General features: G+C 45.8%; 5 protein-coding genes across 10 annotated transcripts in view; 3 read left to right on the forward strand and 2 right to left on the reverse strand.

Annotated features, from left to right (window-relative positions):
* Positions 1 to 7,510, forward strand: part of arhgef2a (Rho guanine nucleotide exchange factor (GEF) 2a) — a 125,672-nt gene extending 118,162 nt beyond the window's left edge. For all 3 annotated transcript variants that reach the window (XM_079570543.1, XM_079570541.1, XM_079570542.1), the window contains exons 17-22: positions 1 to 3; positions 928 to 968; positions 1,689 to 1,739; positions 5,493 to 5,801; positions 7,149 to 7,242; positions 7,320 to 7,510. The exon at positions 1 to 3 is cut by the window's left edge and continues 60 nt beyond it. In XM_079570543.1, the coding sequence (XP_079426669.1) occupies positions 1 to 3; positions 928 to 968; positions 1,689 to 1,739; positions 5,493 to 5,801; positions 7,149 to 7,242; positions 7,320 to 7,345 (524 nt within the window). In that variant the 3' untranslated portion in view covers positions 7,346 to 7,510. The remainder of the gene's footprint in view (positions 4 to 927; positions 969 to 1,688; positions 1,740 to 5,492; positions 5,802 to 7,148; positions 7,243 to 7,319) is intronic.
* Positions 7,511 to 22,198: 14,688 nt separating this feature from the next.
* LOC306973601 (tropomyosin alpha-1 chain-like) lies at positions 22,199 to 34,629 on the forward strand (the record flags this gene model as incomplete). 3 transcript variants are annotated; one of them, XM_079570561.1, is made up of 10 exons in its annotated part: positions 22,199 to 22,379; positions 23,309 to 23,434; positions 26,664 to 26,797; positions 27,639 to 27,756; positions 27,987 to 28,057; positions 30,119 to 30,194; positions 30,267 to 30,329; positions 31,622 to 31,691; positions 31,764 to 31,842; positions 34,403 to 34,629. In XM_079570561.1, exons 1-10 carry the CDS (start codon positions 22,266 to 22,268, stop codon positions 34,404 to 34,406), a joined length of 855 nt encoding a protein of 284 aa, XP_079426687.1. In that variant the 5' UTR covers positions 22,199 to 22,265. The 3 variants fall into 3 exon arrangements, with proteins under 3 accessions (XP_079426687.1, XP_079426688.1, XP_079426689.1); XM_079570562.1 differs by lacking the exons at positions 22,199 to 22,379; positions 23,309 to 23,434; positions 26,664 to 26,797 and adding an exon at positions 27,011 to 27,071; XM_079570563.1 differs by lacking the exons at positions 22,199 to 22,379; positions 23,309 to 23,434; positions 26,664 to 26,797; positions 34,403 to 34,629 and adding an exon at positions 27,452 to 27,490 and having other exon boundaries at positions 31,764 to 31,846.
* Positions 34,630 to 34,772: 143 nt separating this feature from the next.
* On the reverse strand, positions 34,773 to 46,222 carry LOC306973600 (death-associated protein kinase 2). 2 transcript variants are annotated; one of them, XM_079570560.1, is made up of 13 exons: positions 46,093 to 46,222; positions 43,122 to 43,251; positions 42,488 to 42,709; positions 39,421 to 39,559; positions 39,172 to 39,298; positions 38,999 to 39,047; positions 38,648 to 38,674; positions 38,415 to 38,567; positions 37,890 to 37,935; positions 37,731 to 37,820; positions 36,632 to 36,718; positions 36,018 to 36,098; positions 34,773 to 35,047 (listed from the first exon to the last, which is right to left on the reverse strand). In XM_079570560.1, the coding sequence occupies exons 2-12, from the start codon at positions 43,181 to 43,183 to the stop codon at positions 36,018 to 36,020; spliced, it is 1,083 nt and encodes a 360-aa protein (XP_079426686.1). In that variant the 5' UTR covers positions 43,184 to 43,251; positions 46,093 to 46,222; the 3' UTR covers positions 34,773 to 35,047. The 2 variants fall into 2 exon arrangements, with proteins under 2 accessions (XP_079426686.1, XP_079426685.1); XM_079570559.1 differs by having other exon boundaries at positions 34,774 to 35,047; positions 36,003 to 36,098.
* A 3,957-nt stretch (positions 46,223 to 50,179) lies between these two features.
* ssr2 (signal sequence receptor, beta) lies at positions 50,180 to 56,029 on the reverse strand. The gene is made up of 6 exons (XM_079570569.1): positions 55,938 to 56,029; positions 54,987 to 55,153; positions 54,586 to 54,684; positions 51,281 to 51,389; positions 51,136 to 51,213; positions 50,180 to 50,521 (listed from the first exon to the last, which is right to left on the reverse strand). Exons 1-6 carry the CDS (start codon positions 55,989 to 55,991, stop codon positions 50,411 to 50,413), a joined length of 618 nt encoding a protein of 205 aa, XP_079426695.1. The 5' UTR covers positions 55,992 to 56,029; the 3' UTR covers positions 50,180 to 50,410.
* A 268-nt stretch (positions 56,030 to 56,297) lies between these two features.
* On the forward strand, positions 56,298 to 60,395 carry s100v2 (S100 calcium binding protein V2). The gene is made up of 3 exons (XM_079570573.1): positions 56,298 to 56,454; positions 58,998 to 59,129; positions 59,969 to 60,395. The coding sequence occupies exons 1-3, from the start codon at positions 56,446 to 56,448 to the stop codon at positions 60,125 to 60,127; spliced, it is 300 nt and encodes a 99-aa protein (XP_079426699.1). The 5' UTR covers positions 56,298 to 56,445; the 3' UTR covers positions 60,128 to 60,395.
* The last annotated feature ends 10,457 nt before the right edge of the window (positions 60,396 to 70,852 follow it).

Here is a 70,852-nt window from a genome sequence, read left to right on the forward strand (position 1 = left end):
GGTGTGAGTATTAAAGGGGCGATTTACAGAAATTTCCCTGAAACTTTCAATGGGAACTTTAGCTAAAAAATGTTGGGAATTTTCACAATTTATGAACTGTCAAAATATTTAAAGGGACTGGACAGAGTTTTAAAATGTTAAAATGAAGTATTTTCCTCCCCCTACATGTTCCAGCCAAGTCCTAATGTGTAGAATGAGCTCAGACCTGTTCACCACAACTGCCTCTAAAATCCTGCACTGTCACTCAGAAAGGTGTTACTTCAGGCCAAAAGTGCCGTCATGCACGAGCTTAATATAGAAGCTGCAGTTACACGTATGACCTGAGCAGTAGTGAGCATAAAAATGACCAACTTGCATCTAGTCCCTTTAAATAGACATGATGTTTTGCATTTTTTTGGTGAATAAACAATTGGTGAACTATTAGTTGCCCATTAATGATGTTTTTGAACCCTGCATTTGAGTGATGTCACACCCCTGACCCCTGAAGTGTTTGGGACATATCGTCAAAACTTTTTTAAAGCTAAATTCTCTTTTTCTAATAAGTGCTGGGACAATCAAGTTTTATTGAAGGATTTTTTATCACACTGTGATTAGTTAAATGTGTCTGTTTCTAACTCAGATCCTGACAGACACTGATCATGAGCCTGTGTCTGACACAGAGCTGCATCAAACAAAACAGATGTTTAAAACCATATAATATTGTAATACACACTGATGAATATTTGAAAGACGGATACAAACATGGATTGAGTCTGTTCCATTTCCAAAAGCTCTTTGTATCGGCCACAATCTGTCTGTAAAGAAGCAACCTTTACTTGTGTTAATTTCCAACATTGAAAATTCCTGCCATTTTGCAACCCGGGTGAGTCTGCTCGTCATACTGCCCCCTGTGGTCTGTTAGATGTTGACAGGTATTGTCCTCCTCAGATGCCTTGGACATGTCGGTGAATGGGGCTCATGTGCACAAGGTGAGACCATTTACCACTTCTGTTCTTTGAAGGCTAAGTATAAAGGTTGGTATTGTTCTGGACATGCACAGTTTGAAACCTTTGGTCTAATAATCAGGTTCTCCAGACAATCTCAGACTGTGAATTGTGGAAGGGTCCTGTCCAGTGATGCCAATTACTGTAATCTGACTACTTTTTTCCGTAACGACTAGTCTAACGCATTACTTTTTCCAGACCAGTAATCAGATTAAAGTTAATTTAAGTCACTGAGTTACTATTCTGTCATTTTCCTTAGGAAATTTTTTCTTGCTTGGAGGAACGTTTTCCATACTGAGATATGTTCTTACCTGAGCTCAAACGAGCTGACGTGTACCTGTCTGGTCTTTGTGCGTCCGCTCAGTCACGCAAAAAGACCATGTTAGCATTTAGCCTCCCCTCCTCTCCTCTATGGGGCCAAAGGGGGGTGAAGTTAGGAGAGGCTTCCACGTTTTTCCTATTTAAATACAGCTATGTGAGCTATGTTACACAATCCAAGATTAGTTACACAAAATTAAACGTGGATTTTCTAAGTGGATGTAAAGGTACTATATTGGAAGCCGTTATAACAGCTTAGGAGCACTTCCACTTTACTGTGTGGACGTAATACCACAACTCATAACTCCTTTTACAGGATACATTACACGTGTGTTTCTTTGTCTGTTCCCTTCAGTCATTTTCATTCACCTGTCCATACTTTCACAGGACATCTGCCAAAGACTGCTCAGCCTCAGCACGGGCCTCCACGCACTACAGGTCAGTCAGACGCACTACAGGTCAGTCACACACAGTACAGGTCAGTCACACACAGTACAGGTCAGTCAGACGCACTACAGGTCAGTCACACACAGTACAGGTCAGTCAGACGCACTACAGGTCAGTCACACGCACTACAGGTCAGTCATACACACTACAGGTCAGTCATACACACTACAGGTCAGTCACACACACTACAGGTCAGTCATACACACTACAGGTCAGTCATACACACTACAGGTCAGTCAGACGCACTACAGGTCAGTCAGACGCACTACAGGTCAGTCAGACGCACTACAGGTCAGTCAGACACACTACAGGTCAGTCAGACGCACTACAGGTCAGTCAGACGCACTACAGGTCAGTCAGACGCACTACAGGTCAGTCAGACACACTACAGGTCAGTCAGACGCACTACAGGTCAGTCACACATGCACTACAGGTCAGTCAGACACACTACAGGTCAGTCAGACGCACTACAGGTCAGTCACACATGCACTACAGGTCAGTCACACACACTACAGGTCAGTCAGACACACTACAGGTCAGTCAGACGCACTACAGGTCAGTCACACATGCACTACAGGTCAGTCACACACACTACAGGTCAGTCAGACGCACTACAGGTCAGTCAGACACACTACAGGTCAGTCAGACACACTACAGGTCAGTCACAAACACTACAGGTCAGTCACACACACTACAGGTCAGTCAGACGCACTACAGGTCAGTCAGACGCACTACAGGTCAGTCAGACGCACTACAGGTCAGTCACACACACTACAGGTCAGTCACACACACTACAGGTCAGTCACACACACTACAGATCAGTCACACACACTACAGGTCAGTCACACACACTACAGGTCAGTCACACACACTACAGATCAGTCACACACACTACAGGTCAGTAACACACTACAGGTCAGTCACACACACTACAGATCAGTCACACACGCTACAGGTCAGTCACACACACTACAGATCAGTCACACACGCTACAGGTCAGTCACACACACTACAGATCAGTCACACACGCTACAGGTCAGTCACACACACTACAGGTCAGTAACACACTACAGGTCAGTCACACACACTACAGGTCAGTCACACACACTACAGGTCAGTCACACACACTACAGATCAGTCACACACACTACAGGTCAGTCACACACACTACAGGTCAGTAACACACTACAGGTCAGTCACACACACTACAGGTCAGTCACACACACTACAGGTCAGTCACACACACTACAGATCAGTCACACACACTACAGGTCAGTAACACACTACAGGTCAGTCACACACACTACAGGTCAGTCACACACACTACAGGTCAGTAACACACTACAGGTCAGTCACACACACTACAGGTCAGTCACACACACTACAGGTCAGTAACACACTACAGGTCAGTCACACACACTACAGGTCAGTCACACACACTACAGGTCAGTCACACACACTACAGGTCAGTCACACACACTACAGGTCAGTCACACACACTACAGGTCAGTCATACACACACTACAGGTCAGTCACACACACTACAGGTCAGTCACACACACTACAGGTCAGTCATACACACTACAGGTCAGTCAGACACACTACAGGTCAGTCACACACACTACAGGTCAGTCAGACGCACTACAGGTCAGTCAGACACACTACAGGTCAGTCACACGCACTACAGGTCAGTCAGACGGACTACAGGTCAGTCAGACGCACTACAGGTCAGTCACACACACTACAGGTCAGTCAGACACACTACAGGTCAGTCAGACACACACTACAGGTCAGTCAGACGCACTACAGGTCAGTCACACACACTACAGGTCAGTCAGACGCACTACAGGTCAGTCAGACGCACTACAGGTCAGTCAGACACACTACAGGTCAGTCAGACACACTACAGGTCAGTCACACACACTACAGGTCAGTCAGACACACTACAGGTCAGTCAGACACACACTACAGGTCAGTCAGACACACTACAGGTCAGTCAGACACACTACAGGTCAGTCACACACACTACAGGTCAGTCAGACACACTACAGGTCAGTCAGACACACACTACAGGTCAGTCACACACACACTACAGGTCAGTCACACACACTACAGGTCAGTCAGACACACTACAGGTCAGTCACACACACTACAGGTCAGTCAGACGGACTACAGGTCAGTCAGACACACTACAGGTCAGTCACACGCACTACAGGTCAGTCAGACGGACTACAGGTCAGTCAGACGCACTACAGGTCAGTCACACACACTACAGGTCAGTCAGACACACTACAGGTCAGTCAGACACACACTACAGGTCAGTCAGACGCACTACAGGTCAGTCACACACACTACAGGTCAGTCACACACACTACAGGTCAGTCAGACACACTACAGGTCAGTCAGACACACTACAGGTCAGTCACACACACTACAGGTCAGTCAGACACACTACAGGTCAGTCAGACACACACTACAGGTCAGTCACACACACACTACAGGTCAGTCACACACACTACAGGTCAGTCAGACACACTACAGGTCAGTCAGACACACTACAGGTCAGTCAGACACACACTACAGGTCAGTCACACACACACTACAGGTCAGTCACACACACTACAGGTCAGTCACACACACTACAGGTCAGTCAGACACACTACAGGTCAGTCAGACACACACTACAGGTCAGTCACACACACACTACAGGTCAGTCACACACACTACAGGTCAGTCACACACACTACAGGTCAGTCACACACACTACAGGTCAGTCACACACACTACAGGTCAGTCAGACACACACTACAGGTCAGTCACACACACACTACAGGTCAGTCACACACACTACAGGTCAGTCACACACACTACAGGTCAGTCACACACACTACAGGTCAGTCACACACACTACAGGTCAGTAACACACTACAGGTCAGTCACACACACTACAGGTCAGTCACACACACTACAGGTCAGTCACACACACTACAGGTCAGTAACACACTACAGGTCAGTCAGACACACTACAGGTCAGTCATACACACACTACAGGTCAGTCACACATGCACTACAGGTCAGTCACACACACTACAGGTCAGTCACACGCACTACAGGTCAGTCACACACACTACAGGTCAGTCACACACACTACAGGTCAGTCACACACACTACAGGTCAGTCACACACACTACAGGTCAGTAACACACTACAGGTCAGTCGCACACACTACAGGTCAGTCACACACACTACAGGTCAGACATACACACAAAAAATGGGGCGGCACGGTAGCGCAGCGGTTAGCGCCTCCGCTTCACAGCTAGAAGGTCCCGGGTTCTATTCCCACCAGGACGGGGCCTTCCTGTGTGGAGTTTGCACGTTCTCCCCGTGTCTGCGTAGGTTTCCTCCGGGTGCTCCGGTTTCTGAATCCTCCAGCCAGGTAATTCTGACCATCAGCCTGGCTCCACATCATGGAGATGGGTCCCCGGGCACGGCACTGCCGTTGACCACTTCTCCTTACGGTTTGCCCCAGTGGCATCGAAGGAGTAAAGTATACAAACAAACAAACAAACATTTTGTAACAAAATTACTTTGTCCAATCAGAGTACTGTATTCTGAATACTTCTGTATAATGGGATGTATAATGAAACACATACAGGCTACGTTGATTATGAACTTGTTCACCACTTCACCAAAGAGCAACTAGGGTTTTAATAGTATTGGCCCTGATGAAGGCTCTGTGTGTAGGGCGCAGTCATCAAGCAAGACTCTATCTTGGAGCTGCTGCTCCAGCCTGAGGAGGAGTGCGGAGCGGGGGAGCTGTGGAGGTGCAGGAGGGACGGGGAGAGTCCGGAGGTGGGTGCCATCGGAGAGCTGGCCTTACTGCAGAGACAGCACAGTCTGCTGCAGGACGAGCTCCTGCGGCTCAGGGACGCCGAGCGCCGCTTCAAGCAGAGCGAGAGGGAGCGGGTGCGGCTGGACCAGCAGATGAGGCATCTCATCAGTGTGTCGACAGACTGTCCACGCAGCCAGCAGGGAACCAAACCTCCGAGAAACGTAAGCGCTTCACATCCGCTTTGTCCGCTTTTTAGAGTTTTTATCCTGTTATCCACAGCGGGTCCAGACTTATTCTGCAGGGGGCGCCTGGGGGACACTTAAGGGAGACATACACTGCAACATACTATTTACTGGACGCTTATTAAATGTACACAATTAAAACATCAAAAGGTTATATTATAACATGAGGCAGGGCCGGCATTATGGTCCAAGCCTAAATAAAAGTGTGTGCGTGATCTTCGTGCGTGTTTAAAGCCAGGTGGACACTGGGCGATTTTGTCCGTCAGCAACGAACGATCACTCGTCTTGGGGGAAATCTTAAGTCGTGACTGAAAATCACAGGTCGTAGGTCATTCAATGAAACAGAGATAAAGATTTAAAATAGAACCGCCGTACGACCAAAGACGAGCTACGACCGACATCAGGCAGTGTCTGATATTTTGGAACAGTAGTCGCAGAGTGAGCCTCCTCTCGCTGCAGAGAGGATCTCTGTCAAGTGTCAACACATCAGGTTGAGTCAAAGCAACAGAGGCCGGGCATGAGCGGGTCCAACTACCCATTTTACAGGACTTTCCCGCATTTTTCCGTGAAAATAAACACCGCTAGCATGTGGCGCTCGCCTCCGCTAAGCACACGCCTCCTGAAACTGCTACGACAAAACTTTGATCATAGCTTCTATTGTCTCTTTGAACCATCACAGGAGACGATTTTACAATCCCCACATCGCGCAATGTGACATCTAAAAATCAAATAAGACAAAAAATGTGCACAGTGAGCACCATAACTCACGGTGGAATATATGACGTGTTTTTTGACCTGATAGAGCTGATAAAAAACAATAAAGGAAGAACATGAGGCAACGCGATGTTAACTGAGGAGAAGAATGTGAGGCTGCTCAGTGCTGCTTGTAATAAAACACAACCGCTTTTTTAATAAGCCATTCCCTCTCGCTAGTGGAGCAGGCACATAGCACAACAGCTGTGCACAGGCAAGATGACTGTTTGTAGCAACACTGTCCTTGCGCCAACTGCAAAGATAGATCTGTTTTTAAATACACGGAAATACAAAAAGAAAATTCTTGACTTTTGTCAATGGCACTTTTCTGTTTTTGGAATAGAACTCTTGTGCTCCAATCTGTATTTTGTGAACTGTTTTGGCGTCTGCTTTATTTTGTTTTTCAATTATAACTCCCCTGTTGTCACTGGAGAACACACCGTGTAACCGCTTTTTCCACACACATACACTTGTAATTTATTGATTAAAACATGAATATCAACCCTTAAGCGCCCAAGAATATGTTTATTAGTCAGGATTGAAACACTGTGTGGTCTGTGAATGTCTCTGCAGAAGGTGAGCGTGCACTGGCAGAGTCAGGAGGACACCAGTGACGTGGAAATGGACATGACTGACGAGGACGAGGAGGCCCCTGGGAACTTCAGAGGTGACTATCCCCACACAGGCTGGCTCCGGCTCTGTCATCATGGGACTCAAGTGCACACTCTCATGTCTCTGTTGTAGATCTCCAAGCGGTTTCAAAGGTCTGAGCAGCTCCAGAGAGTCGACACACCCAATGTTCTTCAAGGAGTATAAGCCATCAAGTCATGTCTGTGTCCGAGGCTCTTGAGGCTCTGTACCTGATGTTTCCCGTTTTCAAAGTGGACAAAAACTTAAACTTGTTTGTTGTGGACTGGGGGGTAAAGGGTGTGTTTCCTTGCAGGACGCTCTAGCTCTTTCCAAGTTCTTTTTATGTTTCTACAAATGCGCCACAACTTACTAACATTTCGGTCAATATAGTAAAGCATAAATCTTACTCGCATCGTTACACAAGTCTCTACAAACCTTTAGCATTGGTGCTTCGTCCAGGTTTATAACTGCTGCTATGGTTTAACACTTCAGGCTCTGTTTATCTCCTTAAGACTCCTTGGAGACTCAAGTTGCCACTGGTCCCTGCAATGACTCCGAGACCTGTCGGATACCAAGGAGATCTCAAAGAGCCTCCATACGACTCCTTGAGATCCCTGACAGAGAGACATTGCAGGGACATCACAGAAACGTCTCACAGGTTGAGGACAACAAATAGTGTTAACAACGTTGCCACGAAGACCTCTGGAGACCATGTGGACGCTCAGCTGAAACCGAACCGCTTTGTTTTCTCCAAGATGACCCGGAGACTTATCGATACTACTATTACTCTTATCGATACTTCTTATTGATCCGGTACTTTAACGGTACACTTACCGGTACTTTAAAAGGAAACAAAAAAAGTTAGATAGAGGCTAGGCATTATTGTATAGGCACTGATCCAAGGCCGATATTTATGTTTTATTACTCTACATTTACTAATTTATTTCCATTTTGTGCATACATTTAATATATGGGAGGTAAAATACAAATATAGACCAAGTGTGTGTGTGTGTGTGTGTGTGTGTGTGTGTGTGTGTGTGTGTGTGTGTGTGTGTGTGTGTGTGTGTGTGTGTGTGTGTGTGTGTGTGTGTGTGTGTGTGTGTGTGTGTGTGTGTGTGTGTGTGTGTGTGTGTGTGTGTGTGTGTGTGTGTGTGTGTGTGTGTGTGTGCGAAGACCGATAAGGCTGGAGCTCATGGTCCAAGAGGACCTACACACACGGCCCGGGCTGTTATGATACCGGGTTTAGGTACCTACCCATCCCTAAGAACCAGTGGCAACTTGAGTCTTCAACTAGTCTCCCACAAGTCTCCAGGCCGGTGACATAAAGACGTTGTGGAGACTGCCAGTCATGGTCATTTCCACAGCTCTCCTCCGGGGAGATAGGCCCTTAAATGATCAGCAAACACATTACACTGCAGGAGACATAATGGACGTCCTCTTTGAAAACGGGAAAAATCCTTTAAAGAGACCGGGGGCCGAGGCGGTGACGCACTGACGGCCCGGCACAGGGAACGGGCCCTTGATGGACCTGCAACGACAATCATGTTTGTCACTGTTTACAGTGCGAGTGTCTGACGGGACTGATGTGACTGCATGTGGACGAGATCTTTTTTATTATCTCCTTTAGACGTGTCATTAGTTTACAGGCGTAAGAGAATGTGCCGCTGGATCTGCACTGCCTGGACAAAAGATGAAGTCAGTACCCAGATGTGTATGATCTGGGCCTGCAGGTCTCGGGTCGGCCACATTATGGGCCCAAAGAATCAGGTGACTACCTGAATATACTGAATGACCAGGGTAGACATCAATGGCTTTTCTTTCCTTTATGGCTTGGGTTTATTCCAAGATGACAATGCCATAGATTGGCCACAACAGAGTCCGGATCTTAGCCCCATTTGAGTGCGTCCACATGGACTGGAGTGTCCTGGATATTAACGGAGATTCTAAGTATCCTGGTTTTGTCAGTTTCAATAAGCATAAAGTTCACATTTTTTGGTTTTGGCTACAATATCAGCTGTGGTCAGTGTCAGTGCTTCCTCTGACAGGTTCTCTCTGTTTAAAATAATGTCCTAAAAAGCCTCCTGGCCGTGTTTGTCATTAGCCCCCGCGCCTCCGGAGCCTGTTGTTTCCCATGAGTTAGTGATGGGCTAAATGAGCCGAGGTACTGCCACACATAACAAACTCAGAAAGCAACACCTCGGCCGAGAAAAGTCACGTGACCAACACTTTCATCCTGACATTTTGTATCATGTAGTGTCACGCACGACGAGCACCAGTTGACCGAGAGCAACTTCACACTCATTTTGTCTTTTGGATTGATCATAATATACACAAGGCGCCGGCTCTGTGGGCTTCTCTTTCACGTCCGAGTGTTTGTTTGCCCTTTACATTGATATAAGTGTAGTCAGTGCAGATACAGATACAGTATCATCTGCTGAAGCCATACCACTCACCTAGCTCAATAAGGAGAACTTATAACCAGTGTAAGGGTTAAACATATTATTCACACAAAATACAGGTATATTTTAGTCATTACAATTACTAGTAACTGGAGTAAAAGTGCATTTAAATGTGTGAACAAGTATGCGTGTAGCTGATGCTCGAATTACTATTTTTAGTTTATATTTTGCCTAAAGTAACTCAAAATCGTGTAACTCAGCTACATTTTTGAAACAGTAATATGTAATACAAACATTTTTGAAATGGTAACCAAGTAACTTGCTCAATACTGATATAAGTAGCAGGTTGTGAGTTCCATTCAGACAGTAATCTCTTCTTTTGGTGGTTCGGTTGTTCGACTGAACAGAAATATGGAAAAATATTCATGTGTTATGAGCTCTAGTACAGTGGTTCTCAAGTGGTTTGGCTCCGGGACCCAAATAAAAATGTAATTTGTCATATATCATATAAAATATTACATTTTCCACACAAGTATTTATTGCACAACCAGGAGATATGCCTGTAAGACCAAAATTATGTCCAAATAACGCAATGACATTTATTATTTATTAATAGAAAATTGGGTCCCAACCCACCAGACGCAGAAGGACTATTATGTTCATCTTTGTCAGTGACACCATTTGGAGGAAGCCGTGTCACTGACACTTTATTACAGTCTATCATTCATTAGTTTCTCTTCCTATGAGCAGTTCTCCTCTGACTGAATTATCACTCTCTGGTTTAACAAACTCATTCATGACCATTCAGTTCCTGTTTCTGAATGAGAATAACTGAGCTCAGCCAGTGTCAACTTCACTTTATGCAGGCTCACTGTTGTAATGCTTTTTCACCACCAGATGGCGCCTATTAAATGACTAATAACAGCACACTCCAATGCATGTAAAGCACTCACTGAGAATCTTTGGGATGTGCTGGAGAAGGCATTGCACAGTGGTTTGACTCTCCCATCAGCAAAACAAGGTCAATGCCAGATGAATATTTGTTGCTGTGGACTCTTTTGTCCAGACAGTGTGTGTCGTCCGACCTGAAGCTCCACTGAACCCTGCTTCCGGCATTGCTTCCTACCGACGTGTCCTTGTGCATGTGTGAATGTTTGGGGAAAGTGGCCAGTCTTCCGCGCGGCAGCTGTAGCTCACACTGGAGTGACCGAGGAGGGACGGACCGGTGTGTGACGTGCAATATATCAACTGGAGCCTTCGGGACATTTATTCTTATTCTAATCAATATGAAGCACCTACACTTTACGTGGCAATAAATGCTTATCTTGTGTGTGTGAGCATGCTGCAATACAGTGGAATAAAGTTCATATGAGCACAGGAGTGGCCTGTTCATTTGAGTTACTATGGAAACGTAGAAGTGTGCAAGAAAAAGTGTATCAGCAGCATAGTCATTTATGCTTTAGTTTCGATGCTCCACAAATACAGCGGGAACCATATGTTCACACTTTATTAAAAGACACAAATGCATTTTTTTCTCATTGTCTGAAATGAAACATGTAATTCATTTGTTTTAGGTCAATTAGAATTTAAAAAAATATTATCTATGTCAAATGCCAGAAGAATGAGACGGTCTACATGGTTTTATATTACTTTTTACAAAACCAAAAGTGTGTGTTTCATTAATATTTGATAGCATTGCCTTTAAACTGTATAACTTGGGTCAAACGTTTTGGATTTCCCTCCACAAGCTTCTCACAATAGTAGGATGAGTTTTGGTCCTTTCATCCAAACAGAACTGGTGAAACTGAGATACATTTTTTGCCACCTTGTGTGCCTATGACTTTTCAGCTCTGCCCATACATTTTCAACTGGATTGAAATCAGGATTTTATAATCAAAACATTGACTTTTTTTTTTCCTTAAGACAACTTGCAACCAGTTTGGAAGTTTGTTTTGGGTCATTGTCCATTTTGAAAACCCATCTGTGGCCAAGCTTTAACTTCCATCGATGGAAGCGTCGATGGAAGCGTCGATGGAAGCGTCGATGGAAGCGTCGATGGAAGCGTCGATGGAAGCGTCGATGGAAGCGTCGATGGAAGCGTCGATGGAAGCGTCGATGGAGGCGTCGATGGAAGCGTCGATGGAAGCGTCGATGGAAGCGGCGATGGAAGCGTCGATGGAAGCGTCGATGGAAGCGTCGATGGAAGCGTCGATGGAGGCGTCGATGGAAGCGTCGATGGAGGCGTCGATGGAAGCGTCGATGGAGGCGGTGATGGAAGCGTCGATGGAAGCGTCGATGGAAGCGTCGATGGAAGCGTCGATGGAGGCGTCGATGGAAGCGGTGATGGAAGCGTCGATGGAAGCGTCGATGGAAGCGTCGATGGAAGCGGCGATGGAAGCGTCGATGGAAGCGTCGATGGAAGCGTCGATGGAAGCGTCGATGGAGGCGTCGATGGAAGCGTCGATGGAGGCGTCGATGGAAGCGTCGATGGAGGCGTCGATGGAAGCGTCGATGGAGGCGGCGATGGAAGCGTCGATGGAAGCGTCGATGGAAGCGTCGATGGAGGCGTCGATGGAAGCGTCGATGGAAGCGTCGATGGAAGCGGCGATGGAAGCGTCGATGGAAGCGTCGATGGAAGCGTCGATGGAAGCGTCGATGGAGGCGTCGATGGAAGCGTCGATGGAGGCGTCGATGGAAGCGTCGATGGAAGCGGCGATGGAAGCGTCGATGGAAGCGTCGATGGAGGCGGTGATGGAAGCGTCGATGGAGGCGTCGATGGAAGCGTCGATGGAAGCGTCGATGGAGGCGGTGATGGAAGCGTCGATGGAGGCGTCGATGGAGGCGGCGATGGAAGCGTCGATGGAGGCGGCGATGGAAGCGCCGATGGAAGCGTCGATGGAAGCGTCGATGGAGGCGTCGATGGAAGCGTCGATGGAAGCGGCGATGGAAGCGCCGATGGAAGCGCCGATGGAAGCGTCGATGGAAGCGTCGATGGAGGCGTCGATGGAAGCGGCGATGGAAGCAGAGATGGAGGCGGCGATGGAGGCGGCGATGGAGGCGGCGATGGAGGCGGCGATGGAGGCGGCGATGGAAGCGTCGATGGAAGCGTCGATGGAGGCGTCGATGGAAGCGTCGATGGAAGCGGCGATGGAGGCGGCGATGGAGGCGGCGATGGAGGCGGCGATGGAGGCGGCGATGGAAGCGTCGATGGAAGCGGCGATGGAGGCGGCGATGGAGGCGGCGATGGAGGCGGCGATGGAGGCGGCGATGGAGGCGGCGATGGAGGCGGCGATGGAGGCGGCGATGGAAGCGGCGATGGAAGCGGCGATGGAAGCGGCGATGGAAGCGGCGATGGAAGCGGCGATGGAAGCGGCGATAGAGGCGGCGATGGAAGCGGCGATGGAGGCGGCGATGGAAGCGGCGATGGAGGCGGCGATGGAAGCGGCGATGGAGGCGGCGATGGAAGCGGCGATGGAAGCGGCGATGGAAGCGGCGATGGAAGCGGCGATGGAAGCGGCGATAGAGGCGGCGATGGAAGCGGCGATGGAGGCGGCGATGGAAGCGGCGATGGAGGCGGCGATGGAAGCGGCGATGGAAGCGTCGATGGAGGCGGCGATGGAAGCGGCGATGGAGGCGGCGATGGAAGCGGCGATGGAAGCGTCGATGGAAGCGTCGATGGAGGCGGCGATGGAGGCGGCGATGGAGGCGGCGATGGAGGCGGCGATGGAAGCGGCGATGGAGGCGGCGATGGAGGCGGCGATGGAAGCGGCGATGGAAGCGGCGATGGAGGCGGCGATGGAGGCGGCGATGGAAGCGGCGATGGAAGCGGCGATGGAGGCGGCGATGGAGGCGGCGATGGAGGCGGCGATGGAGGCGGCGATGGAGGCAACGATGGAAGCGTCGATGGAGGCGGCGATGGAGGCGGCGATGGAGGGGGCGATGGAAGCGTCGATGGAGGCGGCGATGGAAGCGGCGATGGAGGCGGCGATGGAGGCGGCGATGGAAGCGGCGATGGAGGCGTCGATGGAAGCGGCGATGGAGGCGGCGATGGAAGCGTCGATGGAGGCAACGATGGAAGCGTCGATGGAGGCGGCGATGGAGGGGGCGATGGAAGCGGCGATGGAGGCGGCGATGGAGGCGGCGATGGAGGCGGCGATGGAAGCGGCGATGGAAGCGGCGATGGAGGCGGCGATGGAGGCGGCGATGGAAGCGGCGATGGAAGCGGCGATGGAGGCGGCGATGGAGGCGGCGATGGAGGCGGCGATGGAGGCGGCGATGGAGGCGGCGATGGAGGCAACGATGGAAGCGTCGATGGAGGCGGCGATGGAGGCGGCGATGGAGGGGGCGATGGAAGCGTCGATGGAGGCGGCGATGGAAGCGGCGATGGAGGCGGCGATGGAGGCGGCGATGGAAGCGGCGATGGAGGCGTCGATGGAAGCGGCGATGGAGGCGGCGATGGAGGCGGCGATGGAGGCGGCGATGGAAGCGTCGATGGAGGCGGCGATGGAAGCGTCGATGGAGGCAACGATGGAAGCGTCGATGGAGGCGGCGATGGAGGGGGCGATGGAAGCGGCGATGGAGGCGGCGATGGAGGCGGCGATGGAAGCGGCGATGGAGGCGGCGATGGAAGCGTCGATGGAGGCGGCGATGGAAGCGGCGATGGAAGCGGCGATGGAGGCGGCGATGGAAGCGGCGATGGAAGCGGCGATGGAAGCGGCGATGGAGGCAACGATGGAAGCGGCGATGGAGGCGGCGATGGAGGCGGCGATGGAGGCGGCGATGGAGGCGGCGATGGAGGCGGCGATGGAGGCGGCAATGGAGGCGGCGATGGAGGGGGCGATGGAAGCGGCGATGGAAGCGTCGATGGAGGCGGCGATGGAGGCGGCGATGGAAGCGGCGATGGAGGCGGCGATGGAGGCGGCGATGGAAGCGGCGATGGAGGCGGCGATGGAGGCGGCGATGGAAGCGGCGATGGAAGCGGCGATGGAAGCGGCGATGGAAGCGGCGATGGAGGCGGCGATGGAAGCGGCGATGGAGGCGGCGATGGAGGCGGCGATGGAAGCGGCGATGGAGGCGGCGATGGAGGCGGCGATGGAAGCGGCGATGGAAGCGGCGATGGAGGCGGCGATGGAGGCGGCGATGGAGGGGGCGATGGAGGCGGCGATGGAAGCGGCGATGGAGGCGGCGATGGAGGCGGCGATGGAGGGGGCGATGGAGGCGGCGATGGAGGCGGCGATGGAAGCGGCGATGGAGGCGGCGATGGAGGCAACGATGGAAGCGTCGATGGAGGGGGCGATGGAAGCGGCGATGGAGGCGGCGATGGAGGCGGCGATGGAGGCGGCGATGGAGGCGGCGATGGAGGCGGCGATGGAGGCGGCGATGGAGGGGGCGATGGAAGCGGCGATGGAGGCGGCAATGGAAGCGGCGATGGAAGCGGCGATGGAAGCGTCGATGGAGGCGGCGATGGAGGCGGCGATGGAGGCGGCGATGGAGGCGGCAATGGAAGCGGCGATGGAGGGGGCGATGGAAGCGGCGATGGAGGGGGCGATGGAGGCGGCGATGGAGGCGGCAATGGAAGCGGCGATGGAGGGGGCGATGGAGGCGGCGATGGAGGCGGCGATGGAAGCGGCGATGGAGGCGGCGATGGAGGCAACGATGGAAGCGTCGATGGAGGGGGCGATGGAAGCGGCGATGGAGGCGGCGATGGAGGCGGCGATGGAGGCGGCGATGGAGGGGGCGATGGAAGCGGCGATGGAGGCAGCCTCCTGGTCGCCTCCCTCGGGAGGTGTTCCAGGCATGTCCTATTGGGAGGAAGACCAGGACACACTGGAGGCCTGTCTCTGTTGCCTGGTGTCGCCTCCGAGGCCCTTCAGAACAGCTGGAGGAAGTGTCTGGGGAGTGAGAAGTCTGGGCATCTCTGCTCAGACGCTAACTCCGCAACCCAGCCCCGATAAAGGGGAAGAAAATGGATGTATGGAGCAACATTTTACTATCAATCAATTAATCGATCACAACACCAGGAAGTGTTTCACAGAAAGATAAAACTATTTAAAAACACAAAATGATTACATCCTAGACATAAATCAGTGTGTTCCAGGTGTTTAAAGCCAGTCTGAAGAGATGAGTCTTTAATCTGGACTTTAAAAAGACTGATTTGTGAGAAGACACAGACTGAGGGGCAGCTGTTCCACAGTTTAGGTGCGGCAACCACAAAAGAATGATCTCCCACTGTTTGTACCAGGACCTGGGCACATCCAGAACCATTTGATCGGCGACCGGAGAACTCTGCTGGGGCGATGTACGGTCAACATCTCAGTTAAATATAGCAGAGCGAGACCATGAAGAGGCTTTAAAAACAAGCATTCAAGATTCAAGATTCATCATTTGAATCTTGAATCTTGAAAAACAAACATTAAAATGATGATATCAATCCGGAAACGGACTGGGAGCCAGTGCAGGAGGAGAGGACGAGAGTGATGTGGCTGTATCTGGATGATCCAGTGAGAAGACGAGCTGCTGCTTCGGCACTAACTGTAACCGGTGGAGTGATGAGTGTGGACGGCCTGTGGGAACATATTCTTTGATTGAGCTATTGGTAATGTATTCTTAAATGAATTCCATGATCTTACCCCAGTGTGTGAGATTAGGGAAAGGTACAAAAGTTTCCTTTTCATCTTGTGTCGTCTCGATTCAAAGTCAATTTCTTGTAAATGTGTTCTGGTACTAACTTATTCTTTATCTTCCACATGGTCAAAGCAATTTTGAAATGAATATGGTCTTTAAATTTGATCTATTGCACTATTGCACCTCTATACAATATGTAAAAAAAAAAAAGAATATAAAGAAGCCTCATCAAGAACATATTTCATCCATCTATCAATCCATCCATCCATCCATCCATTTTCTTCCACTTTTCCGTTTCCAGGTCGTGGGGTCAGCCGTTGGACCAGCCCCTTATGGCTCCTCCTGCAGGTGGTGGGTCCACAGAAGGACGGCCTCATGGTTCTCATGCCTGTCTGAACCGCTCTTTGTCTGACTCGTCACCTGGGACCTGTTTGCCATGGGAGACCTTACTAGGGGCACAAAGCCCCTGACAACAGAGCTCCAGGATCATTCGGGCGCTCAAACCCCTCCACCATGTTAAGGTGGCGGTTACAGGAGGTGAAGAAGATATTTCACTTTATACAAAATACCTATACATATACACACTTTGGTTCAAACATACTCTATATGAGGCTTCCAGGTTGTCCTGATATTTCCAAGGTTATTATTCACACCACATTGGTTTGTACTTCAGTACTTTCACTTGGGTAGTCATTTGACAGAGCAACGTTTACTTTCATTGGAGTCATGTTTGACCAATAGTGTCTGTACTTTTACCCAAGTAATGAAACAGTGTACTTTGTCCATCCCTGATTCTGTCAATGGGAAACAGTGACTTTAAGAAAAGAAAGGGCTGATTGTTTGTGGTGACGGACAGCCCCAGCTCTCCCCCACTTGCTCCACTGTCCCACCCCAGACCCTTCCCTCCTGCTGCCCATGCTTTTATGATAATCCCTGGGACAATGTCAGCCAAATGTGTTTTATATTTATACCCCCATGCGCTCCGAAGCCCAGAGTCACCGCTCCTGTCGAGCATTCTTCCGCTCGGTCTCCGGAGAGGCCCATAATAGGCTCTGGGGCCAGAGAGAGGCTAGCGTTACACGGGCCGGGCCAGGGGACCGTCCGCGCACACGCCAGGCAATACGCAAACATGTCGGGTTTCTGTCCGTCTGCACATGTGGAGATGAGGGGAGTCATCACCAGTAGAGGGAAATCATCAGGCCCCAGAGCCGCCATCGGGCCCTGAGACAGGCTCGAGCGGGTCACTAGCTACCATCTGTACCCTCTGGAGGTTGTTCTATAGTGAAGAGATTCATGGCTCTTTAATGGGAGCCAAATCATTTACAATGAACCAAACACTTTTCTAAGTCAGTGCTTTTTTCTCCAAAATTGCATTCAGGTGTTGGGTTTGTCCTGAGCAGCATGTTTTTGGAGGTCAGGGAAACCGGAGTACTGCCTTCAGTCTCCTCTGATCCTCTGAAACGGTGCAGCGCCTCCTGGGTTTGTCCCTGGTTCCGAGCGTGGTGTCCCGCACTGGTCAGCTCCTCCTCCTCCTTCATCATTCTCCTGCACAGCTCCCTCCGCTCCACAACAGTCTTTCACCATCTTCTCTTCCATGGTCCCTTTCTTGTTCCTGTAGCTCCTCTTGTGACGCCTCCACTGTGCTGCAGGTGGGGGGCTCTTGGTGTGTGTTTACTTTGTAAAAACCTGGGTCCTACGTGGCTAGAACAGACTCTGCAGTAGTAATCCACTGAACCTCACGAAAACACAGCAAAGATGTACAAAAGTATCCAGTAAAACAATGTGGGACACAGAAACAAATGCAGTTTGGAGAGAAAGGCACACACACAATCAAAAGCGCTGGTGTCCCAGAGTAATCCAGGACGGATTACTCTGGGAGTGCAGAGAAGGTGAAGAAACCCGAGTAGGACAAGCCTGCGGTCAAAATCCCACACCCGAAAAGGGGAGACCCTCCACCAGCAGGGAGCTATGCCTTTAAACGTTATATTATGCTTCATCGATAAGACTTTAACCTGTCATTCACTGTAGCAGCACTTTCCATCAGCAGGGCCAGCACGTGGGCCGCGGTGACGTCAGGGTGCAGAGTGCACATGATGGGCCTTTCATAGGCTAACTACCACAGGTCAAATCCATCCCTCAACATTTCCATTAAAAGTTAAATTACTAAGGCTCACAATAGGCTTCATTATAACCCTCGGAATACGTGTCATGTAAAACGTCCTGGGTTCGATCCCTGGGCCGGTCTGTCAGGAGTTTGCATGTTCTCCCCGTGTCTGCGTCGTAGGTTTCCTCACTAATGGTCAGAGGCAGGGGCATAGCACCAAATATGTATTAGGGCTGGGCAATTAAAGGAAATTTTAATCCAATCGTGATTTTAATAAAGGTCGATCACGATGATCGCGTGGAGCATTTTAATCCAGGAGAACTGGCCGGTCCTCTCGCATTCTGGAAAAAAAATATGGACGGAGCAATGCTGCAGGCCTGTCAGGTCAATCCCAGGGATCACTTGGCCCAAACAAACAGGAAGCACAGGATGGCACATGCGGCACAAAGAGGGGCGGACCTGGGGGGGTTTATGCACGGGGATGAAGAGTTTACCTTTGAACCATGTGGATTTGTTTTGAGGCTGCAGCCGTGGATTAGCTGGACTTCTAACAGTGAATTGTAAGTTTCACCTTTTTTTTTTTTTTTTTACAAATAAATGCGCAGTTTACCCCTCCTGGAACCGCCACCTTAACGTGGTGGAGGGGTTTGAGCGCCCGAATGATCCTGGAGCTCTGTTGTCGGGGGCTTCGTGCCCCTGGTAGGTTCTCCCAGGGCAAACAGGTCCTAGGTGACGAGTCAGACAAAGAGCGGTTCAGAAGCCCCTTATGAGAGACCAACAGGCCTGAGAACCATGAGGCCGTCCTTCTGTGGACCCACCACCTGCAGGAGGAGCCATAAGGGCTATGTGGTGCAATGTGATTTGGTCAGCTCCAACAGCTGCCCCCACGACCCGGCAACGGGACAAGTGGAAGAAAATGGATGGATGCGCAGTTTACACATTTCTTTATGTACATAGTAAGTTGTTGGCCTTTTGAGGCTCCGCCCACAATCATGCACTCGTTTTTTGCTTCTGACATTCTTCAGACATTGATGATTGTGTGTTGCAGATGTTTGTGTTGCAGATGTTTGTGTGTTGCAGATGTTTGTGTTGCAGATGTGTGTGTGTTGCTTGTCCAGGTGAAGGGGTGACATGGGGATGTTGTGCTATTGTTTTTGCTCTGATGAGTTCTCTGCAGTTTTCAGTTTGGCCGCAGCATCTGTTTACTTGCTTGTCCAGGAAATGTCCATCGAAAATCGAGATTGATCAATATGGGGAAAATAATCTTGATTTTATTTTATTTTTTCAAAATTGCCCAGCCCTAGTGCTGTAAATAAGGTCAGTGGTCACATGTCTGATTCCCCTTCAGCCAACCTTTAAGTTTAGTTTTAAATACTGAATGTGGTACAGTCTCTAATGTCTGCTGGGATGTCTCTTTCACTGACAGCACCTGGTGACTAAACGCTGTGTGTCTATAAGGAACCACACAGTCGCCTCTGGTGGTGACTCTGGTCACTCTATATTTATTTAGAATGGTAGTCCGCAAATGCGCACAGGTAATTTGCATAATTCACTTGGCGAAAATAGCGTGAGAACCTGTGGCTTTTGTCACTGTATTGGCCTGATGGCTTTAAATGACAATAATGGCTGTCTGACTCTGCTGTAGAGAGCGCATTATAAGGTTTGTCTTCATGGAGGAAAATACTTTTTAGAAATGCAGTGGAGTAGAAAGTGTTTTTACATTGCTTGAAAAGCTCAGGGATTTTGCAAACGGCTCTTGTGGAGTTTGTAATCAGATGTAGGGAGACCATCCATCACACGATCAACATTTAGCTTTTTAATCAGACAGAAAACCTTTACTCTGTGATCACCTTCTCACGTTCTGAGACTGGACTAGTTTAGAATTCCCCAGTAACAGCTGCCTCTTAACGCCTAATAAAGTGGGCTCTAGTTTGCCCAAAATAGATGAACAATCATTAGTCCTGGACACAGGGCTGAGCGGCTGGGAGCTGTCTGAGCGTGTGCAGAGAGGGAGGGCCTGTGCTGGGGGAGGGGGCTCGCTCCACTCTCAGAGGTTTGGGTACTCTGCTCCTTTGAAGGCCGACGGGTCTGGATACTAGCCCAGAGAAGAGATGGTCCGGGAGCGAGATGGGAAGAATGTTCACTCAGTCCAGACCACAACCGAGGCTCTCATTTTCCTCGCCGTGTCTCAGAATCCGGGCATTTTGAACAGAAAATAATGTAAACTGATGTTCAAGCTGAAACACGAGTGCTATCTGACAGTGCTCTGAGTGTGTCTGCTTGCACTCGGGGATTTGAAGTTTCCTGGTTTTGGCTGTGCCATGTACACACAGTATCCAGATATGGCAGGAAACTTTTCGACACAGCAACTGTCAGGGCATAGGCGATCTAGGCGGCTGTCCAGGGCACCAGCATCTGCGTACGGGGCGCTGAATTGCACTTTAATTTTTAAACCTTCTGAGCTCCATGACCTGTTGTCTACAACTTCGCAGACTTTCAGACATTATTTTTGAACTTTTGTGTTGGCTCCCCTTCCAATACAGCTGTTATGCACACGTTTCATGATTGCACATGTTACAACAACAAAAAGGAATAAATGAATACAGTACAGAGGTATTTATAATCATAATAAAATATAAAACAAAAAGCATTGAAAGAGTCTTTGAAAAATATGCCATTTGGGTCAAGACATTTCATAGACATGGACAAAGGTCCATGTCCTGGAACACACACACCAGGGCTACATGATAACTGAGCAGCTATGGATGTATAGAAATTATATGATTGATTGACTTTAGTTTTCTGTTTTTTTTTTCGTGGGGGAGTGCTGAAGCCCAATCTTGTCTTGGGCACCAAATTACCTGTTGAGTGCCAACAATCCAGACCATTTTTCATGATATTTGTAGCACCACAGCATATTCTATGTGATAGTTATGGACACATGCTATGGCTCGTATGAAAGATGAGGCTCTAAGCTCTCCGTATGTGAAAACAGTTTAATTCTACGTGCCTCGGTTCCTGAGAAATCTAAGCTAAACAGAGGCTAATTTTGTTCAAAATCACTTTTTAGAAAAAAAGAGATAATACGTGTTTTATGCAACACTCTCCTTCTGATTAACTTCTCTCTACCCTCGTCCTCTCTCCTCCTCTCTCCTCCTCTCTCCTCCTCTCTCGTCCTCTCTCCTCCTCTCTCCTCCTCTCTCCTCCTCTCTCCTCCTCTCTCCTCTTTGGACAGACACTAGCATTATGGCAAGAGGAAAATGCCTAAATATATTCGTTTTAAGTCCATTTTCAACAACAAAATTGTTGGCACGTTTTGAAACACGTGTCAACACATGTTTAAAATGTTATGGATTTTAAACAGCCTGGTTCTCGGATTGAAGACTTTAACAGGATGTTTCTCAGCCGTCCTTGGACCGATTTGGATGCTGTATAGTTGCTCATATTAACAAGGATATGAGCATCCTGGTTTCTCTGACACATTTAGATGATAACCGGGACACTCGAGCTCAAGCAAACACACTCCATGTTTCAAACTCTTATATGCATTATCTTTGACCTTTTATTAGCGTGTGGGTAAATCCTGTGAAGCGAAGTGTCCGCGACGCTAACCGAGGTACGGGAATAATCGTAGCCTATAGTTTGGTTCCACAAAGTTTCATGCTGTAATTGAAGATAGATTTTAGAACAAATATCCCTCTGTTCTAAACCACTATACTGTACACTCAGCCTGTTGCTTGGGGGGGTCCCGTTTGAGGATGTGCCGCGGGTGTGTGGGAGGGGCCCGCGCTGTCTGAGTGGGAGGGGCCCGTGGGTCGACTTAATAGACCAGAGTTCGGGTGAGGGACCTATTTGTGCTGTGCTGTTCGCCTGTCCTTCCACTGCTCCACTGCTCCTGTCCCCCCCAGTCCGGAACCCAGCCAGCTCGCCAACATGGAGGCCATCAAGAAGAAGATGCTCATGCTCAAGCTGGACAAGGAGAACGCCCTGGACCAGGCGGAGCAGGCCGAGGCGGACAGGAAGGCGGCCGAGGAGAGGAGCAAACAGGTGAGACTCTAGGTGTTTTGGACGAACCATCTGAACTAACGTAAAACTAAAATAATAATAAAATAGTACTATAGTATTTATACAATCAATTATCAATCATTTCTGAAACATTTACAAAGCTTTCCTAGTCATTTCCTAATCATTTATAAGCAGCTAGCTCCAGCCGTTGACCCTTTTCTAAACCTTAACCATTCCTGACGTGTTCCTGACCCTATCCAGACCCAGGGATAGGGCACACTGTTACCATGGCAACCGTTTTTAGGTGCTCATGTATGTGGATTTCGCACTAATAAAATACAGTCAGGTGAATGATAAAGTGACGCATATTTTTAATGAATAAACTTCTTGAAGATAAGTGGCTAACGTTAGCGCTGACCTTTAGCTCGAGCTGTTAAATGATCTCTCCAAGCCATTGTCTTCATCCATGTCAAATCCATGTAAAGTGGAATACTTCTGACTAATATTTAATCTTAAAGATTCCACTGTCTCTTGAGTTTGGTTGGTCTTTATTGTAGAAATACATTATTGCTGAAGTTTAGAGACTTCTAGTGAGCTACGTGTCCGATACAGTGAGTGAGGGGTTAGGGACGAGGTGGACATAAAGAATTCAAAACAATTCTAAAATTGGCTGGGAAAACAAAAGGCCTCAAAATGGCGTCCATGACAAGAAGAAGTCACATGACCCAGACACACATAAAGGATTAACAATGATTTGGAAAAATGACTATTACCGAAATGAAGACTAATGGTGTGGCATTAACAATAGAGTCCATTAAAAGGATGAGTGACATTTTGAACTGTTTGTTACAGTTCAAAATACAATGTTATTGCAAAATGTGTTTGTTACATTTCCAGCACAAAATACGAGCTGACAGTGTGAGCGGCAGAACCTTGGTAGATCTCTAATCCCTTTGCTTGGTGGTGTGCAGCATGAAGACGAGCTCATCCAGATGCAGAAGAAGCTCAAAGGCACAGAGGACGAGCTGGACAAGTACTCGGAGGCCCTGAAGGACGCTCAGGAGAAGCTGGAGGTGGCCGACAAGAAAGCGGCCGACGTGAGTAGCCTTTATTCTGCTTAAATCGGCTTCGTTTGTGCCGCTGTCCAACTCGGACGTACTGCCCCCCGTTGGCAAGTGGTGTTACTGCGCTAACATGTAATAACAGGTGAAATAAAAATAAATAAACCAAACTAAAATAAAACTATAGATAAGACGATGTTTTTTTAGGCAGATTGGTTCACATTTTTAAAATAATGCAACAAATTGTTGTTAGCCTTTAGCTTCAAAACAAACTCTCCGACCTTTATAAAAACAGACGTCTTAATGAATAAGTATCATCTACAGGAACTCTCCATCACATAATCATATGGAAATAGGATTATTTGAACGGGTTGAAGCTAATCTCAATAGAAAAAGAACAGGAGCTCACTTCTGGTCAGGGGAACTAGCGTCGTGTAGCGAGCCACATGGTGTAGCGAGCTAACTGAGGCTGCTGTTCTTATAAACCTGTTTTTTGCAAGTACTTTCTCAATAAAGATTATCCATTTTAATGTAATAAACTGATAATTATAAACCAGATCCAAACACTGAATGTCAACAGCAGATTGTCCACTAGAAGAAAAACAAGCATGAAGCTAACGTTAGCATTATGGTTAGCATTCTCTCTTATTCATGGGCTGTTGAACCGCTTAGCTTCTTTCCTTGTCTCTGTATCTTTATTTAGTCAAATCTTTCAGCATTTGTTGAAGTAGATTTGGTGTAATAGATTAAAAAGTAGTTTTGTTTTCCCTCAGGTGGCTTTGAACATGAGCATTTATTTTCAAACACGGCTTTAGTACATTCAGTTTTAGCCTGATTTTCCTCAATTGCTTCAACTACAGCCTTGTTTTCATATTTTCTCAAGTCTTGTTTTGGCACAGTTGGATGAAAAACGCGTATTGTTTAAAAGAACTTCTAAAATGTTGCAGTCGTTCTTCTATAATGACTAAAACACTGAGTAAGACTCCTCGGTTCTCCGTAAGTGTCGAGACCGAGCCTAAAGCTGAATAAAAGTGTTCCCGGAGTCTGCCCGGGTCCGGACAGAGCCGCAGTGTAAGTGAAGCCTGCCACATTCCATTGTTGTCGTGGCCGAGCTCAATCCTCCAGCTGTTGGGGATTGAGGGCCCCGTTATAACCATGATGTCAGCGGGCTCCATGGCTGCCATCGGCCCCAGGCACACAACAATAGCCCAGAGCTTTTTAGGGACATGATGCTGCCTGAGAGATGTGCTGAAGGCCACAGGAGCTGACTGAGAGAACCTTTACAGCAGATCACCGGGATCAACATCAAATCATGTTTCAAAACATAATGGCCTTTTTAAAGGGAGGAAACTTGAGTCATGAACGGAGAACAATTGTTACAGAGGTGACCTTTAAATTGTGATAAGGAATAAAGTCAGTTCTTGTTGTCTTTTAGTGTTAAAAGCAAGGTGATGGTTCCCAGCATGTGTTCCACAGAGACTAAGGGGCCCCTGGAATCTGCTACAGCCTGTACTTTGAAAATGATTTGTTTTTATGGTCTGTTTGGAGCTTTGTCCCATAGGCTGCCTGTCTCCTGCAGAGTTGGATTGTAGATTATGACCTCATCAGATTCTAGAACGTGACCTTTAGGCCGACCCAGGGAGGCACCTCCACTCGGGGGATGTGTTCATGTACTGGGAGTTAGTAACAAAGTACTATTCATGTTACTTTCAGCTTAATTATATGACCAGAGATGGGTAGTACTCAGTTACATTTATTATTACCAGTACCAGAAAAACTATTATTATTACATGTACAAGAATAACTATTATTATTACATGTACTAGAATAACTATTATTATTACATGTACAAGAATAACTATTATTATTACATGTACAAGAATAACTATTATTATTACATGTACAAGAATAACTATTATTATTACATGTACAAGAATAACTATTATTATTACATGTACAAGAATAACTATTATTATTACATGTACAAGAATAACTATTATTATTACATGTATCAGAATAACTATTATTATTACATGTATCAGAATAACTATTATTATTACATGTACCGGAATAACTATTATTATTACATGTACCAGAATAACTATTGTTATTACATGCACTAGAATAACTTTTTGAAGTAATTGTAATTTTGCATTTTTCTACTTCTACTTGAGTTATATTCAAATCTATAAAAACTTAACTTGTGCCACTGAGTAAATGTTTTCATGACAAATCTTCATTTTGACATAAAATATGTATTTCTTGTTTTGTTTCATTCATTCTTCATAGTAATTTCTTTGTATATGTTTTTTAATGGTATTTCCTTTATTATTTTATGTTTTGTTTCATCATTTATGTCACAACTGAAACGTGACTCAGACTTTCAGGCTCAAACAGTTCCTCACAGTACTCGAGTAACTTATTCACTCTTAGACGATAGACATGAGTGCATCACAATGTGTGTTAAAAATGTTTCAAAATGTGTCCAAGAGTTAAAAGTCCTTTATTGTGACATCTGGAGCCAACGTGTTTCCACACGATGGGATTTTGTCAAGGCAAGAGTTTCACAAACTCTTGACAAAAATACGTATAGTGGAAACACGCTGGCTCCAGATGTCACAATAAAGGACTTTTAACACTTGTACACCGGAGTCAGTCACTGGGTCCATGATCTCTCTGTACAAGACCAAAAACGTCCTCAAAAACAAAATAATGTTTCCTCTAAATAATAGTATAGGCCTTTAGAATGCTGTGATGTCACCTGCAACCCAGCAATACTACTATACTATACTATACTATACTATACTATGCTATGCTATGCTATGCTATGCTATGCTATGCTATACTATACTATACTATACTATACTATATACAGTAATATACAATACTATACTATACTATACTATACTGTACTGTACTGTACTGTACTGTACTAACCAATCACACCAAGCACATCAGGAACCAGCAGACCTGTTTCTACAATGTATCTGTCTATAAACTATAATATGACTAAAGCAGGACTTAACCTTAAATGAAACACAGCACAGGTGGAACATGCACCACAGTTTGAGAAGCACAGCCATGGAAGACAGAAGGTTCAGTACACTGCTTATTATTCAATTATTCATTTGTCTATAACTGACATAAAATCACAGGTCTGACCTCCAAACCTCAACATTCCAAAGCAGACTTCTCTGTCCTGCTGTCTGACCATCGATAAAAGTGAAATAAAGAAATGACTGAATAACATTGTCCGTGTGCGCAGGCTGAGGCAGAGGTGGCTTCACTGAACCGCCGCATCCAGCTGGTGGAGGAGGAGCTGGACCGGGCGCAGGAGAGACTGGCCACAGCGCTGCAGAAGCTGGAGGAGGCGGAGAAGGCCGCCGACGAGAGCGAGAGGTCAGGGGACGGGGGGGACAGGGGGGGACAGGGGGGACAGGGGGGGACAGGGGGGACAGGGGGGACAGGAGGGACTGGCCACAGCGCTGCAGAAGCTGGAGGAGGCGGAGAAGGCCGCCGACGAGAGCGAGAGGTTAGGGGACGGGGGGGACAGGGGGGGACAGGGGGGACAGGAGGGACAGGGGGGACAGGAGGGACAGGAGGGACAGGAGAGACTGGCCACAGCGCTGCAGAAGCTGGAGGAGGCGGAGAAGGCTGCCGACGAGAGCGAGAGGTCAGGGGACGGGGGGGACAGGGGGGACAGGGGGGACAGGAGGGACAGGAGGGACAGGAGGGACAGGAGAGACTGGCCACAGCGCTGCAGAAGCTGGAGGAGGCGGAGAAGGCCGCCGACGAGAGCGAGAGGTTAGGGGACGGGGGGGACAGGGGGGACAGGGGGGACAGGAGGGACAGGAGGGAAGGGACAGGTGGCACAGGAGGGGGCAGGAGAGACTGGCCACAGCGCTGCAGAAGCTGGAGGAGGCGGAGAAGGCCGCCGACGAGAGCGAGAGGTCAGGGGACGGGGGGGACAGGGGGGGACAGGGGGAGACAGGGGGGACAGGGAGGACAGGAGGGACAGGAGGGACAGGAGAGACTGGCCACAGCGCTGCAGAAGCTGGAGGAGGCGGAGAAGGCCGCCGACGAGAGCGAGAGGTCAGAGGACCGGGGGGGACAGGAGGGACATGAGGGGACAGATGGGACGGGACATCACAGTGACAGTGTTGCTCCTGACAGACTCGCCCCTGTGAAGGATTAGGGTGTTAGAATGGAGTAGGGCCACTAACTGACCGCTGTCTCTCAGGGGGATGAAGGTGATCGAGAACAGGGCTCAGAAAGACGAGGAGAAGATGGAGCTGCAGGAGATCCAGCTGAAAGAAGCCAAGCACATCGCAGAGGAGGCCGACCGCAAGTATGAGGAGGTCGGTGCCTTTTTGTCCCAGAACTCTGAACACTTTTAGATTGAATCCACTTTAAAGTAAGAATGTGTGCTTCTCCCCTCTGCTGGAGCTGTGTATAATAAATGTGTATAACGGATAGAACCAGAAGAAGAAACACTGTTACCCTCAGCCAAGTCATTTATTTTTCACCTGCACTTGAATAAGTACTTGTACTTTAGTAATTTGACTGGAGTAAAATGCTTGACCCCCAGGTGGCCCGTAAGCTGGTGATCGTGGAGGGTGAGCTGGAGCGCACAGAGGAGCGGGCGGAGATGGCGGAGGCGTAAGCTGCACTCACTGTCTTATACCAACGCACTTTCACAACGTTCCAAAACTTTAAAGGGGCACGGTCGGGTTTATAGTTGATTTTAGCGGTTTTGGCACTTAACATATAAACTCTCTTAACATATAAACTCTCTTAACATATAAAAACTCTCTTAAACTCTCTTAACATATAAACTCTCTTAGACCCTCTTAACATATATAAACTCTCTTAAACTCTCTTAACATATATAAACTCTCTTAACATATAAAAACTCTCTTAAACTCTCTTAACATATAAAAACTCTCTTAAACTCTCTTAACATATATAAACTCTCTTAAACTCTCTTAACATATAAAAACTCTCTTAAACTCTCTTAACATATAAAAACTCTCTTAACATATAAAAACTCTCTTAACATATATAAACTCTCTTAAACTCTCTTAACATATAAAAACTCTCTTAACATATATAAACTCTCTTAAACTCTCTTAACATATAAAAACTCTCTTAACATATATAAACTCTCTTAAACTCTCTTAACATATAAACTCTCTTAACATATATAAACTCTCTTAAACTCTCTTAACATATATAAACTCTCTTAAACTCTCTTAACATATAAAAACTCTCTTAAACTCTCTTAACATATATAAACTCTCTTAAACTCTCTTAACACATAAAAACTCTCTTAAACTCTCTTAACATATATAAACTCTCTTAAACTCTCTTAACATATATAAACTCTCTTAAACTCTCTTAACATATATAAACTCTCTTAAACTCTCTTAACATATATAAACTCTCTTAAACTCTCTTATAAACTCTCGCCTAGAAACAAATAAAATGGCAAACCCATGCAATAAAGGTATAAATGTTGCACCGATGCTAGTTCAAAGGTAGTTTTCCAGTCTTACCGAGATTTTTTTTCCCAGGGATTTTCCTTGTCTTTTTTTATTCATATCTAATTTCTTGACAGCCTTGTTGACCTTTGAACAAAGTTCTTGCATAAAACTCTAGGACATGGCCATATTGGGGTCAAACTTGGCTGTGAGACCGTTTGGGAACACATTGGATTCTGGCAGCCATCTTGTGATTGTCCTTTCAAAACACTATTCATTTTTGTATCCTTTAATTATTATTATTATTTTTTTCTGCTAATTTGATGTTTGATGTGATAAATACTGACAGTATGAAGTTTTGCTTGTTTTGTTTTTTAACAGTAGCACAGGCTTTCTGTCATTATAATTGGCTAAATAGATTTCCCTCTTGTAAATATGTATATTATATATTTGTAGCCCAGTATTACTGGGCTGTATATTCACCATTTAACATTTTACAATTGTGCTGCATTTTATGACATAACATGAAGCAAAGTTAATCTGTTCTTAAAGGGACTAGATGTTGAACATGAGACAGTGACTACACCAACTGTACAATGAATTATAGAGAATGAACAACTGTCCTTTAAAGATTTACAAAACTTAAGTAAAAATGTCTGACCTGACATTTTTACTTCGACTTCCCAGGGATACAACAAACTACTCACTGACTGTATCTCAAATTCGGACGTTATATCAACAAAAACCACATTCCCATTTTATATGACTTTGCTATTAGCATTAGCTTCACCAGTCAATCACAAGATGGCCGCCACGTTTCGCACGACAGCGAGCGTCACGACCTGTCTAGAGTTTCCTTAAACACCTTTGCCTTTAAAATTAAAATGTCTACGCATTTTTACTGCAAAACCTAGTTAATTCAAAGACTGACCAAAATGAAATAATCTTTGTGTCTAAAGTGTCACAAAACAAATGTGTAAATGTAAACCTGGCTCAGTCCGTTTTTCAGATATCGTCGACACAAATGTATGCACATTTCGCCTTTTTTTTTTTTACACTTGAAACGATTGGTTTTCGCAGTTCACTTTTCCTCAGTTTATGTCAGTAATCCACATTTCAGAGTGATCTTATTGGGCGTGCTGTTGTAGGTGTTTAGGTTAGAAAACACAATACTACCCTTTTATAAAGATCTCCCCGTTCCCCGTCATTGTGTCTGAACTGTCTGTGTCCGATGCTGAAGGAAATGCGCCGAGCTGGAGGAGGAGCTGAAGAACGTCACCAACAACTTGAAGTCTCTGGAGGCCCAGGCGGAGAAGGTACGGTCAGACGTCCAGCTGTGACCGTTACACTGAGCACATGTCACAGCGCCTGCTTCCCTCTGCCCACAGTACTCTCAGAAAGAGGACAAGTACGAGGAGGAGATCAAGATCCTCACGGACAAACTCAAGGAGGCAAGGACCACGCACACACACACGCACACACGCACAGACACACACACACACACACACACACACACACACACACACGCACACACACACGCACGCACGCACACACAGACACACACATGCACACACAGACACACACACACACACACACACACAAAGGCACACACACGTTCAGTTTGTTCTTGTGTTTTTATATAGTGCTGCCTCATAAAATCAGCAATGACTTTCTCTCGATTGTCGCCATGAAAAGAACAGCTGGTTTTCGTTCTATTCTTATATATATATATTTTATATTCTCTTACTCGAGTTTTGAGTTAAATGTGTTTAAATACTTGTAGGTTTTACTCAATATGACATAGAGCAGACAATGAAGAGGAATATTTCATTACATTTCCCATCATTTCTGTCATTTCTGCAGCTCCAGCTTTAAACCACAGGCAAATATGATAATATTGTTAAACGCAATTATTTTGGCCAAGATAATTGTGACCCAAAATGTCCTTATTGTCCCATCCTTGTTCCAGAATAAACCCATATGTAATCAGCACAGCTAATGCTAACAGAAATATGCTAAAGTTATGAACATTTCTTCAGTTCACACCAGTTATACTTGAGAACATACTAAATAAGGTTATTCTCTCACTGATGCAGTAGTTTTACCCGCAGACTCGCTTCTCCTCTGCAGGGGGCGCCATTGGCTTCTACTTCTCTCTTACAAGTTGTTCAGAGGAGTGATCTTTAGAAGTTACCTGATATCTGGAACCAGGGTTCATTTTGACAACATATTTTAATTTAGTTTGAGTCTAGAAAATAATGCTTACATGTTAGTCAAGATTTGGTCAAATCATTTTCTTACATTTTTGTCTAGTTTCAGTCGACTAAATTTAAGATGAATTTATGCGGCTGAATCTAATCTAATTTAGTCAACCTTACATTCATAATATTGATTACGTGCATATGTAGTGAAGGTCCTTTCCTTCACACACAAAGCTCAGAGCTGTTCCTTTGGCAGTGGATTCAAATGATGTGAGGCTCCTTCAAACTGTCACTGGAAGTTTGGATCATTTTATTTAGTCCTATTTTAATCACATATGTGTATTTTAGTCAGTTTTAGTCTCATGAACAACTTCAATTTAGTTTTAGTCTATTTTTAGTCAGCAAAAGTTTTAATTTGACTAAAATGATGACAAATATTTTAGTCGATGAAAGCAACACAGCACATCACTGCAGCAACGATCTACAGCCGGACCAGCGCCTGCCTTTCATATCCTCACATCCTCCTGTTTGCTGTGTAACAGGCAGAGACGCGTGCAGAGTTTTCGGAGAGGTCCGTGGCCAAGCTGGAGAAGACCATAGATGATCTTGAAGGTAAGAGCAGTGCTTATGTCTGCAGCTGGTGTTCAGAGAGCAGACTTGAATCTGCTGTGTCTGTGTGAACAGATGAGCTGTACGCTCAGAAGCTGAAGTACAAAGCCATCAGCGAGGAGCTGGACCACGCCCTCAACGACATGACCTCAATGTAAGAACCGTTTGCAAATGTATGGAAATATCCCAGAGGTCTTGAATGGGACATATGCTAAATCCACCTTTTGAGCGGTTAACCAGAGCATCAGCACTATTTGCTTCTCTCACAAAGGTTTACGTTATCTTATATATTATATTTTATTCTACTGCACTTGAATCTGTATTTCCTGAACCATTCCTGGGCCTAAATGGGGGTCCGAGCCCCTGTGACCTCAGCCCACTTCAGCCCTGGAGTCTGGCGGGGTTCATTTGTCTGACCAGTTTGGAAGCGGTTAGATAAGATAAGCTTTATTGTCCCACAAGAGGGAAATTTGTCTGGGACTATTCCATGCTGCAGCCAACAATCAACACACATAGACAATATAAATAACATGTGAACATACAACAAGCCTGCCCCCAGTCTACAGGAGCACAATATAGAGTATGTCCTTTGTCCATTGTCCATACACCTATCAGTGTTCAGAATGGCACATTGAGCTTTGTTTAGATTTGTATAACAGCCTGACTGAAGCCGGGACAAACAGGTTTCTCATCTGTTGAGTTGACAGGAGGACTCTGAGCCGTCTTCCCAAAGGCAACACTTCGTAGATATGCAAATACCACACGCCTAAAAGCGGAACAACTGGGTCGTATTGATAAGTTAATGTTGAGCTAAACAAAGCCGCTAATTATACTATTAACGGTAAATAATATTAGTAACAGCTGTATCCAGTTATGGCTTTGACGCAGCCCCACAGCGCCACCTGTCGGTCACTCTCATAGTCAGAACTGAAAAACTAAAAAAAAATGTGTGAAAATCCCACATCTAACCACATGGAACTATCGAAGCACTGGGTTAGGGTTATCCCCGCCCCAAAACGGTCATGGTCCAATCACACCACGTTGCTGCCAGACATTCTCTGCATCTCCTGCCATTGAAACAAATGGTGTGGGTTTTCACCTTTCAATGATAAAAAACATGCAGACAATAGCGCCTGTTAGCTTGTGAGGTAAGACTTACAAGCTAACATTTACTTTTTAAGTCCTATAGGGAGCGTTTAGTTTAGAGCTTTGATATTTCCGACGCAAGTGTTTTTATTTTGCCAGTGCTGAGAGCACAGGGGACATCACGGCTGGAAAACCATGACTAATATGTTACCTCGCTGAATAGACAACCACAGCCGTCTCGTTGCCCCTGCAGGTTTAGTAAGCTAGCTAGCTAACTAAACCTGCCCGTTCCAGAGGATCAGAGGAGACTGGAGGCCGTCAGCCAGGTTTCCTCCCGGTGCTACAGTTTCCCCAACAAAAAAACAAAGATCCGCACAGGCTGCTGCTCACCAATTTCTTTGGCACCACAAGTTTAACGTTTCGTTTAGCCCTTCATCCGACATCAACAAAACGCCCGATACGTTACACTTGTGGTGCCAAAAAAACTGGTGAACAGCAGCCTGTGCGGATCTATAGTTTTTTTTGATCCTGCACGGTACTTTAGAGCGGGATGTGCATGTCTCCTCAGTGATTCTGTGTTACAGTTTCACCAACGTCCATGCTGGTTAGGATGACCCACTGTGGAAGAGCAGCTCAGTCGCAGTGGCTCAGGACTAACACCTGAACACTATTTCGCTGTAAGCTCAATTGTACAAATTAAGGTCAATTGTACAAATGAAAGTTTAAACAAAAGTCATTATTTTGTGCTTTTGTAGTTATTAGAAAACCTAACTGACGGCCCTGACTGGGAGGTTGACCGATAGACAATATAAATAACATGTGAACATGTTATTTATATGTTCACATATAAATAACATGAATGCTGACAAGAATGCTTGTCAGCATTCTGCAAGCTAAGAATGAAAGCTTTTATTTTCTGCTTAAGACAGACAATTCCTACCGTTGTCTTTGGAAGTCCCCTTTCCATACATTGAAATCATTTGAAGTTTCTCAAACATAAAATATCAATGCAGGTTTTTTAAGATTCGATTCAATATGACACGTTCCCTTCAAGCTTGTGTGTACAGTACAGTGTTAATTTTGACAACATATTTTAATTTAGTTTTAGTCTTTTGACTAAAATGTAATGTAATTTTAGTCGAGATTTAGTCAAAGAAAGTCAAAGATTTAGTCTAGTTTTAGTCGACTAAAATTGCATATCAATTTAGTCGAGTTTGCATTGATAATATTCATTATAATCATATTTAATGTTGTTCCTCTGCTTCATGGAGCTGCTCCACATGAACAAAGCTCAGAGCTGATCCTTTGGCAGAGAATTTACATGATCTGAGGCTCTTTCAGACGCTCAATAGAATTTTGGATGATTTTAGTCTCTCCTTTTCATTTTTATTTAGTCTTATTTTAGTCGACTAAAATATCTGGACATTTTAGTCACAGTTTTAGTCTCATGAAATTTTTTTAGTTTAGTTTTAGTCCAATTCTAGTCGTCAAAAATATCACTTTGACTAAAATCAAGACTAAATATTTTAGTCAACGAAATGAACACTGGTGCAGTACAGTGTGTCCGAGTCTGGAATCCAATGTCCAGTAAATCCGGTGTTTAACTCTTTGTTTCTCATTGTGTGCAGCTGAAGCTCCTGATCCCGCTCAGAGGAACAGAGTGACACAGCCCTACGGTCAACATTTAATAACAACATCCCCATGTAACCACTTCGATTTGTCAACAGTTTTGGTCTTACTATGTGCATTTGTAATTTTACAATAAAGTTCAGCGAGAGTAAAAAACAAAAACAAAAAAAAACGGTCCATTTCTCCTCCTTGTTTGTCTGGCATGTATCATTTTAGCGTAGGGAATAATCAGTAGGTGTTCGGGGCATATCCAGGGGTAAGTCTGGGTTGACTTTGGGAACGTCTGGGAGTCCCCGCATAGACTGCTGCCTCGGGATGGATGGTTACAGTCACAGAAGCAATGATTCAGGGACATTGAGTTAAGAGAGTTAAGGGCAGGGCAGGGGGAGGCCAGAGCCGGGGAGGAAGAGGCAGGACGAGGCTGAGGCTGGAGGTCACCAAGTTCAGTGCGGAGAGGGGAGACTTCTTCATCGCCACTCAAACGTTCCCTTGCCGGAACCACTCGTGGAGGTGCTGTATGTTGAGGTGAAGGTTCGGTGTGTGCTCTGGTAGAACGTCCACGGTCATTGTCACGGCAACGGCGAGCAAAAGCAGTCTATGTGACCAGTGTGAGGTGGAAGATGTGCACGCAGGACAAGGAGGGGCTGAAAGAAGAGAGGCGTCAGTCACTCATCCGGGAATGTACAAACCCAAAATCAAAACATTACAGACAGAGTCCCTTTTTAACTGGATTCTATCAGTCACAGGAATCCAGTGGAGAGAGGAAAGCACAGGAGACTGCGGATGGACGACTGGTCAAGGCCATAGTATAATGAGGTACAATAGTCCAGCTGTGAAGCGCATGGACCACTCCTTCAAGTTTATTTGGTGGTAGGTAGGGTTTGACCTTCCCCAAAAGTCTCAGCTGGAAAAAGCTGACCACTGAACTCCTTTGTTTGTCTATTTTAAATGCACCATCAATATAAACTCTTTGCAGATGGACGACAGAAAGATGACAGGTGGCTACATGCACCAGTGAAGACAGGAAGGTCAGATTGATCAGATATTACAATTTCTGTTTTCTTCATTTAAATTTAAAAAGTTGAGAGACATCCAGTCCTTTACATCGTCAAGACATTTCTGCATTCGATTTAGAAGATAAATCTGAACATCATCAGCAGTGAAATGATATGTTTAAAGATAGATCCGAGCGGCAAGATGTACAGTGAAAACAAAACTGGACCTAAAACAAAGCCTTGGAGCACTTCGCTATCAAGAGGAACTTTTCTTGAGTTAAAAGGTCCCAGATTAACAGAGAACGGCCGGTCAGTGAGGTTCGATCGAAACCAGTTGAGCGCTATGCCTTTAATCCCTGCACATGACTCGAGGTGGGCAAGAAATATTTTGTGGTCGACAGTGCCAAACACTGCAATCAGATCTAAGAGCACTAGCACAGATGGGTTTCCAGATGCACAAATTAAAAGAAGATCATTAAAAAATGTTAGCTATGCGGTTTCGGTGCTGTGCTAGGACTTAAAGCTTGACTGGATTAAAAAATAATAATAATTTGAATTAAGGTGCAAAGTCAGGGACAGTCCTAGGTGTGTGTGACATACTGACCCCTGGTGGACAGACCTAGGTGGAGCTGCTGAGGCGCCGTCGCAGCAGAGAGGCTGGTTTTACTGCTACGTCTTCAACATCACTGTCACACTCTCTCTGTGAGGACAAAACACACTCGGTGGATACAAAAAGTAACTTGTTGCAATTGAGTTTAGATTTGGAGTTTATGTTTCAGTTTTCTTATTAACATTTTAATCACATCCAGGAGCACTGACAATTGCGAGAAGACTGAGAGATGAAATGCTAGCGCAATAGGAGTCCCCATGGCTGTAAAGGGAATTTAACTGCCTAAGCAAGCGCAGCTTTGTATTTGTTTCTCGTTGCAATGCACTGGAAAAAATGCCATATTATCTTAACAAAACGGCTTGAAACGTGCTTGACCTAAGTCCAAACCAATCACAAATCACAAATTATTGCTCCATTGGCAATAAAATAGCCCAAACCTCCTCAAGATGAGCACACATTTCAATAATTCAAGCATTTTTGTCTAAGTTAAGACTACATTTTTGTACTTTATAATTAAGAGGAGACGCCGCAGGCAAAACTTTTCTCAAATGTTCAGATTTTGGGAGAGCTTGCTCTTTAATATACACTTTCACATGGAATCCAATAACTTGGCTACATCTCACCTGCAGCGGGTCGGCCTCGGCGTTGTTCCTCTTGCGCTGACAGAGGGTGAGCAGCCGAGTGCACATCAGCACCGTGTTCATGGACATCTGCAGAGGACACACAACTGAGTCAATGAATGACTCCACCACTAGAGCTGCATGATACTGATTAAAGAAAAAGCCAATTGCCCATGTCTGCTTTAGAATCATCTTTATGAAAGATAAACGTTTATTTGTCTCAGCTGAACCTGAGATCAGAGGCTCCACAATTCTGATCAGTGACATCTATCACTCAAACGTCAGAGACAGAAGAAAGAAACGTGGCCTCTTGAGGTTTAGGTTAGTGCGGTTCTCAAAGCCTCGATTGTGATTCGATATCGATAAACCTTTCAACCCTACCAACCACTGCACAGAATAACTCAACTGTCCCAACAACTTCCCACATCTGTAGAGAGCTGATTGTCCTGGTGAGGAAATTCATTTGCAATGAACATTCTTCCACATTCCATTTCCACATTGTCTCACATGTATAAACAGAGGGGGGAAATAATAGCCGCCTGGCCAAAAACTACGCCCAAACCTTTGAACTCATCCTGTAATAATACTAGAGTCCCTCTGCTCAGGCCAGCTGTGCACAGAGGTTTGAAATGTCCATAGATATTCATTTGTTTAGTTGCAGAATGACCTGCAGAGCAAACCACTACCAAAGGGACATTTGCAAGATTAAGAGTATTGATTATAACACGTGTCTGAAATACTTCGAGCAGTGTAAATGATGCGTATTTGCATCACGATGTTCTCAGTGTGTTGAGACGTTGTCCATGTGTGGCGGTTTTGCTTAGGATATTCCCTATTGTTTACAATGACCATGTAACAGGAGTAACTCTGCTCACGCGGGTAAAGGGATTATTGCAAATGTTTTAGAAACTGGAATATTGTCCTGGCAGGATGATGTTAATCAGCGCTGTATCATTAGTGAACTTCAGCGGATGACTGCCAGGGAGGGAGCTGGTTGGTGTATAGAATGAACAGCAGTGGTTAAAGTACGCACCCTTGAGGAACGGCCATGTTAGTGAGAGCACAGAGCCCCCAACTCAGCACTGACTGAAAGGCCTCTTACCTTCCATTTCCTTTTGGCATTGAACTTCTTGAAGTTCTTCATGTTGATGGAGGAGCGATTCCTCTTAGCAGCTTGTTTACGTGTGATTGGCTGAAAGAGATCACATGATCATGATGTCAGGGCTGATCTGGCCCAACACGTCTGCTCTGTGTGTGTTACCTGTATCCATGGGTGGAGCAGGCACTCGTCCGCAGTCATCCTGTCCCTGCACAGGACACAGCACTTATGAGCATACATCAGTCATACTGTGATAAGACCCTAAGAGTAATCAGATTACTAGAGTAATGACTTGTATCTTTAGTAATCTAGTGACAGTTTGCGTGTCATGTGGATGGGCCCAGGAATGACAGAGAAGGAAAAAAAAACATCAATTTGACAGTAACATGGTCACCAATGTAGGTTTCCGAGCTGCCCACCACTTTAACTTTAAACCACAGGCTCTGTAGGATGTTGTGATGTCACGTGAACGCAGCCTATTGGCCTATTTTGAGTGTTTTAGAGTGTTTGAGCACAGTAATATATTTCTCAAATTCACTTGGGATCCATAGTATATGTCTGCAGGGGCTGTACTTTCATATAACGTCGCACGCTAACATAATGTGATAGTTTTCCAGAGGTTAAGGCTTTTAGCACAACACAACACTGCTCATGAGCACAGTCTGATCCCACACACGCTGCACTGACCCCGGGCTCAGCACCAGGAGCTTGTGGATGAAGTCCTTGGCCATGTCGCTGGTGGTTTTAAAAGACCCCTCATCAAACTCGTACTGAAGCTCAATAACATTCTTCAGAGTCTCCTCATTAGTGTGGCCTTGGAATGGGGACAGACCACTCAGACTGTGGGAGGAAACACACATCGTCACTATATGTTCACATTAAATCGTTGAAAAGGAGGAAACTTCATATAAATAACTTACAGAATGTATGTGATGACACCAATGCTCCTAGAAGAACAAACAGAGGTCAGAGGAGGAGTCTGCAGCCTCGAAAACTCCAACTATGTGATGTGGATCATGTCATGTGTATTATGTGATGTGGTCAGTAGGAGAAATGGAATGTTTATTGCGGCCAGAGACGGCGTGGTGTAAACAAAGAAGCAGCTCTTTGGAAATGTCAGTCATATACACGGACAGGGCTGTTCCTGAGGACCTGGACTAGCCAGTTCATCAGAATGGATCCAATGGTGGGGTGGCGGGGACGACAGGAGGCCATTCTGTTGGTGGTGCTGTCTGACTCATGCATAACTAAAACTGTGTGGACATACTCACCACATGTCTGCAGCCGTGCTCAGGGGCTCATTCTTAATCACCTCAGGAGCTGTGAAAAGAAACAGCTCTTACACCAAAAATGTGACCTCCCTGTTCTAAAAGGCAGTGCTTGGGTCATGTCACTGGCTTGTGCTCTCCTCGAATGAGCTGAAATGATGTGGGGTACTACACACCAATGTACTGGGGCGTCCCGCTGGTGCTGCGGTACTCCTGGCCCTGCTCGAAGCGCTGCGCCAGGCCGAAGTCGATCAGTTTGATGTTCGGCAGCGAAGTTTTCTCTGAGAGCATGATGTTCTCTGGCTGCACACAAAACACACCGCTCAGGTCAGCAGGGGCCACAGAGAAGATAAAGGAGCCACAGGGCTGACACACACCAGGGCCACGGACAGGCACAGGGGCCAGAGAAGGGGCCCAGACCGTACCTTGAGGTCAAAGTGTCCGATGCTCTGGCCGTGGAGGTAGGACAGGCCCTGCAAGATCTGCCTCATGAAGAGGATGGCCTCAGACTCCAGCAGCTCGTCCTTCTCCGCAATGAAGTCGAACAGCTCTCCTCCGCTCACCCTGGCCACATGGAATTTACCAGGGAATGTTTGGTTTTATTCTCCATGTAAAGCGCCTTTGAGTGTAAAAAAAAACCCACTATGCAATTATTATTATTATTATTATTACCACACTCACCATACACAGCATAGGACCACGTGCCACACTTACCATTTACAACACTCACCATTAATCTCAGTCACAATTTACGTCACTCACCATTCACCACAGTCACCATTTACCACACTCACCATACACAGATGACCATTTACCACACTCACCATACACAGATGACCATTTACCACACTCACCATACACAGATGACCATTTACCACACTCACCATACACAGATGGCCATTTACCACACTCACCATACACAGATGACCATTTACCACACTCACCATACACAGATGACCATTTACCACACTCACCATTTACTACAATCAACATTTACCACAATCAACATTTACCACAGTCCCCATACACACATGATCATTTACCACACTCACCATACACACATGATCATTTACCACAGTCCCCATACACACATGATCATTTACCACACTCACCATACACACATGATCATTTACCACACTCACCATACACAGATGACCATTTACCACACTCACCATACACACATGATCATTTAACACACTCACCATTTACCACACTCACCATACACACATGATCATTTACCACACTCACCATTTACCACACTCACCATACACACATGATCATTTAACACACTCACCATTTACCACACTCACCATTCACCTCACCTCAACATTACTCTGACCTCTCAGTTTACTCCATTTTGGTGTTGCAGTTATATAAATATAACGTCTGCTAGTTTGGTGTTTGTCATGGCCATGTACTGCTTGAAGAGCTTTGGGTGTCTTGTGTCATTTGAAAAGCATGATATAAATAACCTCCCATTCCACTATATGTAATATGTAATATAATCTATACAACACGTGGTAGTACTGGGCCTAGTTTAAGCTGCAGAATATACTACATTAAAGAATGTTATTATTGTGTATTGTGTATTTTGTGTACAATGGAAACAGGCGGCTTGTCGAGTTGCACTACTTGTCGTTGCTGCGCATGTGCATTTTACATTCAGCCATCGAGTTCCGCTTTTTCAGCAAACAACATGATTTCATACATTTTACGGTCAAATTAGGCAGTCTATTCTACATGTAATTAATAAATGGCGTAGCTGCTAAAACAATTTGCCTTTAAATATCTGTCTTTTGAAATGATAGGCTTTAAAAACAAAAAAAAGTACAAGTTTTGTCCATAATCATAAAGCATGACCGTGTAAATGTACCATTCTGGTTTTAAATGAAACCATAGAAATCACAGAAATGTTACCAGCTCTGAGCCTGTTCCTACAAATGCGCACATTTGCTGCCAACAACACTGGGATCAGATTTATATTGAACGTTTCATCCCCATACAAATGAATAGGGAAGGCCCCAATACTCATGTACGGGGTATGTGTTGTCCTTTTTACGGCATTTATATCATTTCTGTGGTTTCTTAACCTCTTCACTCCCACCTGAACGGATCCCATTTTCTCCAGTTTGGCTTTACCCTAATCAAAAAGCTTCTTGGGGAAAAAAGCACCAAAATAGCCGCAAAAAATGAGAAGAAAACAAGGATGTAAACGCAACAAAAATGTGACAAAAATTCAACAAAGATGTGACAAAAACGTGACAAAAACTCAACCAAAGAGTAACAAAAATTCAACAAAAATGTGACAAAAATTCAACAAAAACGTGACAAAAACTCAACCAAAGAGTAACAAAAATTCAACAAAAATGTGACAAAAATTCAACAAAGATGTGACAAAAACGTGACAAAAACTCAACCAAAGAGTAACAAAAATTCAACAAAAATGTGACAAAAACTCAACAAAAATGTGACAAAAATTCAACAAAAATGTGACAAAAATTCAACAAAAATGTGACAAAAATTCAACAAAAATGTGACAAAAACTCAACAAAAATGTGACAAAAATTCAACAAAAACGTGACAAAAACTCAACCAAAAAATAACAAAAATTCAACAAAAATGTGACAAAAATTCAACAAAAATGTGACAAAAACTCAACCAAAGAGTAACAAAAATTCAACAAAAATGTGACAAAAACTCAACCAAAGAGTAACAAAAACTCAACCAAAGAGTAACAAAAATTCAACAAAAATGTGACAAAAATTCAACAAAAATGTGATAAAAATGAAAAAAAAAAAATACATACAAAAGGTGACACAACACAACAACAACGCGAGGGAAAAACTCAGTTTCGTGGACCTTAGCTTTCAAATGAGGTGTTACACAGCCAAAAGAGGACAGAATGCATTTGGTTTAAGTGGGTGGTAAGAGGTTAATCATTAAAGGGACTATAGGGAGTTTAAAAATGTTAAAACTAAGTATTTTCCTCCCCCTACATGTTCCAGCCATGTCCTAATGTGTAGAATGAGCCCAGACCTGTTCACCACAACTGCCTCAGAGCAAGATGCTACCACCCCCATGTTGGGTCCTGGGGATGTGTCGTGCAAACATAGTTGTCTCATCTGACCAGAGCACCTTCTTTCACATGTTTGCTGTATCCCCCATGTGGCTTCTTATGGTTGTCTTTTAAAAATGCCTTCTTCCATCCACTCTTCCATAAAGGCCAGACTTGCTCTCTGCAGTTCATCCAGGGCCATCATAGGCTTCTTGGTAACCCCTGTGGTCAGTGCTGTCCTTGTTTAACTGTACTTTGAGAGATGTTCAAAGCTTTGGAAATCTTCTTCTAATTTAAATGAAATATATTTATGTTTGTGGTCCATAGTGTGGCAAAATGCCGAAAAGTTAAAGGGGGACCGATACTTCCACATGTATATAACCATAGTATTGACACATGAAAATCATCTGGGAGTTGTGGTGTTGATGAGCACTCACAGCTCCAGGATGAGGGCGACTTCTTCCCGGCTCTCGAACAGGTCTTTGAGGGCGATGATGTTGGGGTGCCTGAGCGACTGCAGGATGGACACCTCGCGCTCCACCTGAGATCTGTCCACACCATGAAGGCTGCGCACGTTCTTCCAGACCTTCAAGAACTTAGCGGCATACTGCGTCCCAGTGGTGCGCTCACACACTCGCCGCACCTGCCCGAAGTGACCACTGTGGGGGGAGGAGAGCACCAGAGATCAGCTCTTACTCAACATGCGTCAAAACGAGCCATACATGGTGTTGGATATTTGAATCCATACTGATGTTTTCCAGACCTTTACGATCAAGATCTATGTGTGTGTAACTGCGCCTGATATTGTGAGAAGAAATGAACACTTCCTAGTTCTGCCTAAAACTTTGTGTCTCCACCTCTGTCATTACTGCTGCTTGTATCATCTGAGCTGGTGATCTGCCTCAGAACTCACTCTGCTCATGTCTATGTCCAATATCTTTGCTCTTTCAATCCTTCCTTCTCTGTTTTCTTCTACTTCTTGGTAGCATTTTAAGTTCTCATTTATAGATGAAGCACTGTTTTCATTTATAAGGTTGTGCTGAGTAAAAGCTCTGAGTCTGACAGCCTCACCTTCCCAGGATCTCTCCAATCTCATAGAAGTCCTCCACGTTCTCTGGCTTGAAGAGGGCCATGTTGGCTCCTCCAGCTCTTCACTCGAGAATAAAGTGCTCGCAGCCTTTCCATCCGGGAGATTTACCGACTGAGGCAGAACATAAAAAGACACAATCAAAAGTGGTAAGCTGGAGCACAAAGGTGAAAAAGAAATGAATGAGCGTGACCTGGTCATTTCCTTCAGCACAAGTGGAGACAGCTGCAGATTACTGTCAGATTACTGTAACAGGTCAGAAAAAGAAAAGCTTTCAGGGCAGTTGCTCTTCTTTGAAAACAAAAGCAGTCTCAGAAGATCAGTCCAGTGCAGCCATGCTATTGTGGATGTTTTGGCTTAAGATCTTCTCCTGACCTGTATAGAATATGAGCTCGACAGCCAGGCGACTGTTTGAGGTCACTGTGCTGCAGTCTTTCACTGCCTCTTTGAATACGTGTGGTCAGCTGAGCAGCCTGATGTCACATGACATCCATTGTTTAGTCATGGCCTGAGGGTCCGTAGGCGATGACGTAAGAACAGGATTAACAGCAACTGAACTGAAATTTCAAGTTTTAACATATTGTAGACTTTCACAAAAGGCCCACCCCCTTTCCAAATGTTTAACACATGTCAGAACAGGCAGGAGTGCGTGTTCGTGACTCTTTTCGGTGCAAGACCCGTGTGATCTCCTCCAGATTGAGACTAAATGGGCGGAGAAATACATTTCAAATCCGCAACGAAGGAAACGCTACAATTATGGAGGCTAGAGCACCAGCCTCATGTGAAGGCAAGGCAGGTTTATTTGTAGAGCACAATTCATACACAAGGCAGGTCAAAGTGCTTCACAGTCGCATAAGATAGATAGAAAACAGATCAAATCAATAAAACATCAAATTAATCAATTAAAATGAATGAAGTCATATGCATGAGCTACATGAACTGTTTTCAGCCTGGATTTGAACATTGTCAGAGTTGAGGCCTGTCTCACATCCTCATGAAGACCCCTCCCTGAAGATGGACTTTGGTGCTAAACCATGTAAAGACTTGTAACAAGCAGAGCTGTTTTAAAGTCTATTCTCTGAGTGACAGGAAGCCAGTGCAGAGACCGGAGCACTGGACTAATCTGCTGGAGACAAATGCATGGATAAGTCTCTCTAAGTCTGGTTCTGACACTATTCCTCTGATCTTAGCCATGTTTTTCAGATGGTAAAAAGCTGCTGATGTTCTTGCTTTGATGTGGCTGTTTCAGTTCAGGTCTGAGTCCATGATCACTCCTGAGATCAGAAGAAATCCCCGGAGCTCCTTAAAGGGACTATACAGAGTTTAAAAATGTTAAAATTCTGTATGTTCCTCCCCCTACATGTTCCTCCATGTCCTAATGTGTAGAATGAGCTTAGACCTGTTCACCACAACTGCCTCTAAAATCCTGCACGGTCACTCAGAAAGGTGTCACTTCGGGTCAGAAGTGCCGTCATGCACGAGCTTAATATAGAAGGTGCAGTTACACGTATGACCTGAGGTGGCAGTAGTGAGTATGGCCAACTTGCATCTAGCTGCTTAAAATGTAACCAGCACCCGAACAAACCCACCCAAATATCAAGGCTAAACACTTCTTGCCAGACGGACAAATATGATTTGAAGAGAGATTTATAAATCAGTTCATAAATTTCGTTCTTTCTCTCAGATATTAAAGGTAATGGCTGTAGGATGCTGTAATAATGCAACTATACCTGCACAGCTAGAAGGTCCTGGGTTTGATTCCCACCTAAACGGGCCTTTCTGTGGAGTTTGCATGTTCTCCCCGCGTCTGCATGTTTCAGTGGTAGTTTCCCCTACCACTAAAAACATGCACAACAGCTCAGAGTGTATGCAGTGTGTGAGTGAGTGAGTGGTACCGCAGGGTCTCTGTGGTTACAACAGTAGCTTTACCACCACCAGTACTTAAGCTACAGGATCTGGAAACCCCCAAGTGCGAGGCTCCTCCTGCTCTCTGATTGGACAATGCCCAAAACAGAAAGGAAAACAAACAACTTTTACATCATGTAGAAGATTGAACATGGCCTGAGACACAGAAACCTCACATGAACACCTTTCATGGATGTAGCCTGTGCTTAAATGTAGTGCTGTGGAATCATTATCCTCAAGTCTCCAATGGGCCCCACCCGTCAGGAGCACGAGGAGCTCCGTCTGGTCCCGTAAGGTGCTGCCATGTTCTATGTTGACACTGTTGCGTTACAGTCACTGTGACTCCTGTGACTGAATGTGTCTCAGAGGGGGGAGGGGCTACTGCTGCAGTGCATGATGGGACGACAGGTCCATGAATCACTCTTTCCTTTTCCCAGTTGAACACAGTGCAGCTGTGCAGTTGTGCCCTTGGGCGAGACACCTCACTTTCCCTGACTGCGTCACAGAGCTGAAGTACCAAGGCTGACCTGAGGAGGGCAGCACTCACTCACTCACTCACGCACGCACTGCTCATCAGCTCAGAATGTGGAATTTACAAGTTTTCCAAAACAAAAATAAAGGCCGGACCAGACTACGTGCTGGATCAGCTGTGCCCTGGGCCACTGCAGGAAAAATATATAATGGTGATGTTTTTGTGATTCCCTTAAAAGAGACCACTGATGAAGAAGAAGCTCATTCGTTATAAGAAATAAGAATGATGAAGAGAGATGTTTTTCATTTCGCGGCTTGAAATCCTTTTTGTCCCCATTACGACACAGAACAAGCCTAATGAAGAAGCTTCTGCCCCTGGTTCATCTGACAGTCTGTGAGAACTCATGGTCCTCTCAGTCCACCGCAGGCTCCGTGTGCCAGGGCGCAGGTAGGACTCGGAGAAGCGCTCTCTCTGCCTGTACCTTTGTGCCACAGAGGAACCGAGGCCTGGCTGGTCAGACCCCGCTCTCTGGGGGTTTAAAAACGCGCAGCAGTCGGTGTAAACACAGCGGTACTCACAGCTCCGGAGCGGCGCGGTCCGTACGCCTCCTCAAGACGAGTGTGGGCACGACGCTCCCAGCGCGGCGAGCCGAGCGCACGGAGAATGCGGAAACTTCACTTCCTCCAACTGCCGCTCCACAGCGCGCTCCATCGACACAGCAGGGGCCGCGTAAAAGCCCGGCGTTTCGTCCGCGGGGGCCGAGCTTCGCTTTCTACGTCACCCGCTCAGGTCAGTGGACACAGATATTAGAGACGTATCAGATTTAAAACACAAATGCATTCAAGAGGGGAAAGAACTCCTTATTCTGCCATATCAAGCAGAGCATGATTCCGCTCCAAGAGAAATCAATTCAATTACATCACAATATACAGGCTGCCGTACGAACACCGCTATTTCCACATTTTTTTATTGGATTTTTTTTTCTTTTTTTAATGTCTAAAGAGTGCCATCTTCTGGAAGAAAGTAGAAAGTGACCATAGCTTTAAAGAACGTGTTATTACTCCATTACATCATCAAAGTAAAAAAAAAAGCTGAAAGATTAAAGGGAGTTAAAAAAAAAAAGGGGAGTTTAAAAAAAAGGATGTATTTTCCTCCCCCTACATGTTCCTCCATGTCCTGTGTAGAATGAGCTCAGACCTGTTCACTCTAAAATCCTGCACTGTCCCTCAGAAAGCTGTTACTTCGGGTCAGAAGTGACGTCATGCACGAGCTTAATATAGAAGGTGCAGTTACTCGTATGACCTGAGGTGGCAGTAGTGAGTATAAAATGGCCAACTTGCATAGAATCTCTTTAACAAATGTATTCATATCATTAGGCGAGCATCATATTCACAAAATAAAATTCTGAAAATCCCAAACCTTTTACTTTAAGCAAATCCCTCCATCAAAGGAGCAAGAGCAGACGCCGAGACGATCTTGGAATCCCACAAAGCTGAAGAACAAGAGAGAGTGGAGAAACACCAGGGGCTCAGAGAAGAGCTGGACGAGACCTGGAGGGTGAAGCATCAGTGGAGCCACTCGGGGCAGTGACCCCCCCAAACTGGAGGAGGGGCTACAGCAGATCCCAGGGAATACATCAGACATCTCAGTCCAGCAGAGAAACTGTGCTGAATCCTCAAACTCCCAGGCTGATGGTGGAGGACGCGAGCTCAGAGGAAAAAAGAACCATCAAAACACTTTCAGCAGCAGAAGCTGCCTGGGACTATTTAGAAACTGGTTTGTTCAATGACAACACAATGTTCCTCATTCCTCTGTTTGCTTCTGACTGGATAAACATGCCTCAGCTGCCTGGGTGAAGTTCTTTTGTTTCTCATTTCATTTTAAACAAATCTCTCATTTGTTTATGTTGTATATATTATAGTTTACTGTATTTCCAGTAAATGTCTTTGTTGGTAATAAGTAAATGTTCAAGGCCTAATGCTTGATTTGACTGTGGGAGTGGACTCAGTGGAGGGAAATGAGTTTAGTGTTTCCGTATAGGTTTTATTGCTTTTGTTAGAGAACAGGTTCACACAAACTAGGAATTGTCTTTGGTCCAGTCGTGCAACATATAAGATGAGATAAGATCATCCTTTATTGATCTCACAGCGGAGGAATGCACTCGTTACATTCGGCTCAATAAGATCAGGATGTGCAAAACACACAGGAAATGTGCAAACTGTTAAATAAAACCAGATACAATAAGTAAAGCAAAAATCTTAAGGGGCGGAATTATAACAATAAGGAAATAAGAATTTAAAAAAAATAGGATAAAAATTAGAACAGATTCTAAAAACTAGAATATCGAGTTCAAAGTTTACAGTTCGAGTGCAGGTTGTCAGTAAGTGACGCTGGTGCAGGGAATAAAGAGCAGCTGATACTTAGAGATGATTGCACATAGTTCTGCAAAGTATTGCACATGTTACTTCACAGTCTTGTTGTTCAGTCTGACAGCAGTGAGGATGAAGGACCTGAGGGTGTCTCAGTCTGCCACTGAAAGAGCTGCTCAGCTCCTCTACAGTCCGTGCAGTGGGTGGGAGGTGTTGTCCATGATGGAGGTGAGCTTGGCTAACACCCTCCTGTCCCTCACCTCCTCCACAGAGTCCAGAGCTGGCCCTCCTGTTCTTGTCCCGCTCTGTGCGGCCCGGGGCCCAGCACACGGCAGCGTAGTGGAGAGCAGAGGCTCCACAGAGTCAGAAACAGAGACCTGCCGGAAAACTTTAAGAAACTAAACACTTTAAAACTATTTACAAGGGCAAACATAAGATAGATTAAGATTTGTCACAGAACAGCAGTGTGAATACAGATGTGCAGGTGCAATAGTCAGGGGGGAATTAAAAATGTGACACCAACGGGCATTTCTGTCTGAATTATGGCATCAGAGCAAACATCAACCCTTGATCCTGTGACTAAAGTGTGTTTGGAGAAAGTGTCGAGCACCACCTCCACTGCACATGCAGAGAATCAAAGACCCACACGGCTGTGTGGATGTGAGAAAACAGCAGCAAGAACAGTTACATCAGCGAGAAACCACCAACCGGATGGACCACAGGGTGATGGAGGAGGAGAGGATGGACCACAGGGTGATGGAGGAGGAGAGGATGGACCACAGGGTGATGGAGGAGGAGAGGATGGACCACAGGGTGATGGAGGAGGAGAGGATGGACCACAGGGTGATGGAGGAGGAGAGGATGGACCAAATAATAAAAATTAAAGGTACTTTACCAAACCCGAGCATTTATTTTCCAGAGTCTTCACTGAGATCACTCTGCTCTAGTCTTCACTGAGATCACTCTGCTCCAGAGTCTTCACTGAGGAGATAACACATCTCCGCCACCAAAGATTCAATGTCTCAGAAAATATTTTTTTTAAGGATTTAATTATTTGTTTTTAATCAATAAAATATTAGTTTGAAAGTTTCCCAAACCAGAGGACGCTTCATTCTTATCATCTCAGGATATGTCACACCAGATTTCACTAGGGGGCGCTAGGCAGAGTCTACACAGAGTTCCTTCAGGTGGCAGCAAGTCAAACTCCATGCTTTTCGGCTCCAAACCAGACTGACTCACGTCATGGGCGTATTGTGTCACATCCCAGGTCAGCAGAGGCGCCGATTACAACACCTCAAATGTGTCGTATGTTCATGTGCAATCATCGTGTTACAGACATGGAGTCAAACTAAACTCGGCTGTGGTTAAAGAAATCTAAAGTCTCTTGTGCTGTTTTGCCCGCCCTGTTCATGAGACGGTCACACTCAGAGCCTGAGGTAACTCAGCGCCGGCTCCAGGTACAGGGCAGAAATCTGACAGGCTTAACCCCGAGACACTGACGGAGGGGAATGCCTGGGTCCTTAGGGCATTTAAGTTATCCCCAACTCTCGTCAATCATCAAAACACAGAAAGAAAACAGTAAATGTCATTCCACGTCATTTTTATTAAACAAAACAGTCTAAAAAGTCAAACGCCAGTTTTTCGAAAAATAATTTACAAAACCAGTCCCGGCATGAACCATGACAGATGTGGCGTTACCGGCTCCTGCAGTGTGTGCTGATTCAGCGCCCCCTGCAGGTACAAGCATGTTATTAAAGGAGACGTGTTATGCTTCATGTGTCCTATGAAATACCTCCACACACCTATGCGAGGAACATGGCATTTTATGTTTTAAATCACTTAAAATAACACAACTCCCGAAATGATGAAATATGTTTTTAAAAACAGGATGTCACATAACACCTCCCCTTTAATGCCCTCAGAGCTTGTGGACACAAACCCATCAAATTCACATCATCGCTTGCAGATCCCAGATTTATCTAAACACATGTTCTCTCTCTGAACCATGTTTTAATACTGTTTATAAAGACTTGCAGTCAACGACTGACAAATGGATGGCGCTGTGATAAATGCAGTTTGAGTGCAGAATGGGCCGGGCCATGGTTTCAGGGCTTTGAAAAAGTGGAGGAAGCTTCTGGATCTATTACAAAACCAATCCAGGGAATACAGAGGGGAGTGCTTCAGCAGTAGAAGAAGAGACCACCAAACAGAACAGGATTAATGAGAACTGAATCGATGAAGTAAAAAGAAAAACTGCTCCAGGTCCATTGTTGACGAGGGAATATTACTACAGAGCATGATACGGTGTGTCCCTTTGACATGAACAACAGCTGAATGACTTTGACCTGTTTTCCAAATATAAAACATAGAAGAACAAAACATGACCTTTAACAGCACAGGTCAACACATCTCCACAATCAAAGTGTCCATTAGAAAACCAAAATCATGAGTAATTACAAAGAGGCCCTGGCAGAGGCTGTGGCCTGAGGAGGCGCGCTGTCCCGTTGATGTGAAGCCGCTCCGCGACTCAGTTCTTCTTGGCTTTGGACGAGTCGTACTTGCGTTTGCTGGAGTACCAGAGGAGCAGGGGGATCCCGATGGACGGCAGGGTCATGACTCCAAAGGCGGCCCAGTCCAGCTGCAGCACACAGGGCAGAGGGAGCGTTACCGAGGACTTTTTAAGCAATACTGGGTCCTGGAGAAGATTAATGACCAGTCGCTTTTACTTCTACCTGAGTAATGCTATTTTTATTAGGAAATAAATCGCTAAATTATCATCACCGCAACATCCATATAATAAGAAGGCACATATTGCAAAGTCATTCTATGATCAGACTGAAATTGCCATCATTTTTGCACACTTTGAGTTTTAGTCAGGATTTTCTATTTTAAAATCGATTTAAACAATTCTAATTTTGCTCATTTGAGTAACACAGTTTGCCATTTTTCCGTAACACTATTTCTTGTGGGTTTCCGTAGACCCCTAATCTCTGAAACACAGTCACAAACAACATGTGCAGAGTTCATTGAAATAGTAATGTTTTTATGCCAAATGGCCAAGCCAGCCCTAATAGAATATAGTTTTTTTTATTTTTATTACTTTTAAATCAGTTAAATGGTTTCAAAATAACATTACAGGAACCTAACGCTTACACAATGGTCAGATTTTGGGCAAATTTGGATTTTCACAATCTCCTCCTTAGACAAAATAGTTCCTTCAAAATCCATTAAAAACCTGATTTGGACACTTACGTAGTGGGGGGAGAAGCGGCGGTCAAACTCCCTCTGTGCCAGGATGCCCCCTTGTCCTGGGGCGCTGGTGTAGCCCACCTGAAACAAACAGGAGGAGTCAGAACACAGCCGGACTACAGCCTGTACCCGACCCCCTCACACTCACCACCACGGGCCCGCCCTCCTGGGCCAGGTAGCTGACCGAGGCCGAGGTGAAGTTAAAGTAACCAGCCTTCAGCGGCCGCAGCACCACAGTGTGAGACACGTTACTGGCTCTGACCAGAGGGTTAAGGCTCACAGCGCTCTCCTGTGAACAACACTACGACTTTAAACAGAGGGATATCTAAACTACACTGGGACTGTATGTGAACATGGTGGAGGGATATCTAACTACACTGGGACTGTATGTGAACATGGTGGAGGGATATCTAACTACACTGGGACTGTGTGTGCACATGGTGGAGGGATATCTAACTACACTGGGACTGTATGTGAACATGGTGGAAGGATATCTAAACTACACACAGACTGTATGTGAACACGGCGGAGGGATATCTAAACTACACTGGGACTGTATGTGAACACGGCGGAGGGATATCTAAACTACACTGGGACTGTATGTGAACATGGTGGAGTGATATCTAAACTACACAGACTGTATGTGAACATGGCGGAGGGATATCTAAACTACACTGGGACTGTATGTGAACATGGTGGAGGGATATCTAAACTACACTGGGACTGTATGTGAACACGGCGGAGGGATATCTAAACTACACTGGGACTGTATGTGAACATGGCGGAGGGATATCTAAACTACACTGGGACTGTATGTGAACATGGCGGAGGGATATCTAAACTACACTGAGACTGTATGTGAACATGGTGGAGGGATATCTAAACTACACTGGGACTGTATGTGAACATGGCGGAGGGATATCTAAACTACACTGAGACTGTATGTGAACATGGTGGAGGGATATCTAAACTACACTGGGACTGTATGTGAACATGGCGGAGGGATATCTAAACTACACTGAGACTGTATGTGAACATGGTGGAGGGATATCTAAACTACACTGGGACTGTATGTGAACATGGCGGAGGGATATCTAAACTACACTGGGACTATATGTGAACATGGCGGAGGGATATCTAAACTACACTGGGACTGTATGTGAACATGGCGGAGGGATATCTAAACTACACTGGGACTGTATGTGAACATGGTGGAAGGATATCTAAACTACACTGGGACTGTATGTGAACATGGCGGAGGGATATCTAAACTACACTGGGACTGTGTGTGAACATGGCGGAGGGATATCTAAACTACACTGGGACTGTATGTGAACATGGCGGAGGGATATCTAAACTACACTGGGACTGTATGTGAACATGGTGGAGGGATATCTAAACTACACTGGGACTGTATGTGAACATGGCGGAGGGATATCTAAACTACACTGAGACTGTATGTGAACATGGTGGAGGGATATCTAAACTACACTGGGACTGTATGTGAACATGGCGGAGGGATATCTAAACTACACTGAGACTGTATGTGAACATGGTGGAGGGATATCTAAACTACACTGGGACTGTATGTGAACATGGCGGAGGGATATCTAAACTACACTGGGACTATATGTGAACATGGCGGAGGGATATCTAAACTACACTGGGACTGTATGTGAACATGGCGGAGGGATATCTAAACTACACTGGGACTGTATGTGAACATGGTGGAAGGATATCTAAACTACACTGGGACTGTATGTGAACATGGCGGAGGGATATCTAAACTACACTGGGACTGTGTGTGAACATGGCGGAGGGATATCTAAACTACACTGGGACTGTATGTGAACATGGCGGAGGGATATCTAAACTACACTGGGACTGTGTGTGAACATGGTGGAGGGATATCTAAACTACACTGGGACTGTATGTGAACATGGCGGAGGGATATCTAAACTACACTGGGACTATATGTGAACATGGCGGAGGGATATCTAAACTACACTGGGACTGTATGTGAACATGGCGGAGGGATATCTAAACTACACTGGGACTGTATGTGAACATGGTGGAAGGATATCTAAACTACACTGGGACTGTATGTGAACATGGCGGAGGGATATCTAAACTACACTGGGACTGTGTGTGAACATGGCGGAGGGATATCTAAACTACACTGGGACTGTATGTGAACATGGCGGAGGGATATCTAAACTACACTGGGACTGTGTGTGAACATGGCGGAGGGATATCTAAACTACACTGGGACTGTATGTGAACATGGCGGAGGGATATCTAAACTACACTGGGACTGTATGTGAACATGGCGGAGGGATATCTAAACTACACTGGGACTGTATGTGAACATGGCGGAGGGATATCTAAACACACTGAGACTGTATGTGAACATGGTGGAGGGATATCTAAACTACACTGAGACTGTATGTGAACATGGTGGAGGGATATCTAAACTACACTGGGACTGTATGTGAACATGGCGGAGGGATATCTAAACACACTGAGACTGTATGTGAACATGGTGGAGGGATATCTAAACTACACTGGGACTGTATGTGAACATGGCGGAGGGATATCTAAACTACACTGGGACTATATGTGAACATGGCGGAGGGATATCTAAACTACACTGGGACTGTATGTGAACATGGCGGAGGGATATCTAAACTACACTGGGACTGTATGTGAACATGGTGGAAGGATATCTAAACTACACTGGGACTGTATGTGAACATGGCGGAGGGATATCTAAACTACAATGGGACTGTGTGAACACGATGGAGGGATATCTAAACTACACTGGGACTGTATGTGAACATGGTGGAGGGATATCTAAACTACACAGACTGTATGTGAACATGGCGGAGGGATATCTAAACTACACTGGGACTGTATGTGAACATGGCGGAGGGATATCTAAACTACACGGGGACTGTATGTGAACATGGCGGAGGGAAATCTAAACTACACTGAGACTGTATGTGAACATGGCGGAGGGATATCTAAACTACATGGGGACTGTATGTGAACATGGTGGAGGAATATCTAAACTACACTGGGACTGTATGTGAACATGGTGGAGGGATATCTAAACTACACTGGGACTGTGTGTGAACACGGCGGAGGGATATCTAAACTACACTGGGACTGTATGTGAACATGGTGGAGGGATATCTAAACTACACTGGGACTGTGTGTGAACACGGCGGAGGGATATCTAAACTACACGGGGACTGTATGTGAACATGGTGGAGGAATATCTAAACTACACTGGGACTGTATGTGAACATGGTGGAGGGATATCTAAACTACACTGGGACTGTGTGTGAACACGGCGGAGGGATATCTAAACTACACTGGGACTGTGTGTGAACATGGCGGAGGGATATCTAAACTACACGGGGACTGTATGTGAACATGGTGGAAGGATACGGAGCGATGCGGTCCCACTTCACGTTCAGCATTCCCGAAACGATCCCAAAGTCCTCCGGAGGAAAGGAGTCATCAGACAGGTCCACCTCCAGAGCAGCGCTGTACAGAGGACACAGTCAGTACCGCAGTACGCAGTACGCAGTACACAGTACACACACTGGGGCAAGAACAGGGAATACTGGAGTACTCTAGGAATGAAACAATAGGTATAATGACAATAAATCTGCCTCTAAGACTGTGATATAAAGCACAAAATGTTGCAGTCAGAGCTATGCACACTCAGCCGTGGGCAGTGAAAAGTCACCATGACACCAGTGTGTGTGTGCGTATACTCTGAAGGTCTAAGTAAATGCAGTAAATACTGCAGTATAAGTGCAGACGCTGTGGCCGATGTCTCGTACCTGGAGCCCACATTGTAGATGCTGTACTGTAGCGTGAGGTCTCGGCCCTCCACGGCGTAACGGTTCAGCAGAGATTTGGAGGCCAGCAGACGGGCCCCCTCCTCTGCAGAGCTCAGGCCGAGCAGAGGCAGGAGGAGCGAGAGGAACAGCACAGTCACAGCCACCATCTGAAGAGAGGAGAGAGGGCACGACCCAGTCAAAACGCTCAGGGGTAGGCAAGTTTACATTGTACAGGGCTCATCATCATCATCATCATCATCATCATCATCATCATCATCATCATCATCATCATCATCATCATCATCGTCATCGTCATCGCCATCGTCATCGTCATCATCAGAGCCCAAAGTAAAGAACCATTTTCTGCAAAAGGTTATTTATGAAGAAGTGGGATGTTCTGACTACATTTCCACAGGTCTTTGATCTCATATTTGCTTTATCATATTTCTCAAAATGATCTTTGGTGCCAGAGGTTCTGTGCTGGAGGGCCGGGTTTGGCCCCCGGGCCTGACGTTGCTGCCCCTGCTGTAGTAACCTATATTAACGTCATACCTGTCACATTTACTGAGCTGGTTTGGAGTAAGTGGTCTAACTCTCAGTACATGGAAATAAGACATGATGGTCACCTCCGGCCCATCTCGATCTGACCCCTGGGAAAACTCCCCCCAGCTGCACAGATGTTTCCGTCCATTCACCTAACACTCATTACTGCACTTATGTATCTAAAGTGAGCACACTCTGCGTCCTGACGCGATATCAGAGGTGTCTTTAGCCCCAGTGCGTAACGCTTACGTGGACGTGGCCAGTGATGTGTCTCTAACTTTACGCACGGAAAAAGCAAAGTTCTGGCCTGTAAACGATCTACGAGTGTCCCCTTTACATAAACCTTCACACATTCACAACATTTCTCTCCAATAAAGCCGTAAACGACGCCAGTGACGGGAGCTTTACCTTCAGATCGTGTTCTCCGTGGACCAGAGCGCAGACAGACCGGCTCAGGCGCATGCGCTCTGCCTACATCCACTCCAACCATGACGTGTCCGGAATGGCCTGACCCGCTCCGGCGGAGATGGCGCCCCCCGGAGGCCTGGAGGGTTTCTGTTTGAGTAACGTTATGCGTGTGTGAAGTTTTCTGTGTTGTTGCGAACTTGTGCCACTGCCAGGAGCGAATAAACAGACCAAATGAGGCACAGCCAGGGCGGGGAGCGCTTTAATGGGGCTGATGAACGATGAAATCAAGTTCTGTGGCGCAGAGCAGGCAAACTGATGCCTGGGTGAAGTGTGAGTGCGCAGAGAGAGAGCGTGGGTGGGGTGTCTGGCTGGAGCTCTCCGCTGGGTGTGGCGCTTTATCCACAGTCTGCAAACAAACCCTTAAACGAACAAGACCCGGCACTCCTTCACGGTTCTCCTGTCCTCACGCACCCCACGGTCACCAGCGGCTCACGTTCGGACGGCAAACATGGCTCAGGTACGGACCCATAGCGGAGAGGAGAGAGACTTTTCCCCTGTTTTTTTGTTCCTGCGTAACTAACTTTTAGTGCGCAACAGCAGCGGCAGCATAGAGGGCCCGTACAGGGAGGGCGGGGACACGGTGGGACGACTAGACTACAGCCGCGCGCGCTCCAGGGAGAAGACCACCAGTGGCCCAAACATCTGTGATAGGGTCTTGCATGTATTCGCTGTATGTGGGCCACGTCAGGGCCAGAGGCGTCATGCCGACTGTTCCAGAGGCGCTCTTCTCTTCTCCTCTGTTGGGAGGCCACAGGGCGCTGCTGCTGCTGCTGCTGTGTTCCAGATGTTCTGCATTTGCCCCTCGAGTCTACAGGGCGAGGGGTTTCTGTTCAGGGGCGCGTGCTGACTCTTACTTTCGGGTGGTCCGGGCCTGGGGGCGCTTTGGTCTGACACGTTTACGCTAAATTTGAATTTGGACAACTTTTGTTCTGACTTCAAAAATATTCACTCAAGTAAGAGTAACGTTGTTTTTTTATAAATAATCTGACTCAAGGTAGTGACCCTAATAAATATTATAGCATTTCAGGTCGACGTGGACATTTTAAATTGACTCACAGTGGCACAAATTACTACTTTTTTTTACTCAAGGAAGTACTGAAGAAAAAATGCTGAACTACTGAAATAAGTACATTTTCTTCCAAAAATGTAACTAAGTCTCAGGTCTTTTATCTGATGGGGATCTACACAGCCTAAAAGGAAAAAAAGCTGCAATTGGTTTTGAAATATTTCAAAGTGACGGTCTGTAAGATTGCAGAGAGAGAGAGAGAGAGAGAGAGAGAGAGAGACGGAGATAGATTTTAAAAGTAAACAATCAAGTCCCGCTCTCCTCTCCTGATTGGACCCTAAAGCCGCTCCTATAGATTGCAAAATGAGGAAATATTTTGAAAGTAAAGGATCTCGGACCTTACAGGCCGGTCCACAGGAAAGCTTCTCATTGGTTAAAGTCATGGCACCGGGGGATTGTGACTGTAGTTGCTGAAATCAGAAACGGGAGGGACTTTACAAAAAAATATAGTTGTTTAATATGGTGTTACGCCAAATTGCAGCTCCGGGAGGTCAAGTATATGCAATCTATTACATTTGTAAAACCTTTAAACTTACAGACTATCACTTTAATGTGAAAATGGCTTATCTTGTTTTGGTTAAACTGTATTGAAACTGGTAAAATATTGCAATGACATCATATGAATAAGTTTTTCCTCACATTGATCTGCCCTAGTCTGACCTATGGATCTCCCCTGTATCTGCAACAGTTAAGTGGCATTATAAAGTCAGACATAGGTGAATATAGTTGCCCCTGGGGGGCTCTCCCATCTCAGGAGTGGCCCATGCCTGGGTTAAATCCGTTCTCAGCCTCGTCATGCTGCCGTCGCGAGCTTGTCTTGGCATGTGCGTGTTACTCATGAGGAGTGGCTGAGGCGGTTGGGCCACATGTGTGGAATAACTGTCACGGTCGTGCCGGCACAGGGCCGCACTGGCACAGCCATCGCACACGGCCTCAGATCACACTGTGTGTTAGTATGGGGCAATGTGCAGCCATGTCTCTGCTAGTCTGCCCCACGGCAGACCATCTTAAACAAGAAGGTCTTCAGTTCGATTCCCGGGATGAGGGGGTCTGTCTGTGTGGAGTCTGTGTGTTCTCCTCGTGTCCATGTAGGTTTCCTCCGGGTACTCCACTTCACCCTACCACTACAAACTATTGTAATAGATGTGTTGTAGTAGTAGTAAATGCAGTAGTAGCTGTTGTAGTAGTAATTGTAATAGCTGTTGTAGTAGTAGTAGTTGTAGTAGTAGTTGTAGTTGTAGCAGTAGTAAGTGTAGTAGTAAGACTGAAAAGTAGTTTAAACCTTTTGTTTTTGCGTTTCAAAGTTTGTGCTTGTGTTTTAATGCTCGGTGATTTGCCCTCCAGGCCACCGTAGACAGCGGTTCGTTAACATGCACTTTCCTGAACAAATAAACAATAGATCGTTATTTGTAAAACCAATCATTTGTTTTATTGTATCAAGCTAAATGACATGTATGTATGATGTAAATCTGTGAAAATGGCTCCAACACGTCAATGGAAAGGAATCGGCAGGAGTCGCACAAGGTCAATCTGGTGCTTAAATCTCACCACAATCCAGCTAACGGACAGTGTATGTGATCTTTTCATTATATGTGATCTTTTCATTATATGTGATCTTTTCATTATATGTGATCTTTTCATTATATGTGAGCATATAATGCATTTTTTTTAATATATATTTTATTTACCAGTTAGGTCCTCTTTGACTAATATGATTATAATATGAAGTAAATTGATATGACTCACAGTGGTGTTAATACTGTGAGCAAATGTGTATCATCCCTTTGACAAAGAACTGACCCTTCCTGAGTGTGCTGGTGTAATGACCCATGCTGAAAGGGCCACATGCTGGACAGCAAAGGGTTTGATTGTAAAATAAAGGTATAACAGTGATGCCGACCTCTGACCCTGCCCATGTGTGTGTGTGTGTGCAGTACTCAGACCTGGAGAAGTCCCTCCACACTCTGGTGTCCAAGTTCCACGGCGCCTCCGCTGACAAGAGTCCCACCCTGAAGACCGACGAGTTCAAGGGCCTGCTGTCCTCGCAGCTGCCCAACCTGTGCAAGGTGAGACTCCAAGGGCCCCGCACACAGGCTTCAACAGCCCACATGGTCTATGCTCTGTGAGACTCCAGGGGCCCCCAGAACAATAAGTTCAGGTTAATATCTAATGCCAAGAAATGTGTAAACAATGGGGAATAATTTGGGGGGAAAAATAGGGGAAAATCAACAAAAGAAAGTGAGTTCTTCTTCAAAAAAGCTTTTGCTTTGAGTACTATTTTTTACTTTTGACATTTTCTCACTGAGCTTCATGATGTAGTCACCAGAAATGGTTCCAACCTCACAGATGTTAAACCATTTCAGGGACTAGGACCTTATGAAGCTCATTGAGAAAATGTCAAGAATAAAGAGCTGCAATTTTGAAGACTTTAAACTATAAAACCTATTTGGAGTTATTTCACCCTTTTTCGTTTCCTCCATAATCCGACTCCATAAAATGTGTTCATTCATAGTTTAAAGTCTTCAATGAAAATCACACAGTGGAAATAGCATTGAAAATAAAGCAAAACAACACACGACTGGTACTGTTTGTACCAGTCATGGTACAACGAGAGGAGCAAAACATGCATGACTGGCTGGTAATCCACTTCTGCACGGGCATTCGGGCAACTATTTTGGCACATGAGCAAACGCTTCGTAAATGACCTCCTTAAAGAGCTGAAATGTGGTAAACATTCCCCTGGACAACCCTCAGACCCTGACTGTTCACAATAGCTTTAGTAAAACGTTGCACATGTTGTGTGTCTTACCCGTGGTCTGTGCAAATGCTCCAGCTGGTCAGGGAATTGAACCTGGGACCTTGTTGCTAACCTTTCACCCTCTGTGCCCGTGTGCCGTGGTCGCAGGGCATCGACTTCTCCGCGATCCTGGGGAAGATGGGCGCGGGCTCCGGCGAGGGCATCTCTTTCGGCCACTTCTGGAAGCTGATCCAGGACCTGGCCACATCCCAGCACGGCATCCTGAGCCAGGCTACGGGCACCAACTGCAGCTGCGCCCTGCTCTGAGGCCCCGGGCCCCCCGTGCACACACAGCAGCGCCCCAAGTGCCTTCACAACCACCGCTTCTCCTCCTGCAGATGCATGTATTTACCACCAGGGGCCACGGCCTCTGCTTTGTTAAGTATAGGCTCTGTGCTAGCTTCCCGCGGGCTAACGACTGTTTCCTGTCCACATTTATACTAAATTCAAAACTATGAACAATTTGAATAAAAGTCAAGCTGATTGTTTTCAAGCAAATTAGTTCAGATTGTGGCACAATTATCGTATTTATTAGCGTCAAAGTAACATTAGCCATTAGCCATTTTAGCACCAAAACAGCTACATTTATAAACAGAAGAATTAACATTGTTCATACAGTTTTTAAGTGATTATGTTCCATTTGAATGTTTTCTGCCACAAACTATATCAAATATTTTATTAATTCTTGCTGAGAGGAAACCGTTAGCATAGAGCCAGTTGCTAACTCGGGTGACCACCTCTCCATCACCTACTTTTGCGGTGTCCCACGTCTTTACTTGTGTCCTTTGAAAAGTGAAAAGATCAAGAAAAAGAAAGCAATATGATTTGTATTATTATTATTATTTTGGTTGTGGTGACAATGTCAGGAAAGTCATGGCGATTTAAAAAGTGCGTTGCCAGTGAAATGGCGTACCATCTCTGTGGCAGGTTTTATCTTTTACATTTAGAGTTGTTTAAAGCTTTATCCTCTGCATGCCACCCAACCCCCCCACTTACCATGTGAGGTTTATCATCTAACACTAGCTTACGCAATGCTAGCCCAGATGTAGCTTTCTATATGAACTTGTTTTCCACTAACCACACGTTTCTGTCTTCAAATAGTCAAAATCCTTTTTGTCTGTCATTGTTAAGTGAATAAATGTAGCCTATGCAGATATGTTTCTGAATGAACGTTTACAGTTACTGGGATCTCAATAACAGTTTGAACAGTAAATTTATTGGAATCCTAAACAAAAGATCTTTTATTAAAACCACTTGAATAAACCGTGTCTGTGTTATTGCTATGTGTTGTTTTTCTGGAACCAAACCCATAAACCAAGGTATTACAGTGCCTCTCGAAAGTATTCATACACCTTGAACTTTTGCACATTTTGTCATGTTTACAACCCTAAATATAAAGATTTTATTTTGATTTTTTTACTGAACGTTCACACACAAGTAACCGACAACTGTGAAGTGAAAGCAAAATGATTCATGATTCTGTTATTTTTCAAAAAATAGAAAAGTGAAAAGTGGGACGTGCATAAGTATTCATACAGCATGAATGAATACTTTGTGGAACCCCCTTTTACTGCAATAACAGCAGCAAGTCTTTTGGGGTCTGACTCTACAAGATTTGCACATGTAGAGACTGACATTTTAGCCCATTCCTCTTTACAAAACAACTCAAGCTCTGTCACATTAGAAGGAGAGCGTTTGTGAACAACAGTTTTCACATTATTCCACAGATTTTCAATAGGATTTAGGTCAGGACTTTGACTGGGCCATTCTAACACATTAATATGTTTTTATTGAACCATTCCATTGTAGATTTATCTTTGTGTTTCGGGTCATTGTCCTGCTGAAGGTGAATCTCCGCCCCAGCCTCAGTTCTCTTGTGACTCCAGCAGGTTTTCCTCCAAAATTTCCCCATATTTGGCTCCATCCATCTTCACAACTATTCTTACAATCTTCCCAGTCCCCGCTGAGGAAAAGCAGCCCCACAGCATGATGCTCCCCCCCGTATATTTGACACTGGGGATGGTGCACTCAGGACCATGAGCAGTGTCAGGTTTGCTCCATACATAACGTTTTGCATTTGGGCCAAAAAGTTCAAGTTTTGTCTCATCTGACCAAAGCTCCTTCTTCCACATGGAGCTGTGTCCTCCATATGACTTCTAGCAAACTTCAAACGGGATTTCTTATGGCCTCCTTTCAATAATGTCTTTCTTCTTCCACTCGTCCATGAAGGCCAGATTTGTGTAGATACGACTTATAGTTGTCCCATGTACAGATTCCCCCAGCTCAGCGGCAGGACTTCACAGCTCCTCCAGAGTTATCTTGGGGCACTTGGTTGCCTTTCTGACCAGTGTTCTCCTTGTTTGATCTAATATTTTAGATGAACGACCGTGTCTTGGTAAGTTGGCAGTGGTGCTTTACTCTTTCCATTTCTGAATGATGGATTGAACAGTTGCTCTAGGAGATGTTTAAATCTTGGGAAATCTTTGTATAACTTAACGCTGCTTAAAACTTCTACAGAACTTTATCCCTGACCTCTCTGGTGCTCCGGGACCTTCATGATGTTGTTCAGTGACCAATACACTCCGACCACAGCTCTGAGGGCCTAAAAGAACAGCTGAAATTATACTGAGAGTAGATTACACACAGGTGGCCTCTATTTAACCGTTAGGCCAAGGTGTGAACATTCTGGAGTCATGAGGAATGTTCTAAAGGAAATTTAATGCACTCAGAAAATGCTGTATGAATACTTATGCAAGCTCCACTTTTCACTTTTCTATTTTTTGAAAAATAACAGAATCATGTATCATTTTGCTTTCACTTCACAGTTGTCTGTTGCTTGTGGGTGAACGTTCAGTAAAAAAATCAAAATCAAATCTTGATGTTTAGGGTTGTAAACATGACAAAATGTGCAAAAGTCCAAGGTGTATGAATACTTTCGAGAGGCACTGCATGTGTACTGGTGGTGGCCCAAACTCAAAGTCGTAATCATAGTACTACTACGGGGCGTTTGAGGACCCTCCCCCACATTTGTAAAAGGAATTGACATGTTCGAGGTCCATACACATTTATCACTGATGCATTTTGTGATAAATGTATACTTTAACTTTTCGACCTGTGCACACTGTGTGTAATCTCATGTCAGTTCAAATACAGCTGCTCTGTGATGGTCTCAGGTCTGCTCAGAGACTATTGTGGAGCAGAAGCATCATGAAGTCCAAGGACACACCAGACAGGTCCGGGATAAAATTATTGAGAAGTATAAAGCTGGGTTAGGTTCTAAAAAGATTTACAAAGCTTTCAACATCACTCAAAGTATACACCATCACTGCAAAACTACCAAGACCCAGCCATCCTCCCAAACTTACTGACCAAACAAGGACAGCACTGACCAGAGCCGTTACCAAGAAGCCTATGATGACCCTGGATGAACTGCAGAGAGCTACAGCTCAGGTGAGGGAAACTGTCCACAGAACAACTATGGTGGGGGTGAGGGGGTGGTGGGAAGAAAGCCTCTGCTGCTCTCTCTCTCCAAGTCTAGGGGTAAAGAACAGTTCCCTTCTGTCTCTTTCCTCACCAGAATTAATCTGTTGATCGGACAAAAGTGAAGCGTAAAGCCGAGGGTGCTTACGTTAGGTCCAGGCAAAAATGGCTGGAAGTAGGATAACAAATGACAATGAACAATTCATGGGCCAAATACAATTCTTTACTTGAGTTCAACATTAATGGAGCCATTATCAACAATAGAAAGAAATATCTGATTTATGTTAGCCTATCGCTATTTGTCTTCTCTGTACAAATCTAAAAGTAATCATAATGCTATGTTGTCCTTTTTCAGTTATATTGATTCTGTTAAAACAGTCAAACTTATATGCACTTGTGTGATTCTCCAATTACCCAGCAGGAGGTGCAAGAGGCAATAACACGGCACAATAACCTCCAGTCTCCCTCCAGTTTGTATTAGTTTTGGTTGTGTGGCTAATTTCCTATTGTTCTCCATGGAAACCTGGCTGTGTGAGCCCTGGCCTGGGATTGGAGGACTCGTTTCATGCTCGGTTCTGGTTGGCTGCTCGTCCTTGGTCCTGATTGGTGCTGTATCGGAACGCTGGCCCCAATCAACCACCTGCTGCAGCCACGCCCGTAAAAGGCCACACCTAAGAACATTCAGGGCTGCTGGTCTTTGTGGCCCGTACGCCATTTTCCTTTGTGTTCAAGACTTGAAAATTATGCTGACTCTCATTTGAGTTGACAGTTTAGAAAAAAGCGAAAAATGTCATTGCGTAATCATTTGGAGGGCGGTGTAGTGCTTAGTATTACCCCACACGGCTAATGATTCATTTGGGTCTCGCCCTTTCATGCATGGTATGATACAGTATCTTGAAAATGTTAAAGTTGTAATCTGATGTGAATAATTTGCTGGTACTGAATGGGTGAATTCAAAGCTTCCTCCTCTGTAAATGTAATCCTGTTGAAAGGTGATTGGAAATGGGTATATTGGGTGGGAAAATTTGCGATTTTGTAAAAATTCTGTATTTTGTTTATTGTATGTTAATTGTGGGTCCTTATCTATAAGCTTACAAAACAGATTTGATTATCAACAAACACCCATAATGCATCTTTGAATAATAGCAACTTCTATTTGCCTATTTATCTTTTTCTCAAAGTTATGAAATCCACCACCACAGAAGATAATCTAAACTAAGCCTCAGCTGGGGCGGGTGTTTCACTTCCCCCAGTGTCAGCCTCCTGTGGGGATGTCTGCTGACGTGAAGGTACACCCGGTCTTCAGCCTCTTCCCCTCCGGAGTGCCTCTGAAGAACTCCATGTACGAGGAGAAGACGTACTTGTTCATGACCTTGACGCGCCCGAAGATCTCCAGCTCTGTCTCTTCATCATGGTCCAGCGCGCTCATCATCTGCTTGGCCTGGGCATACAGGGCGTTCTCTTTGGCCACCACCTGCTCCAGCCAGAGCTGCTGCTCCTGGGGCGCCTGCTCCAGCTCCACCAGGGTCCCGCCATAGAAGCCTCTGCGCGGGTGCAAGGGCGCGGGCAGCTCGCTCGCCATGGGGTGCACGTCCCCCACAAAGGAGGTGCAGACAGGGGAGTGGACCCCGTGGACCAGGCCCACCTCACAGCTGATGACGCTCATGAGGAACAGGGAGAAGACTCGGAAGTTCACGACGGACGGGGAGAAGACCGCCACCATGAAGTACTGCCCCCAGAGCTCGCAGTTGTAGCTGCAGTAGTGGAGCTGGAAGGTCTGGCGGCAGAACTCGTGGAACCTGGAGGCTTTGAGGCCCGTCTGCAGGCTCTCGATGGAGCCCGGCTCGTCGGTGAAGCTCTGGAGGAAGGTCTCTATCTCCTGTGTCGCCTCAGAGCTGAGGAACTTCCCCACCAGGCTGACACTCAGGTTGGACCAGTGGACCTGGTACACGCAGTCGTTGAGAGCGTACAGAGTGGTGGAGGAGGCGTGTTCCCGGGCGCTGTGGCGGATCTCCACCTGCAGGTCCTGAATGGTGACGATGTGTTTGACCACAGCGGGGCCCTGTGGTCTGCTGAGCCACACCGCCGTCAGGTTTCTGCTCTCGTGCTGGGGAAAGTAGTCCGGAGCGCGGCGTTTATCACCCTCTTCAAAGAACAGGCTCCAGGTCAGGCCCTCCAGACAGTCGATGGATGGGTACTTCTTGCGCAGGGCTTTGGGGACAAACATCTGGGGCTGACTGGGCCAGTCCAGCGTGTGAGCGAACAGCACTTGTCCATACGCCCCGTGCTGCGGCCCAGGACAGCCCAGCTCTACGCCCTCCCACACCACCCCTGCCGAGCCCACCTGCGCCGTGACCCGCCTGCTGTGGTCATGGGACCTCCACGTGCCCCCACTCTCCGTCAGGACGTCCCCCGTCGGGCCGACCGACACCAGAGCGCTGAAGAAGGTCACTCTGCTGTGGACGTTCACGGACTGGAGGCCGCGCAGCATCCGGGACATGAACCCAGTGTCCTTTCCGAGGTCACAGCCGAGCACGGTGATGCCGTTCAGACCGGAGCGCAGCGCCGAGAGAACCCCCCGCAGCAGCCGCACCAGCTCCCCCGCAGTGTGTCCGGAGAGAAGAGCGCCCCCTGTGGCACCGGCGGGAGAGCCGTGGCCCAGCACGGTCAGCTCATGCTCGGCGTTAGGAGACAGTGAGCCTCCCAGGGTCTCGAAGGAGCCGTTGCGGAGCAGCAGAAGAGTGGATGTGGGAGAGTGCCTGTCAAAGAGGTGAAGGGCAGACGGAAGCAGACCTCGCTCCATCGCCACGACGACCTGCTGTATGCTGGGGCCACGCTCTGCCTGAGGAGGGCGCCTGGAGGACCTTGGACAGAACAACAGAGATGTCAAACACACACTGCAACACACGTGTGGAGCCGGGGCCAAAACATGAAGCTTTTATGATTGATGAGATAATAAACTTTACAGAGACCCAGGAGAGCATTTGGCTTAGTGAGAGGGTAATAGTCACGTGAAAGTTTGGAAACACCTTTCATATGTATCGTTTTGACTATTTTCATTTTAATTCTCACTGACGGTGTTGATTTATGAATGAACACATACGTAATTATTTTTTTTAATAATTAGTTTTTAAACCAAAAAAAAAGGGTGATTTTTCTTGCCACTTTTTGCTTTTGTTGTTGTTTTGTACACTGACATTTTCTACACAATAAAGTGACCAGAAAGACTGTTGGAAACCATTTCAGGGATGACCTTATGAAGCTCATGGAGAAAATGCCAAGAATAAAGGGAATTTAAAATAAAAAAAACATATTTCATAGGAGCACTGAAGGCAGTACCCTCATCTCCCCGACTAGGACAGGGTACCATTGCCGTTTCATTCTCGATTCCACTACTTTATAAATAAATAAATGAATAAATAAAGGAAATAAATAGGGGGAAATGGGGAAGGGGGTGTATTTGAGCTGAAACAACCAAGTCACTTCCTTTATTCTGGACCAACGGCATCAAAACTTGGATCTAAAGAAAGAAGTTTTTTTTTCTGTTCCTGCTTTTGATACTTTTTTATATATATATATATCAGTAGTAACTAAACTTTTTTTCTGATACTAGACTGATATGGTTTAAAGGAACAGGCCACCATGTTTCCATACTGAGATATGTTCTTGCCTGAGCTTAGACGAGTTGATGTGTACCCGTCTGGTCTTTGTGTGTGCCCTCAGTCACGCAAAACGACCAAAGATGTTGTTAGCATTCAGCCTCTCCCAGCATATTCCTATTCTTACTTACTCCCTTACTTTGTTGTTTCTTACATAATCCCACATGTTCATTCACAGTAAATAAAGACAAACCCAATACACACAACAAGTGTGTCCAAACTTTTGATTACTGTATATTGACATCGTGCGTCCTCCTACCTGTCCCTGGTGAGTGCGAGGACAGGACCATGGATCGTCCCCTGGGCTGCGGACACAAGGACACATCAAACTGGGCTGGTTTAAAGATCAGGTTCTTTTTCAGCAAAGTTCTGCACCGTCTGGAGCACGGTGCACCTGAAGTAACCAAAGGCCCGTGTCTTACCGGGACGTGTGGCTCCTGTGACGGTCAGCAGCAGCAGCAGCAGCAGCAGCAGGCACAGCGTCGGGGCCATCTCTCCTCAGTCTGACCGAACGCCTCCGTGAGCTGTGTGCTGCTCCTGCCCTCACACATTTGGTTAGATAGAAGTGACGGACTCTATCAGCCCTGTATGCAAAGCTTCAGGGTCAGACGGACAGATGTTTCTATGGTGTGTATGGAAATGACTTGAAAACTGTCTCTGCAAAACAATTAAGTTTCAAGTTTCAAGTTGAATGGTTTTGTATAGCCCAATATCACAACAGAAGTCGCCTCACAGGGCTGCACCAAACATTAAGGCAGTAAAACAGAGCAATAAATATGACAATTAAAAGTTCAGGTGAATCCAGGCAAATATAATGTCCAATAGGAGGTAGCGACGAGCGGCATAGGCGTCCCCCGTCCTTAGACTCTCCAGCACGGCAAGGAAAAACTCAAAAACCCGGCAGGAGAAAAGAGAAACCTTGGGGAGAACCACAGAAGGAGAGATCCATTCCCATGGACGGACAGGCTATAGAGACCCAGGCCGAAAGATCCCTCAGCAGACGGGCCAAGATCACAGACCGTCCAGTCCTCAGATACTGTAAATTGTGAAGAGAAATGTGTGCTTTGCCTTTGACCAGGAGCCAGGGTTTGGTTCAGGAGGGGGGGGGGGACTGGGGCTGGTTGTCACACATGTACGTGAACACTCTTTTGGCCCCTTAAGACTATGTGAAAGTAGTCATTTATGAAACAGGACTTGTTGATGGTGCCTTTGGTCAACCCAAATATTTATAATGTGACGGAAAGGGGTTAAAGGGGCAAGAAAATAAAAAATGAAAAACTGTCAGATTTTGACTAAAAAGATATCCCAAAATAGTGTTTTAGTCCAAATCTGACAAAAAATTGGGTACGGTGGCATTAATAGTCCTTTCATTACATCAGGTTACATGCAAACTATTAAATGTGTAAAACTATTAAAAGGGGCATTATGCAACTTTTTATATGAGAAAAAAAAAGTGACATTAGTGTGTATTTGAGCTTTCAGTGAGCCAGTTTCTGTGTGGGTGGGGAGGTTTTCTAGTTCGATTGTATATGTAATCATGTACACAGACCCATCAACAGTGAAAACCCATCAAAAACCCTAAAAAACTATTGGTTCCAGTCCTGGAGCCCCCTAGAGGCCACCAGGTGAAGGCTTCATGAACAGTTTTAAGTAAGCGTCTAGTAAGATTGGGGTTTACGCAGTGATACGTGTGCAATAATGTAACAGCAGTTCTACACGGGGAAGAAGGATTCTCACAGATTTCCACTGCGATGTTTAGTTTTTGATCAAATGGTACTTCTTCTATCACTTTGAGATACTGTATTTGCGAAAGTGAGCAACAGCCTGTTCACGTGTGGGTCTCCTCTGCAAAGGCCCGGCCCTGATGTGGACGTCATGCCTGGGCGTGTGGGCCTGTAAAGAGGCCGCTCTGTGGTGGATGCCGGTGACAGAAGCCTGAGCCGTGGCCTGTGGCTTTTCCAGGTCATGGCTAATCCTGCTCAATCTTCTTTACTTCTTAAGAGCGCTGTTGCTGCAGGCCTTTCCCCGTTCACATGCGGGAGGCTGGTGCACCTGCAGGATGTCCCAGGACGGCTCACGGGGGGGGGACACAGGCGGGTGAGTGCTTCTCCCCATGCAGCTTCGGACACATTGGGAACGTTTTAGGTTTTCTAACGGAAAAGAAAGGCACAGGTGAGTGAGCAACCTTCATCTGGGAGCAGCTACCTCCTAAGTACAGAGCAGCACCACCTCATGACATCATCAGGTGGTAGGGGTTTACAGTTGATTCATTGTAATTATTATTCACAAGTCATACGATAAAAGCTGCACATGCCACAGGGGTACATGCACGCTCTGGGACCGCACTGCAGCTACAGCATGGAAATGACAAACGTGACGTCGACACACAGCTTTCATCACCTGCAAAACCACTCAAACCGTGGGAAGACTCACTTTTTTAAATTACTCAAGTGAGGATTTAGAATCCTCAAATGAATGCACATGTTAAACCTTTCCCGTTTTGTGTGGAAAATCTCTGAATGCTAAAGCAGACGGGTGACTCAGTTTGCTGCTGTTGCCATGTTGGAGTGCTAACCACCAGGCTGTTGCTGTGTCATGACTTCACACGCATAACCCATGTAGGGGTCAACAGTCCCCCCCGACTTCCGGTCCTTCACTGGGGTCCAGAAGTAAAAGTCCCATTCATATTTAGCATTGACTTTTCAAGAAAAATTATAATATCAAGAGTTTCAAAGAGTGACAGCAGCTAATCAGCGGTGTGCTAACTCCTGAACATACAGCACACCATTTTAAATTGAAGATGAAAGTAAGCTTTATAAACCGAAAAGTTTAGAGTAAATGTGATAAATATACAAGCGGTACAAGTACTTAAATGTTACTGAATACTACAGACCTCTGACCAGACAAGCAGAAAAAATGACTCATGTCAGAAAACCAGAACTTCAAAATAATATTACTTAAGTAGTTTGACGGGAGCTACGAGAGCAGCCTTCAAAGCAGAGGTGGGCAGCAATCAAGTACATACTGTACTTATACAGTTAAGGGTCTGTACTTTACTTGAGTGGCATTTTAATGGAGAACTTACTTTGACTGCATTGAAAGGTAAATATAATAGAATCTACACCGTTACATTGCTACAAAGTCTCTGAAAAGTTGACTTTGTGTTTTGTCCAGTTTATAAACCTGATAAACACACTCTTGAACTGCACTGTCAAGGGGGAGGGGGGGCTGGCACAGCTGGTCTTGTGCTGGGTCCCCAGTGTGCCCCCGTTTGTCTGTGCAGGAGCCGTCAGCCTGGACGACCCTGAACACCAAGGGAGACAGAGTGTGAGAGAGTAATAATAACAAAGACTTTAACAATCAATCTGTTTCTTTAAATGTGAACGTGAGAGCTGCTGCAAGAGCCTGACCTGAACACCAAGAGTGACTGAGTGTGGGAGAGAGAACAGAAGGCGCACAGGTGTTTTATAATTGAAGTCCCGCCCCTGATACTGCCCACTGGCCATTGGCCCACTGCAAATCCAAAACACCCAACTTAAAGTGGCAGAACGATACAGCATGACCAGTTACACTACTTTAATACTTTAGAAAACTCTAAAGCAAATACTGCAGTATTTTCACTGAGCAACTTTTACTTAACACCAGATGTATCTACAGTTTACTTTGACCACCACTGCTGGGGTCAGGAGGACAGTGGTCAGAGGGTAGAGCGGGTCTTCTCATGACCAGAGGGTTGGCGGTTCAGACTGTCAGTGTGACCCGTGTTGGGGAGACTGAACACTGGCCTTATTCTGTGTTGTTTTACATGATGTTCATGAAAAACACGGCGTGTGATTAAATTCACTGCACTTGA

This window comes from Gobius niger (assembly GCF_951799975.1).
Source record: "Gobius niger genome assembly, chromosome: 14".
Taxonomy (NCBI): Eukaryota; Metazoa; Chordata; class Actinopteri; order Gobiiformes; family Gobiidae; genus Gobius; species Gobius niger.

What these genes read in the sequence shown, in the direction of transcription:
- LOC306973600 (XM_079570560.1), bottom strand. Translation starts at nt 43,183, where the DNA reads ATGGCCCTCTTCAAGCCAGAGAACGTGGAGGACTTCTATGAGATTGGA. An exon ending in AGCACGGCTGCAGACATGTG is followed by an intron (nt 38,675 to 38,998) that starts GTGAGTATGTCC and finishes TTGTTCTTCTAG; the next exon opens with GAGCATTGGTGTCATCACAT. An exon ending in ATGCCAAAAGGAAATGGAAG is followed by an intron (nt 36,719 to 37,730) that starts GTAAGAGGCCTT and finishes TGTCCTCTGCAG; the next exon opens with ATGTCCATGAACACGGTGCT.
- ssr2 (XM_079570569.1), bottom strand. Translation starts at nt 55,991, where the DNA reads ATGCGCCTGAGCCGGTCTGTCTGCGCTCTGGTCCACGGAGAACACGAT. An exon ending in AGGAGGGCGGGCCCGTGGTG is followed by an intron (nt 51,214 to 51,280) that starts GTGAGTGTGAGG and finishes TGTTTGTTTCAG; the next exon opens with GTGGGCTACACCAGCGCCCC. An exon ending in GCCGCTTCTCCCCCCACTAC is followed by an intron (nt 50,522 to 51,135) that starts GTAAGTGTCCAA and finishes TGTGTGCTGCAG; the next exon opens with CTGGACTGGGCCGCCTTTGG.
- s100v2 (XM_079570573.1), top strand. An exon ending in AGCTGCCCAACCTGTGCAAG is followed by an intron (nt 59,130 to 59,968) that starts GTGAGACTCCAA and finishes CCGTGGTCGCAG; the next exon opens with GGCATCGACTTCTCCGCGAT.